The sequence below is a fragment of the Triturus cristatus genome, chromosome 5_1 (assembly GCF_964204655.1).
Source record: "Triturus cristatus chromosome 5_1, aTriCri1.1, whole genome shotgun sequence".
Taxonomy (NCBI): domain Eukaryota; kingdom Metazoa; phylum Chordata; class Amphibia; order Caudata; family Salamandridae; genus Triturus; species Triturus cristatus.
In genome coordinates, this window is record NC_140587.1 from 952,386,125 (window position 1) to 952,458,213 (window position 72,089).

Sequence of the window (72,089 nt, forward strand, 5' to 3'; positions counted from 1 at the left end):
TTTTTATCTGCAAAAAATAAAGGAAAAACTTGTTCTCCTCGATTGTGGTCCGTACCTGTTTCTTGCGCCCGCGACTGGGGTAGCTCAGGATTGTGGATTCTTTATAATTCAACGGAGTCAGCTGTCTTCGTTTTACGGACCCTCCCTTCGCGCTGTGGCTGGTAATCTAACGGCTGTAATCACGGAAGTGAATTGTGTTGTAATCCATGAAGGATATACGTAACCAGCCCCCCGCTAAGTAACAACGGAAGTAAGAGCGTTATCTCACCGATCAGATTGAAGTACGACGGTCCTGGAGAGTCGGAGGACGCTTAAGGTTTCCGTAGCCGATATCTTTTGAGGTGAGCAGCTCGTTTGTTCTAAGCACCTATTACAGCGGGTAGAAGGGATAGAGATACATTGTAGCTTCACGGGGACGAGACATTACGTTCATCGATTTTTGTGTGAAGCGCACGCAGATTTGAAAAACGCCATGCTATCAACAGCTGACGCGCTAAAGGACCGGGAAGCAGCAGCTAATGCCCTATTTTCGAACATTGTTCAAGCTGAATTACCACACAATGCTGATATTCCCCCCATTACCAATAATGATACTAGAACTCTTTTAAAAAGGCTTGAAAAGCTTCATCGTAATGAAATGACTAAATGGTGGGAGAAGAAATCATTAGAGAAGTATAAAGAGGTTGGTAGAATACCGCGAGGACTAAGGGTAATGATCGCTCCCTCTTTTGAAAACCCAAACCCTATGATGTTAAAGGAGTGGGCTACTAATAACCTGGATGCATCAATGAATATGGTGTCAATTTTGATTAAATACGCGGAAATTGATCGTGTAGGAATTCTCAAAGAAATCGAAGAAATAAATGCTATGCTGGAAAGTAATGAACAAAAAGAGCAAATTAATAAAGGAAGAGAGGAAATCACAGCAAAACTAAAGAAGCATGAAGAGATAATAAAAGAAAGGAAGATTTATAAGTTTGCACGCGACAAAAAAGACTATGAGACTGGGCGTGTTTTTACTTTTTCAAAAAAATTCGATAATATTAAGCGCCAAGCACTTGCTAATGGAGGAACAAGGAACACTGCAAGTACAACAAGCGCATTGCCTATACAGAGTGATTTATCTTCAGTGGAATCCAGTAGCTTAGAAAGCAGCAATTTCGATTCAGATGAGGAGCAGCGGCAAAACATGGCACAAGTACCAACTAATCTGGCCCCAGGAGAAGAGCTTTCTTTTTTAGTGGAGGACCGCCGGCAAACTCTCAGACCACGCAATCAGAAACTAGGACAAGAAGAAATCAACGGAGAAAACAGAGGCGGAAAATCAAACTTCAGAGGCAGAGGAAGGGGCAGGAGGAATTTCAACAGAAACAAATAGATCAGGTATCTAACGTTATAAATGATAATACAGTAATCAATTTGTCGGACATAACTTTAACTGTGGCAGAACAACAACTATTATCTTTAGGTTTGTCATACTGTCCTATGAGTTGTTTCAAGTATACTCAAACACGAGTAGATGTCTTTAAATTTATCCGCAAACTAAAACTTAGAAAACACTTTCAATTGAATCAAGCGGCGGACAAGGCATCTCAGAGCAGAAATACCCATAGTCTGAGCTCCAACCTCCAAGTAGCAGATGTGGGAACTCTGATTACAGTACAGGATCTGGCTCATTCCAACAATACACAGGGAATTTGTACACAAGAAAAACTCTTGGAAGCAGGCATAGCGTGCAATACTCCCATTGCTAGCCCATTTAGACCTCCATCATCCTTTATACCATTGATGCCAAGGGATGCAATCGATGTGTTTAGTGATTGCATGATAGAGGACTTAAAGAAGTTGAATTGTGAGGTTATGCATCAAAATAGACAACGTAGTCAAGCTGAAATCCAATACACTAAACTCATCCAAAAGTTACAAAAACATACAGAGGTCATTATTAACAAAGCAGACAAAGGGGGAAATATTGTTTTATGGCCTCGCTCAATGTATATGGAAGAAGCTGAATTGCACCTCAAAGATCTTAATTGTTATCGTAAAGCCAGCTTCCAAGATTTAAAATTGAATAAAGAATTTGTCTTCAATGAGTTGGCACGATGGAAACGTTCAGGACTATTGTCTAAGAATGAATACAGTTTCCTGAAAAATGAGCATCCTATGACTCCTTTTCTTTATTTTATTCCTAAGATTCATAAAAATGTGGTTCCAGTCCCAGGCAGGCCTATTATTTCGGCCCAAAAAAGTCTATTGGAGGCAATGTCGAAATACGTTGATCATTTTCTGCATGAATTTGTTGAAAATTTGCCTTCTTTCATCAAAGATACTGGACATTTTTTATGTAAAATGAAAACTGTTAAATGGGATGAGGATTGTTTACTAATTGTGATGGACATTAGCTCATTGTACACCAGTATTCATCATAGTGATGGTATTAATGCTATACGCTATTACTTGGATAAAAGAAACATACACATGTATGAACATAACAAAATGCTGACAGAAATGATTGAGATCTGCTTAACCCGCAATTATTTCCTATTTAATAAGGAGATTTTTCAACAATTACGCGGTGTGGCGATGGGAGCATGCTTCTCCCCCAGCTACGCGTGTTTACACGTGGGCTGGTGGGAGGAGCATGTATTGAGAGGAACCCACCAAATAAGTTTTGATCAACATGTGCTTCACTGGTGGAGATTTATAGATGATGTCTGCCTAATCTGGAAAGGTTCAATAGAAACAGCAGAAAACTTTATTAAAACCCTGAACGATAACACCCTTAATTTGAAATTTACATCAGAGATTAGCAAAGAGAAAGTTCAATTCTTAGATGTAGAAATCTATATAAAAGAAAATAAAATTCAGACTAGACTATATAGAAAGTTAACAGCGGGAAATTCGATCCTCCACGCTAAAAGTGCACACCCTAGACATCTTATACGTAGTATTCCCTATGGTGAATTTTTAAGAATTAAACGGATCTGTAGCCATGATGATGACCGAAAAAACTGTCAAACAGAAGCCTTTAAGAGATTTTTAAATAGGGGATATAAAAAAGAAGAATTAACCAAAGCACAAGACAAAGCTAACAAAACTGGTCACCTTTCTGAAATTGGTGAAACCCCTATCACAGTTGTGCGAACTGAAGAAAAGACAGGTATGACCATCACTGAGTCAAATAACGAAATTAGATTGATAACTAACTTTTGTAGACAAGAGAGAAAAGTCCGCAAAATCTTATATAAAAATTGGCCAATTGTCAAATCAGACATGACTTTGTCCAGGATCTTGCCAGGACTTCCGAATCTCACTTTTAGAAGAGCACCCTCTATGAGGGATGCTCTTGTTAAAAATAGCCCTGAGGTTATAACCTCTAACACCTGGCTAACAGCGAGATCCGGATTTTTTAAATGTAGTTCATGTCGTGCCTGTAAATTTGGCAAAAACACTTCAGAATATGTTACAGCTTTTAACCCTGAACCAATTAAAATACAAGGACACTACACCTGTAGAACAGATTATGCAATATACGTTTTAGAGTGCACTTGTCATCTACAATATGTAGGAAGCACCAAATTGCAAGTATTTAACCGAATTCTGCAACATCTCAGGGCAGTGGTCAACTCAGATCCGAGCTATCCAGTAGCGAGACATTTGAAATTGGTACACAATAACGAGCTTAAAGATCTGAAGTATTTTGTTATCTGCTCAGTGCCCAAAAATTTCAGGGGAGGCAACAGAGAAAAAAGACTACGACAAGTAGAATCTGAATTTATTATGCTACTTGATTCGAAAATGCCTAATGGACTTAATAACAGTGATGATTTGCACAATTTTTTATAAGATAATGAGTTTTATATAATGGTCTCATCATTGACAAGTAGCCGGTAATTTTAGTCTAAATTTTATCTATATAGACTGGGAATATTGCCGAAAACTCAAATCTAGAGACTTGTCTAGTACAACTTCAATAATTGGTTTTATGATCTATAGTTAACATATTTATTTATTTATGTATTTTAATGAGTAAATGTTTCACAGACAACATTATGACAGGATCGGTGATAGTCCCATTGTACTTGGTTTTATCTGATATCGGATTTTATTAGGTTTTATGGGATATAGTTACCGGCTAATTGTACTAAACTATAGATAAACTATTTATTATTTAATTCAATTATTGTATTGGCCAGATTTTTAGGTTTGAATGTCTTGACATATTAAGTTATATTCTATGATATCCTCCTGTCTTTCTTTATTAGATTTACCCGATGACTCATTCTTGGAACATAACAAAGGAACGCGATATTGGAAAAATGCTTGAAACTATTGATTTGAAACAAAGGAAAAATACTTTTTTGCAAGGGAACTTTACAAATACGCTGCTACCCTTTGTATTTATACTGTTATCCAATGTGTAAATAGATTTTTGGAATGTCTTGGCACTTGCACATATGCACTTTATTCTTTAATTATTTGGCACTATTTAATGTACTGTCAAAATCTTATTATGAGATAAAAAAATATATTTTCAATGCTCAGAATTTTAATGAGGGTAAGAACCACAAAAAGATTACATTATGTATTTATATAGATATAAACGAATGAAGATTGATTTTAGAACACTTTATTTGTAATAGGAGCACTATGCTCTGATTCTGTATTCCATTGTGGATTATTTATATTCTTTTATGTGGTATATGTTCAACACAATTGCATTTGAGCATTTTGGCCCTTTAAATAATTCTTGAGCATTAGGTTTATTTAAACCAATGAGAAGAGCAGTAATATGTGCCTATTTTGTCTTTCACACTATATATTTGCACTGATAGGTCCTGCGCGTCATGTGATCAAGGCTGCCGTGGGGCAGTCGAAACGCGTCAGGCTGGGCACTTGCTTTGAATAGCTACGCTTTTTATCTGCAAAAAATAAAGGAAAAACTTGTTCTCCTCGATTGTGGTCCGTACCTGTTTCTTGCGCCCGCGACTGGGGTAGCTCAGGATTGTGGATTCTATATATATATATATATATATATATATATATATATATATATATATATATATCTGAACCACACAACCCCTCCAGTACGAGAGATGTAAGCCCACACAGGTAAGTGAATCCAACGTCCTTTAATTGCAGTTAAAAGCGAGCGGCATAATGCATTTCATCACAAAGTGCCTTCCTCAGATGCCTTTGCTCGTTCCAAATTCACTGTTCACTTGAAGACATGGAGCGTCTCACTGAAGTCGGTGACGACACTCCTCCCACCATTTAAAGGAAGATTTCCCGGACTCGCTGCCTCGAGTTCATTTGCTGCAGAAACACATGTGGAAGTCCTTGCCCCAGTGGGCGGTGTCTGCAGCTCCCTTTGCATTGTGGATCTTGTAGTGTTAGGGGCTGAAATCACTGACCTTCACCCAACCGATGTTACCACCAGCGCACCGGGATCCCTTCTCCTAAGTAGGCAGAGGCAACATGATGAAGTCATCACCCAGTTTGCACCGGCCAGGGCATGCGTTGAAGGTTACGGTGGTTCGGCGTTTTCCCAAGCGCCTTGAGACGTTACACCAATTTGCCACGTTCCGCCGAACTCTTGAGGGTGGGGGCTCAAGTGCGAGTGGCAACGCACAAAACCTCTGAACCACACAACCCCTCCAGTACGAGAGATGTAAGCCCACACAGGTAAGTGAATCCAACGTCCTTTAATTGCAGTTAAAAGCGAGCGGCATAATGCATTTCATCACAAAGTGCCTTCCTCAGATGCCTTTGCTCGTTCCAAATTCACTGTTCACTTGAAGACATGGAGCGTCTCACTGAAGTCGGTGACGACACTCCTCCCACCATTTAAAGGAAGATTTCCCGGACTCGCTGCCTCGAGTTCATTTGCTGCAGAAACACATGTGGAAGTCCTTGCCCCAGTGGGCGGTGTCTGCAGCTCCCTTTGCATTGTGGATCTTGTAGTGTTAGGGGCTGAAATCACTGACCTTCACCCAACCGATGTTACCACCAGCGCACCGGGATCCCTTCTCCTAAGTAGGCAGAGGCAACATGATGAAGTCATCACCCAGTTTGCACCGGCCAGGGCATGCGTTGAAGGTTACGGTGGTTCGGCGTTTTCCCAAGCTGCCACTTGGCCTGGTGCTGCCCCTTGGCCTGGTGCTGCCCCCTGGTCGTTGTCTCCCATTGTGCTTAGCCTCAGCCGCTAACTTGTCCTCTTGGGGCAGGTGGTTTGCTCCTCCCCCGCATGTAGATTATGCTGGTGGTGATGGCCCAGAGTGCGTGACTAGGCCTCTTGCCGTGAGGCTCCATGTTGTTGTGGGCCTGTTGTAGTGGAAACAACCGTGGCTCTTCAGGGGGGGTGTGCTGTGGGCATATGTGTTAGTCAGCAGCTCCCCTGGGGCCTGAATCACTATATATATATATATATATATATATATATATATATATATATATATATATATATATATATATATCCTTGCACATGGCTGGTCCTGGCCTTATCCTTGCTTGCAGCTCACTTATTCCTTCTGCTGGCTGCCCTCATGGGGTGAGCGCGTGAAGTTGCACTCACCGTGTTCCCTTTGATGACTTCATCGATGTTACCGGGCCGGGTGCACTCCGCCGGGCCTGGTGCACGTGTGCACGCCGATTCCCAGCGCTCCGACGTTCTTCCCAAAGCGCGGCAGGTGCGCGATGTCGGGCATGCGGGTCTCCGATCCCCCGCTCGTCGCCAGTGTTGTGCCCGCTCACACGGGGCCTTGCTGGGGGTATATATTGGGGGTGATGCGCTGCGGCGCAGGGAACAGATCCACACCACACGTGTGTCGTGATTGGAGACCTCGCCCCCGAGCGGGCGGCTCCTTTTATTATCACCCCGCAGGACACGCCTGGCCCGCGGATGCATTGGGGCGGTCTTAAACAACTAGACCGTGGAATACTACAGTACGTATCAAAATTACTCTGCGGAAAAGTGTCTAACTCGGGGGACTCTGCAGGCCCAGTCTGGTGAGGCAAAAGTAAACTCACATCTTGCCAATCCGCTCAGACAATGCGACATCAGTGATCTCGTGGTGGGAAGAGGTAGTATTTAAAGGCGTGTCAGTGTTGCGCGCACGTTAGGTGCAGTAGCTCAATCTTAGCACCGTGAGTCAGCGCGGAACCATACATTACGCGACAGTAATAGAAAAAAGACCTTGGAAACACTTCGTAAAAACAATTATAACAAGCATTGGCTCACGGAGAACATCAAAGTGGCCGCGAAAGTGATCGCGATCAAACATCAAAGCGGCCGTGAAAGTGATCGCGATCAAGCCTGGCGCGCGCCAGCGCACATGCACTGTAGCTCTAGGCCGGCCATGGTAGCATTTTTTTAAGCCCTCACAAAAAGTCTCGCCAGACCAGCGCATGCGCTGGGTCAGGTGAGACCTAAACAGTGTGAGACGCGCATACACAATGTGCAATCTGCTGGCTTTGCAGTCGATTCTGCAGAAGAGGCCATAGATTTTTCTGCCGGTGTATTATATTTCACTTTGAGTATTATCAAAAGAATGTTTGCACAGGCATGCACACTTTTATGAAATCAGATAATTACCTCCAACTGAAGCAAGAGATATCCCTCTTGTCCGGATAGGCCCTGACAAATACATATACAGCTAATAAGGTAAGCGAGCGCGCGCCTTCCTACCGCAACCCTTCGCATTATGAGGCTGAGAGCGCGATTACCAGACTATTTGTTCAAAGAGCAACAGCCTGACTTTCTGATATGATTTTGTGCCAATCAATCACTTGAACAAAATGCCTTTTTCTTTCTGCTTAAGAAACAAAAGGACGGGCAGCACGGTTGGGGGACAGGAAAACAAACAAGGCCGCGGATTTCTAAGAAAGAGCATATTTCACTGCTGCGAAATAAATAACACGTTTGACGGGGATAAACCGCGATACAGGATCTATTTATTAAAGATAGCGAGGAGTTTTCCCGGAGAAAGGAACGCAGCAAAATACACATTTCAAAGTCTGGCTGGACTATTTCGCGCTCGACTGCAGGTCATACGACCTGTTATATTAGAACTTGGCAGGGCCCGAAGAGCAGGGGATACACGGTCCCAAGGGGATACCACATATTACACAACACCGACTGAAAACGAAAAGCAGTCCTGGCAACAAAAAAAAGTTCAAAAAAGCAACCCTCTTTTCCTTCCATAAAATATTTCCATCCATAAACTCCCCCGTCTCTCTATGGAAATGCCCAATAGGATAAATGGCCAATAAGGCCCCGAGGCTTAGTACATAGTAATCGACAGGAGAGGGGGGAAAGAAATGTGGTAGGGGGAACCTGGAGCGGATAAGGAGGTGATGGGTAGGGGAATGTAGGGCTGTGGAGAAGGCCTTTGATGCATTCAAGCGGGAATTTTTTTGTTAGATTACGGACGGGATTGCTTTTGCTGAATCCTTAGTTAATTGGCTGAAAATACTGTATAGAGCAACCGAGGTACAGTTGTCATTTAATGAGCGATTATGTGCCTTGGATACGCAATACTTGAGAAGAGAGGGCTGTCTCATTTGCCCTGTGCTTTTTTGCCCTTTATCTGAAACCTTTGTTTTTGTATGCTGACACATATCGCTGCTACAACCAGTCCTGTGTGGTCAGCTGCATTCATATTTTATATATGTGGACAGTGTTATAGTCTGTATGATTGATCCTGCTTTAGACCTCTAGAAATTAAGAATCACCCTTGTCACTAGTATGTTTTCTCTATATAAACTTAACCTGGAGAAAATACAGGTCCTTCTTGTAGGTAACACTGGGTTAAACAACTCACAGGTGGCAGATCAGGCCAGCTCTTTAGGTATTTTGCCTGAAAACACTTCTTATACAATGTTCGAAACAATCTACAATTCCATTTTGAAACATCGCATTGAGATTACAAATAATTTGAAACATCTTCATCTTTGTTTTTTCAGAAGGTCTAAAATAATTTTCCTCCCCAAAAATAGATATTTTTTCAGACCTGTTTGACTGTATTGTCTTGCAGACATTAATGTTGGGATACATTCTCTCATTTCCTCTTTTATTTGGGATCACAGAAAGTCATGGTAGACTATTCAATATCTTCGACTGCCACTGTTTATAGTATTTTGTTCCCTTCCTCTCAGTTTTATTATTTTGCTTCCTCGGTCCACAGAATGTTGACATTTATTTGACCCGATGCTCTCTTCTCCTAGATTGCCCCCATGTATCTGACATAATATTTAAAGCGTTTTATTTCTCATACATTTTTATTGGGATTTTATTATTAAAACTGTCAATATGGTGTTCCGTGTGGTATGATTAGTACTGCCAATTATCGCAAAGCCTTGAGTTTTCAATAATAACATGCAAGGGAAGCTATCACTGCTTTCTATGCAGTGCTAAAGAGTTTCTCCTAACTCTCAGCAGTGCAAGCTCATTCCCATATTCCCAGTAATCTCCAAGGGCTAAATGGATGAATGGTTGCGACTCGCAAACTGGTCTCAAATAGGTTAGCGATCAAAAAGTGGTATTTTGTCATGCATAAACACCATTTGCTAACCAAAAATAGCGATGCGGACGATTTGCAAAGTCGCAAATGTAGAGAGCCACCTGGTCTCTACTTACATGTTGCACCACATTACATCACTCCCCTAGTCGGGTGTGTCCTGAGGAGGGAGATAAATAAAGGGGCATATGATTACTTGCGGCCTTCGCCAACACATAGAGCACAAGTGTGTGTCCCTCATTGTGGTGCTGCGCTGTGATGTGCTAGGCCTCACTAGCTCGGCCCAGGTCCCACTTTACACTGGCGACGAGCAGTGGTTCGGCCCTGCAAGCAGAAAATGTACAGCCACTGATGTATGAGCCGTCACCTCTCCAGCCGCAGCAAGAGTGGCGTGCGTGCCCAGCCTCCCTATAAGCCGCTGCCCACTTCACCGTGCCCCTGGGGGTGCCAAGAAATCACTCTCTTTGCCTGCCCCCCTCGTCCCGCCTGAGAGGACGGTTCACAACTCCCGCACCTTACCTCTGGCCTGCCCGAAAGGGTGCGAATCCTCCTCCACCATCAAGACTGCTCCATACGAACTGGAGCTGCACCCTGCTACATGCTCGGATACACTGGTGAGGGAGCTAAGGATGGCACTCAGGCCCTTCGCTGTGTGGGAAAGCACTGGACCCGGGAGAACGGGGGGCAGAAGACTGGGCTGACTGCCATCACGTGACCTTCTAAAAGCCTCAGCAGAGGTACTTTAGGTCCTCAGTCTGTTGCCAGTGAGTGCAATACAAAGAAAAGACAAGCGGTGTGACTCACAGTAGAGACATTACCAGGCTATTACCCCACCTGATGACTCTGTGTGCCACCTAGTGATAAGGGAGTCCCACACAGCCTACTAACCTGCATGCTGGATCTGTGCATAAACACAACCATCAGGCACAGCTGCGGTGGCAGGCCCTCACCTACAAAAAACAAACAAAAAATTCACAGAACAATAAAAGAAAGTGAAAAGGACACAATACGCACTAGTCAATCTAAAGACAAAGTCAATGATAGTACTCGCCGGGGATAACGACAAAGCACCAATCATGAGTAACCAAGAGAGGGGTCTTCTCAAGACAGACAAAGCTCTAATTTTCGTTTTGATCCTCATTGCACATAGGGAGTTGTGTATCAAGTGGATCCTTCCCTGTCCTCCTATTGAGGCAGAATGGAACTGATCTGTACGAAAAATATCGTCTCTTGACCGGGCTAATAAACCTGTTAAGAGAACAACATTTTGGGAACTTTGGGATGACTGGTTTAAGTCATATGTTTCTAACATAACACACTGAGTATTGAAACTCTCTTTCTTCCTTTGCTCCATTTCCCTTTTTCCTTTTCTCCTTAGTTTCTTGTATATTGTATGTTCTTGTTATGTTGAAAATTTACGGTCCAATGATTAGCGATATGCTATACAGGTTGCACCAGTTTCGGGGTCACCTACTCAGCACCTCTACAGAGGAGTCAGCCCTACTGACTAGGCAGGAGGCCTTTTGTTTGGCTCGGGATGTCCCTACATCCCTCTCTCGTGGAGAGACCGGGTGCTCCTTGCGTCAGTCGGTTAGACTTTTCGGATGCCCTAGCATAAAATTGACAAATTAGAACGAAAAAAAAAAAGAGCAGCGCCAGGATCCGGAACGCCCCAACCCGGGCCAGTTCTTACATGCCTCGTGACACTTCCCCCGCGTTTAGTGAACTTGCTGATCCAGCCTCAGCAGCTACAAGGTGACGTTCTTGATTGGGGCGCATGAATCACTACTTTCGCAGCATCAGTTAAACAGATTGTGTAGTCAAAAGGTTGCTGTTCATGCACTCCAGAGGTGCCGAACTGTACGAACTCTTTGAAACTCTATGTGATACAGGGGATGACGAAGACTTCGACGCAGGATCACTGCACTCAATAGACACTTTGACCCTCAGATCAATTTGGAATTTGAAAGAATTAAACTTCAACAAACTATGCAATCAGATATTGAGTCGGTGGACGTGTTCTATGCACGGCTGCAAAAGCTAGCAAGCACATGCACATTCCATGATCAAAGAGAAGAAATAAGGGTGCAAGTCATAGAAGGATGCCGGTCTATAGCACTACACAAACATAACTAGATGATGGACGGAGCGCGTGAACTTTTCAGACACTCACCTCAGTCACAGATCTGGGTAAAATCCATCATCATTCTTTAGCTCACTTCGCCACACCAGTTCAGACACAGCATTATGCAAATCAGTCTTGAGGCTGTGCCTAATGGGAACAGTCCAGCCTGAACTGCCAAGCCATGTCTTCCCTGGACCGGAAACAAGCATCCTGCCACCGGTTTCGGGCTAACAGCCCTCATCATGTATGAAAAACATGGGAGGGACCCCACTGCCCAAGAGACAGGGTACCACAAATATGTAAAAAAGAGAGTTTCTCTTGGGTGTATCGGACCACCTAAACTACAACCATATCAAGTTCACTCCAACCAATTCTGACCAACTCTGTTAGAGGTCTAAAATACACACATTCATAGCCGCATATATCTCAAAGACAACAAACTAAATGAAGTAAAAATTAATATTGTGATTTATTAATAACACTTTGTTCACATATCAATGATTGTGCACTTAGATTCATACAAATAATCAAGAAAGCATATAAACAATGTCTAAAAACATAAAAATTAGAGAGCAAAAATACAGTGTGAACTCTATTCATTCATCACAGAATGGTATAATTCCAGCTTACAATCATATATACATGTATATGTATCACAGGTCTATTTTTGATATAGTAGATCCAAATGTGAAACAATTTCTGGATTTTAGACCAATTCTGGGTAATGTAGGCGTCGACGCGTTTCGGTGGTGAGTTCTAATTAATATCCACCTTCTTCAGGACAAAACAATATAAAAGCTCTCCAATATTTTTGAGCAATTTAAAAACCCCTATTTCGGGTGCAATCCGATCTGAAGGACAGATATAGATATCATCTGTACCATGAAAAGATGTATTTCTTAAAGAGTCCCAATATATTCGAATAATGGATCTCGATAATTTAAAGTTACTGCGGAAAATGGTATTTTTTCACTAGAATCCGATTGGTGCGTGCATCAAAAATACTGCATCAATATAGCACGTATTCCACTATCAAACATAGGCTCCTGAATGGGGCGTTAGTTCCATTTGTGCACCTTCGTGAATCAGTGGTGTCTGCGCGTCGTGGCGGCGTCCTTCGGTTCTATTTAAATACCCTGCCGTCTTCACGTGTTGTTCCTCCCCTGGTCAGAAACCGATCCCAGTTCAGACACAGCTATATGCAAATCAGTCTTGACCCTGTGGCTCATTGGAACAGTCCAGCCCATACTGCTAAGCCATGTCTTCCCTGGACCGGAAACAAGCATCCTGGGACCGGTTTCGAGCTAACAGCCCTTATCAGCCAGGCTAGACCGGAAACAAGCATCCTGGGACCGGTTTCGGGCTAAGAGCCATCATCAGCCAGGCTAGCTTGAATCCAGTGGCAAAGTGAGCAAGGGACCCAGGTCTGGGCATACCCTGCCAACTTAGGGTGAACAAAGCAAACACAAGGAGTTGATGGACGGAGCGCTGAAACTTTTCAGACACTCACCCCCAGTCACAGATCTGGGTTGAATCCATCATCGTTCTTTAGCTCACTTCGCCACCCCAGTTCAGACACAGCTATATGCAAATCAGCCTTGACCCAGTGGCTCATGGGAACAGTCCAGCCCAAACTGCCAAGCCATGTCTTCTCTGGACCGGGAATAAGCATCCTGGGACCGGTTTTGAGCTAACAACCCTCATCAGCCAGGCTGGACCGGAAACAAGCATCCTGGGACTGGTTTCGGGCTAACAGCATCATCAGCCAGGCTAGATTGAATCCAGTGGCAAGGAGAGCAAGGGACCCAGGTCTGGGCATACCCTGCCAACTTAGGGTGAACAAAGCAAACACAAGGAGATGATGGACAGAGCGCTGAAACTTTTCAGACACTTACCCCCAGTCATATATCTGAATTGAATCCATCATCGTTCTTTAGCTCACTTCGCCACCCCAGTTCAGACACAGCTATATGCAAATCAGTCTTGACCCTGTGCCTCATGGCAACAGTCCAGTCTGAACTGCCAAGCCATGTCTTCCCTGGACCGGAAACAAGCATCCTGGTGCTACAACGGCTGATCCTGAGACAACCTGGAATCTCACTCAATGAGATACTGGTACTAGCCCGGTCACATGAACTTTCCAGTTCAGGTGTGGAGGAAATAGAAGCGGCACTCAGCAAACCCTCCATAATGCCCGGCCCACCGAAAGCCCCCAGCGTCAAGACGGAAAGGGTGCAGACCATTCAACGACGGCCAGTCACTCCACGCCCGTCCACCACTCCAAGACTGGGTTGGACTCGCGGCAACTATGGGTTGACACACAAGACCCCAGGGATATGCCCTGCGAAAGGACGGACATGCTTGAAATGTGGTAAGGCCAACCGTTTTGCGAAGGTATGCTAAAGCAACAGGCCCAGAATGGATACTAACAGACTCAAGAGACCAAGCGGGGCATTACAGCAACTGTCATTGGAAGAAACAATGGAAGAGGAAAGATTGAGTAGCTGCTAACACCATGAGGAGGTGGGAGAGGAAGACAAAGAAGTATTCATCATGTCATTTGCAGGTCGTGCGAATCACAAGAAGAGACCACCCCTGATATGTGCAATATGAATCGCCAATACTCCAATGAAGGCGCTCATTGACACAGGGGCATTGGTAAACATCATGGATTATGAGCAAATTGAGTGTCTGCCACCATGTACTCTACTCTTCCCCACCAAAGCAAAGATCTACACATATGGTAGCACCAAGCCATTGCCACTCCGAGGGGTAATCGAAGTGGATGTCACCAACGACAGGAATGCCTCACGAGCCATGTTCCACATCACCGAGGGAAAAAAGGTACACTGTTGAGCTGCCACACAGCAGAAGATTTGGAGCTAGTGTTCATTGCCAACAAAGTGCATGACTCCCATGCCAACTTCATACTGGTGGAGTAACTATTCCACAGCCTGGGAGAACTAAAAGACAAACAAATCACATTACATAGTGACAGCTCAGTCAAGCCAACAGCGTTGCAGCACAGAAGGGTTGGAAAACCTAGATTTCATCAAGAAGGTAACCGGCCCAATGCCCTGAGTGTCACCATTGGTGAGTGTCCTCAAACCAAATCAACCATGCTCCATGCGCTGTGCTTCGACATGAGACTCCCCAATCACGCAATTTGTCGCGAGCGCCATAGCACACCAACGATGGATGATATAGTGGCCGACTTGAACATAGCCAAATGGTTCTCGAAATTGGACCTCATCTCCGGATACCATCAGTTGGGGCTAGCCCCAGAGAGTCGTTACATATCAACGTACTCCACACACATCAGGCTCCGATGCTACAAGAGACCAAGTTCCAGTGTCTCCTCAGAGGCAGAGGTATTCCAAAATGCAATCAAAGAAACATTATCAGGACTGCTCAGAGTCATCAACCTGAGTTATGACATTTTGATCTACTCACACAGCCTTGAAGAGCATCATACTCATCTAAGGAACACCCTGCAATGCCTGCAGACAGTGGTTTGACACTTCAGAAAAGCAAATGCTCATAAAATCGTGAATCAATCAACTTATTTGGCTGAATCTTCTCCAGAGAAGGCATCAGTGTGGATCCAAAGAAGTCCCTGGCCGTCCAAAATGCAGCAGTACCAGGTAGTGCAACGGAAGGTCACAGCTTCCTCTACATACTGTGGGAGATTCATTCCTACCATGGCCATGCTGTCGGAGCCCCTGCGGACCCTCATGAGATCTGCAGTCCCATGGGAATAGAGCCAGAAGGCTGACAAGGCATTCACGGCGATCCAGAGTGCCCTTCTAATCTAGGCAAAGTCACCATGGCATACTTCCACTCCAAAAGGAAGACAGATTTAATTGCTGATGCCAGCCTGGTGGGGCTGGGTACGGTACTCATGCAGGAAGGCCACAACAAGGAGTGGGTACCCATAACCTATGCCAGTCACGCACTGTCAGACACAGAAACAAGTTATGTGCAGATAGTTTGGGAAGCCCTGGCCATCAGGTGGGCCTGACAACGCTTCCACCTGTACCTCTGTGGCCAGGAGTTCAAAGTCATCACAGACCACAAACCCCTCCTTACACTCTTCAATGGAATGACTCGTCTACCTTCCCCCACTATTGAGAGGTGGGCGGTACAACAACAGGCCTACACGTTTGGAATAGCTTACTGCCCCAGAACAAACAATCCAGTGGACTACCTATTGCGCCATCCGATTCCTCCCGAACACCGATCAACCATCGCGGCCGACGAAATGACAGAGGAGTTCATCAGCACAATAGCACAAAGTGCTTGCCCCAGGGCGTTGACCCTCGAAGAGCTTGGGGAGGCGACCCAAAATGACAGGAACCTGATGCAAGCCAAAGAAGCACTGTTTTAAAGACAGTGGCAGTCTTTTGACCATGCATCCAGGTCTGTCACTTCAGAAGACCAAACAGTGTGACAGCAACTATGGTGAGTCAGACATGAGCAAAGCGAAAACCCAGGCTTATGGAATGGGATAGTCAATCTAGCACACCAAGGGCATCAAGGAACAGCTGAAACAAAACTGAGATTGGGCAGTAAAGTGTGGTTCCAGTGCATGGACACTCTTGTGGATGAGATGAGAATACCTGCACCTGTGATAACGGAAGACCCGAGTCAGGAACCCGGGTCCAAATCAGTATAGATTTTGGGAGTTTCCCAGATGGGTGGTCAACTGTAGTACTGATGGATTCACACACAAAATTGCCTGTCACAGTATTCTCACATGTCAAAATGGTATTAGACAAAACTTTTGTGAAGTTGGGCCTTCCGGATGAAGTTAAGTCAGACAAAGGGCCACCCTCCCAGGGAAGAGAATTTTAAGATTACCTTGCAACACTAGCTGTACTGCACAGGAAAATCATCCCAATAGCCTCAAGCCAACAAGGAGGGGGCGAGGTTCATGAGAACGCCCAACAGAGCTCTCCACGATTCACAGAGATTCACAATTAGGAAATCACAATTCTTTATGTTCGCACATCTAGCCCCAAATTCCTTTTAATCACATTTCAGAAGTAGCGACTGTCATGGCACTCCAAAATGCCAGGATTGCTTGTCTAGCTCCCAGCAGCATGTCGGAAATCTATGGAGTAATCAACCTTCGAGGGCAGCCTGGTAGTTTTACTTCCAGGTGTTTATAAAGGGAAGCTTCTGTTTCTTGTTCCATTATCCGGATACATTCCCATAATATTATCAGTAAAGGACAGTACCAAAGAATGTGCATGCTTGACCCTATTGACTCACATTAACTCCAAAATGTGTTGACCTGTACGTGGTCAGTAGTGTATAAATGCTCAGGAGTGTCATCTATAGAGTATTTTGTAAATCATTTGGCATCTTACTTGTGTTTAATGAAATTGTTGCTCTAGAGAAGATTTAGCTCATTAAGATTAGGCCTATTTCCAGCTCCCCTGCGTCTTTCAAGACTAATAGCATACTCCTATTTGATTTGGCTGAACACCTTGATTTTTGCTTTGAGAAACATGTCTTCCTCACTGAGGTATCCGCCCTTCTCCGGACCGCAACATTTCCTCTAATTTGCCACAGTACGAATTCCTGGTTGCCTCATGGTGGGAAGAAGTGCAAAGGGATAACTAATGATCCACATTTTGGAGCCAGGTTGGTGTCATACCCTAAGGGTGACTTTATCCATTCGGTAAACCACAGCTTCATTCACCTCTGTGCCATTGACAGCAATTGTGTAACCCAAAGGGGATGTTCACATAATGTGTGGTCTATGACACACCACACCATGTCAGTGTCAACCCTTGCCCTATTCATCAGGTAATGCAAGTGCGCAATCTTGTAGTTTCACAAGTGCTGGACTTTCCTTACTATGCATTAATCATGGTCTGAGTCTGACTAATCCTAATCCTTTTCCCAGCCCATCCATATTGCATGCAGAGATAATGGAGTCTCTTGATATTTTTCCTTTCAGTCCTCATGGGTGAAGTCTAGCAAAATATATATATATTTTTGGGGGTGACTCCTTCCTCTCCGTGGTTCAGCCATGCTCATGCCTCCCTCTAGTTCTAGACCTTGCTTCCTGCTTCCTGTTGCTGTGAGCTGATGATACAGAGACAGAAGCCTCATGGGTGTGGAAGCCACAGGCGCTATAGGAGTCATGGGAGCTGTGGTATCTCAAGGAGCTTCAGGAGCTGCAGGAGCAGTGGGGTCATAGGAGCAGCTAAAGAGCAATCACAACTGGTGAGGTTCACTCTCCTCCCTCCTCGCAACAGTTGAATACTGTAGAGAAAGTGAGACTTATGGGTTTTAAGATGGCAGACTGTCATGATAGAAGCTGTAGTTGATGCAACAACTAGTTGATGTTGATCTGTTCTTGGAGTTCGGCTCCTGACTTCAACTGAGTAGGGAAGCGCTGAGCAGGATTTCGAGTACCACCGCCATCGAGCACTTTAGGGACCTCGGTTCATGGGGCAGAATGAGAATTGGTCCTCTCTTCACAGTAACAGGAGGAGGGCTGACTTAAGGACCTGAGGCTCCAAACAGGCCAGCGGACCATCTATTTCATTAAGGCAACTCACAGGAAAACAACAGGAGCAGGCATAGTAGATAGATAATAGATAACAGTGAACGTGTTATAGACTCAAATAGACTGAACAGGAGCATAAAAACCATGAGTAGAGAAGAGGGAACCAGAGGGGAAAGGAGACAATGTTCGACAGGCGTTTGCCTGCAGAGTATGGTGAGCTGAGTATTTTATTGTAAAAGTGTTTAATTGCTTATTTGCACATTTTTTAAGCCTCTGGTAGGCAAGTGGATACTGGTTAGAACGTTCTATCACTGTGATAATGCCAACATAGGAAATTGGCAAGGACCATGCAGCTACAAAGGGGTTATCCGCTCTAGAAAGAAGGTTATAGAAAAGTCGATAGATCTAATGGAAGGGTCTACTTTAACTGTAATTTATTCTAAAGATAATTAAGATTTGCTTAGAGAAATAGGGGAATGTGAGTCAATACCAGCTGATGTTGATAAAGCCTCATCTTCTGCCTGAGCTTCTGCCTTCCTCTCACTTCATGAAGGAAGTTTGAAGGAAGGTATTTTAACTCCAAATGGTGGGTGGCAAACCAGTATCCCTAGCAGATAAGTACATGAATTCAGAAACACAATCAGAAATTTCATTTTCAGTAGAAATGGTTCAGTCTATTTCGCTTTTGCATACCGGCATGAATCTGGGTATAAGTATTTTAGAGCCACGTCTATCTTCATCCCCCGTCGGATTTCAAAGTTCCAGAATATTAGTGGGAGGTGTGAGTAGCTGCATTTATTAAACTCTATGTAGGAGAAGAGTAAATGGGCTTCTGATAGAGTAAATAATTTACTGGAGCAAGAAAATGGAGAAGTGGAAGGCAAATAATTCCTCCTTACTTTAGCCTATACGTCATCATCGATGTTGGATGAATAAATAATAATGCAGAAAACGTTGCATAGCATATTTGAAATGTAAGTGTTAAATAATGATGCAATGAAGTCCCAAACAGGTCTATTAAAAACAATTGCTATAGAGTTAAAACAGATAAATTAATGTTTGCCATCTCTGTATTGTATTGTATAGTATTGCAGCATTAATAAAGTGCTTAGTACCTGAAGCTGAAGTGATTGCCTACATGAATAGCATACTACACCATGTAGGGTGTGTGGTTGGAAGGATGTTTTTTTTGATCCTATGTGGGAACTGTTTCGATGTTGTTGGTGATGACAACTTAGGTGAGGTGTCATTTTATGGGACACAGCATGTAGCAGTGTGTTGGATGGTGAAGTGTAATTGATAGATGTGAAGTTTTAGGGTTTTCACTATGCTGTTAGCTTTGAATAACACTGCAGGTCTCTTTATGGCATTTCATATGATATAATCTGCTTAGCTGGTTACCGCACTGGGTTGTCCAATTTGAGAATTGTGCATATTTGTGGTCCTGAGCTGGCATGGTTGGAGGGAGAGAGAAGTAGAGAGAACACAGCCGCGAGCTCCCGTTAGCTTCTATGGGGAAAGTCGCGGTTAGATTTTTTAAAGATTAGGGACACTTAGAAATGACTTAGGACCAAACCCTCTTGGACGTAGGAAGTTCTAGGGTCAACACCCACGGGAGCACCGGAGTACTCGTGTTACCTCACCCAGGGAAGCCGGGGGCATACGTGTCAAATGGTGTCGGGTCGCGTCGTCGATTTCAATGGGAGCTGGCGAAGTAATGCTGCTGCCAGGGAAATGCGAAGTGTCTGAAGAGATCCAAGCCTGGATTGGAGAGGAGAAGAACCTGAAAGCAGAGGAGACAGAGTCTGGGTCACTTGCCAGTGACCAGGAAGGCGATAGGCGGATGCCCACCGATGTCGGGTGATTTCAGGTGAAGGAGGTGAAGCTTGACTGTTCAGCCAAGAGGACCAGGAGGCGTCGAGGATGACCAGGAGCTGGATTCGAGCTGTCCCACAAAGGATGTCGAGTGCTGCAGTGTCGATGCCCTGATTGGACACAACAAGTCTTGGCAACAGCAACCCACGCAGAAAGGAGAAAGATGCTTTGGTGCAGACCAGCAAGGTCTGAGGGACTCACCACTTGTTTGGGAGTCAGGACGCATCTGGAGCAACCAGGGAAGCACAAGGAAATTCAAAGTTACCCTCTCAGGAACCCACCAGTTGACAGACCAGGGATCGCAAAGGGACCTCAAGAGGAAACACAAAATGGTGGCTCACAGGTCACTCGGGGTGACTAGGCCGACAATCTTCAGTGGATTCTCTGCTCGAGTTGGGGGCTAAAAGTAACCCCAAGCACGACTTCAAGAGATGTTGAGAAGTCAATGCACTTGCAAAAGTGCACTGTGACCAGGAGTTCCGGTTCCACGCTACTCATGAGGGCTGTGGGTCTCAGCTTTGCTGGGGACTCGGGTCAGCCTCTGAGAAGTCTGGAAATTCTCTTCCTGGGCTGCGAATACTTCGGACAGTAGCAGGAGCTTCGGAAATGCAGACCGGCAAATTGCTTCGTTGGTGCCTGCCAAGCAGAGGAGTCACTCCTTGACCCCAAGGGAGATTTCTTCAGTCCTCTATTCTTCAGTAGTGCGTCGAAGTTCCAGGATTCAGCTTCAGAGTTTCGTCCAGGGATATCTAAAGTACTGGTTACAGAGGTTCCTTACTTATACCTGAGGAAGGGGTTGGACTTACTCTGGGGACCCACCTATGGGAGGGTTTGGAAAGAGGGGTGGCTACACCCATTTCCTTTGTCCAGTTTCACGCCAGAGCAGAGGCTGGAAGCCCCTGAACCGGTTTGAGCTGGACTATGCACAGGGACACCAAATGTGCCCCCAGTGCATGACTTAAAAGCACTCTGAGAGTGCTCCCACCCAGCCCCAATACACATAAGCCTGTCTGGGAGGTGGTTACACCTCCCTGTGACAGGAAACCTATTTTCCAGGCCTCCCCTGCCGGAATTTCGGTCAGCAGCAGGAGGCCAGACCCGTGTCTGTGGCTGCAGCATCCTTTTTGTGATGCCAGGGCTCTAGTAGATTTCTACCGGGTATTACACAACTGCCATGTCTCTCCCTCTAGAAGGGTGGGATCATATCCTCACATCAATAACTGATGTAGTGGTATGATTCCAAGGTGTTTGACACCAAACACGACATGTTTCCGTGCAGCCAGTCCAAAGTCTTTTTTTTTTGATAAACAAGTTTTTATTTTTTTCAAATAGGCATCAAGATCAAAAAGGACATACAGCAAATTGAGCAATTTGGTAGCAGCCAGACCTGTCACATAATAATTAAAAACAGCAGCACAAGCTTTCTCCCCCACCCTTCTCCCTCCGTTCCCGCCCTACGCATACCCCCTAAACTAAGCCCCCGAGCCATTCCCCCCATACTTTACGGAACTTTTTGGGGCAACCCCTTGCAGCATACAGTGTCCGTTCCTGTGCAGCGCACCAATCCACCCCTCTCCGCCATTTGTCTCCCCTGGGTGGGTCAACCTGCTTCCAGGCGGCCGCTATATCCCTCTTGGCCACCACCAGGGCCGTGGTTAGGAAATAGTGCTCGTTACGGGAGCCATACAGCCCATCCGTTATGCCCAACAGCGCTAATCGAGAGTCATGGGGGACCTCCCATCCCAGAACGTCAGTTAAGTCAGTTTCAATCTCCCCCCAGAAGCTGTCCAGGCGAGGGCAAGACCAGACCATGTGAAAGAAATCTGCCGGTTCCACCCCGCAGCGCGCGCACGAGGCCCCCTGGCACAGGCCCGCGTGAAACAGAGGCTCCAGGGTCAGGTATGCAGTGTGAAAGTAATAAACCTGGATAAGCCGCAAGCGAGCCGATGCGGTGATCGTCCTGGGCGCCATAAGGGCGTCCCTCCAATCATTGTCGTCCAGAGGACCCACCCAGGCCTCCCACCGCTGCTTCAGCCCACTCCAGTCCATCGGGGTATTATTAACCAAGGATCGATAAATACGGGAGATGCCCCCCTTCCCAAGATATCCCAGCATCACCTGGGCTTCAGGTGGGCTATGGTCAGGGAGTTAGGGGGACGTGAGATTGGAGCGCATGGCGCAGCTGGAGATAACGATAAAATTGCGAGGGATGCAAAGAAAACCGACTCCGGAGCTCTTGAAAGGAGCACATGTGGCTTCCCCGCCAGACGTCGCCCAGGCAAGAGATCCCCAGGAGGTCCCAGCTGCGAAAGCCACAGAGCCCCGCCACCTCCCGCATCCACGTGCCATGCCAGAGCAGTGTCACCCGGGTTAGGACCCTCGACCACCGTGTGTGACGTAGAGCCGCTCGCCACGCCAGAAAGGGGGCCCGCACGACCTCCGGAAGCGATCCAGGGACCGTCGTGCCATAGAGCATATTCTGAATAGAAGAGAATCCGATGAGCTGCACCTCCAGTCTATAAGCCGGATCATCCCACCCACCCGAAAACCAGTCGTGGACCACCAGCAGCCGCGTAGCGAGATAGTATAGGTAAAGATTCGTCATGCTCAGGCCGCCGTCATAGGAAGGAATGCGACAGCGGTCTAAGGCCAACCGGGATCTACCTCCGCCCCAAAGAAATTTAGTCGCGGTCTTGTCCAGGTCCCGAAACCAAGAGCGGGGGAAGGAGCAGGGCGTGTTTTGGAGCATATATAGAAACCGAGGGAGGATCATCATCTTATAAAGAGCAATCCTTCCCAGCGGATTCAATGGGAGTGACTGCCACTTCATCAGATCTGATCTGGCCTTGTTAACCATGGGGGCCACGTTGAGAGCCCAGCACAGTTCCGGGAGAAGGGTAACCCAAATCCCCAGGTATTTAAAGGACAGCCGTCGGAGGGGAATGTCAGACTGCCAATCAAAACACTCCCGTGAAGGGTGTAGCGGAACCAGGACAGACTTCCCGGAGTTCAGACGGAGACCAGATGCCTGCCCAAACCGATGAAGAATTCGGCGCACCCGAGGACCCGAGACAGCCGGATCTGAGAGATAAATAAGCACGTCGTCCGCATACAACGCAATTTTATCAGGGACCATACCCGGCCAGTCCCAACCACGGAGAGCAGGATCTGCCCGGATGAGCACAGCCAGGGGCTCCATCGCCAGGGCAAAGAGGAGGGGCGAGAGCGGGCAGCCCTGCCACGTCCCCCGCCCTATGGAAAACGCGCGGGACAAGGTCCCATTGACCAGCACCCGAGCTCGTGGGTCCGCGTAAAGAACCCGAACCATGGCGCGAAACTGGGGGCCGAACCCCATTAGCTCCAAGGTGTCTCCAAGATATTCCCACCCCACCGAATCAAAGGCCTTCTCGAAGACCACCAGTAGAAGGGCCAGATAAGGAGAAAGGCGCTCTCGATGGGCCAGCGCAAGATGCAGGCGCAGCAGGCAGTGTCTGGTTCCTCGGTTTGGCATAAACCCGCATTGGTCCGGGTGAACCAGTGCGACCAGAAACGGGCGCAGCCGTTGCGCAAGGACGGTAGCGTAGACCTTAAGCTTGGAATTGATAAGAGATATCAGCCGGTAATCGGAGCAGGACTGTGATGGGGGTTGAGTCTTCGGCAGGACGACTATAGTGGCGGTATCTGTTTCTCGCGGGAAGGAACCCGTCTCCACCGCCTCTGCAAAGAGATCCCGAAGCCGCGGGGCCAGTGTATCACAGAAATGGGCGTAATACTCCTGTGGAAAACCATCCGGTCCCGGGGTCTTCCCAGGCGCCAAATGGGAGATTGCCATCTCGACCTCCTGCAGGGTAATGGGCAGGTCCAAGGTCTCGCTATCCTCCTGCCCCAACCGTGCAAGGGCCGCACCACCCCCCCCATCAATCCCGCAAGGGAGAGCCCCTGCGCCCGCGCCCGGTATAGCTGAGAATAGTAGTCCGCAAAGGTTTGAGCTAATGCCACCGAAACCGTGCGTGTTGCCCCTGCGGCGTCTGTGATGGTCGGAATCACCCGGCCTGCGCGAGGGTAGGTGGCCAGTCGGTGAAGGAGCGTTCTGTTCTTGTCCCCCCACCCGTAGACCCGGGCCACCGAGGAGCGCCAAAGAGTCTTCGCCGCATCTAGAGAGCACATGCGTATCTCCTCGCGGAGCAAGGCCAGGCGTCGCGCCCGTGCGGTGTCCCCCAACGCATCCTGGTCGCGCTCAAGCTCCAGGGCCTGCGCTTCACAAGCTGTAAGTTGCTGGAGTTGGCGTTGGCGCTGCTGCTGCAGATGCCCGTTTGCAACCCCTCTAATAGTCGCCTTGCCGGCCTCCCAGAGGACAGCCGCGGAAGAGACGGAGCCCACGTTGTGAAAGTAGTATTCCGCAATCCCTCTCTCCACCACCCTCCGAAAGGCCTCGTCCTGAAGGAACCAGGCATTCAAACGCCACGTCGGACGGGCAGTAAAGGGAGGCGGGCCGAGAGCCAGAAGCACCGGCGAGTGATCAGAGAGGCCTCGTGGAAGAATGCGGACATCACAAACCCCTGCACAGTCAGTAGAGGGAACAAAAATTAGATCAATACGGGCGTGGGAATGGTGTGCCGCCGAAGTGTGGGTATACTGGTGATCGCATGGGTGCCAAACCCTCCAAACGTCACACAAGCCGTGGGCCTCAGCCAACATGATAGCTGTTTCGCGCGAGCGGTCCTGGTGAAGGACACCGGACCCGTCGAGATCAGATGGGGTGTATAGACAGCGTTGAAGTCTCCACCGAGGACAAGGGACCCCGTCGGGAGTTTGGGGAGGAGGTCCGCAGTGTAAGCAAGAGCGGTCTGCAGCAGGGATGGCGCTGCGTAGAGGGACAGCAGTGTAAGCGGCTGTCCCTCCAGGGCGCCACATACCGTAACAGCCATACCCTGGGGGTCTAAATGCACCTGGGTCGTTACAAAGGGAAAGGAACGCTTAAGCAGGATAGCCACCCCCCGTGAGCCTCTAGCGAAGCCCGAGTGCCAGACCCTATCGTAGCCGTAGCGGGCGAGGAAGGGACATTTATTACCTAGAAGGTGGGTCTCTTGAAGAAGGAGGATGTCAATCTCCGCACGCTGCGCATATTTAAGGACCGCCATGCGCTTGAAGCGATCTAGCAGACCATTGACATTCCAGGACAAGACGCGCACGGCAGCTTTAGGCATGGGTGTGTCCGAAGGCTGTGATGCCAGAAACCGGTCCCCGGAAGCTTGTTTCCTTCCCAGTATAAGAATTGGCTTGGTAGTTTGGTTTGCCCTGTTCCCATCATGCACTGGGACAGGTACAGACTAATTTGCATGTAGCCAGGTTCTGAGCTGGGATGGTGCAGTGAGCTAAAAAACGGTGATGGATTAAAACCATGATCTCTTGACTTGGTAAGAGTATTCTGCATCATTCAGAAACTCTGTCCATCACCACCCCCTTTCTTCCAAATGGGAGAAAGCAGGGGCATGTAGGACAGGAGATAGACAAAGTGGCCACGAAAGGGAGCCGTGGGTGGGTCGGGAAGCGCGCATGATGCCAAGTCCCCGCGGGCACCGCGCCCACACTGGGGCCAACGAGCGCGTGGGCAGGAGAGCTCCCCGGAAGGAGGGACATGAAGAGATCGGACAGGAGAGCAGGTCAAACATTACATGATGCCTTAGAACCATAACAGCGAGGATTACACCCTCGAACAACAAAAACCTCCCTAGGAGGAAGAAACAACCCCAAACCAACCCCAACCCCGCACCCCCCACCCTATACTTCGAAAACAGAAGCATCTGTCGCCCTAACAGTGTGTAACCAAAACCAAGCTAAAACGCTCGGGCCTGAGTGCTAGTGGACCCCTTAAGAAATCAGAGCAGACCCAATTCACCCGCCCTGGCCGAGAGCAACAAGTGTGTAGGAGCACCGAGGCCCGACTGCAAAGTCCAGCAACCAAGAAGCACATCCTAATCTCCCCTCCCCGGCAAAAACATTACAAGCAGTAAATGGAAGTCAAATGGTAGGGCTGCGGGAAAGGTCCGAAGTGTCTACTTGAGGAGCAGGCTGGGTCAGAGAGGCCGCCCGCTGGGGGGACACGGCCCGTTGCCCGGCGGCGTCAGGACCGGTGGGCGCCACCGAGGAGGCCGACAAGGCCCCGGACGCTCGCCGCAGCCGCCCCCCGGAGCGCTCGACAGTCACCTCCTCCCCCGCGCGCCTCCGGGGCAGCATGCGCCGTCGTCGTTGGGATCTGGAAGATCGGGGCGCTCCTCGCCCCGCCCGCCCCTCCACCGGTGATCCCCGACCAGCACGCTGCAGGGGACACTCCTCCGCGAGCCAGGTCTAGGCCGCCCGCGGCATGTCAAAGAAGAAGGTCTTTTGCTGAAAAATGACCCGGAGACGGGCTGGGAACTGCAGCTGGTATTGGAGGCCCATGGATCGCATCTTCTGCTTTACCTCCATGTAGGAGCGCCGGAGCTCCTGGACCTCTCGGGTGTAGTCCGGGAATACCATTATAGTGTGATTTACGTAGCGGAGAGTCGTAGAGCGTCTGGCCTCCCTGAGGATCGCATCTCTGTCCCTGAAATTCAGGATCTTCAGGATAAAAGGACGGGGGGGCGCTCCCGGGGGCCTTGGCGCCAGGGAACGATGGGCCCTTTCCACCACGAAACAGGCCGAGAGGCTGCCCACCGGCATCCAGGATTGAAACCAACGCTCCAAGAAGTCATCCGCACGACCCGCCTCCGCTCCCTCCGGGAAACCCACCAGGCGAAGGTTACAGCGACGGGCACGATTTTCAGCGTCCTCCACCCGGCGGTGCAGTTCTTTAGAGTGGGTGGTAAGCTCACGCACCTGGTCCTGCAGCTGGCGGATATCGTCTTCAGCTGTTGAGATGTGAGATTCGGCTTCAGATATGCGGGTGGTGGCGTTACGCAGGTCTTGCCGAAGAAGGGCCACGTCCACCTTCACCTCCCCCACCATGCCCTCCAGGGAGGAGCGGGATGCCGTGATGGCCTGCAAGATGGCAGCAAGGTCCGTGCCAGGGGCCTGGGCCCCCTCCCCGGCGGGGCTCGGCCCTTTCTTGGAGGTCGTGAACTTGTCCATCTTGGTCTGGGTAGCCGCGGGCGTCGACCTGGAAGCCCTGTCCTTACCCATGGCGGCGGCACCTGCAACACCGGGGGGCGCTTCGCCCAGTCCATGGGCAACGGACCCGGCCACGGCGATTCCAGAAGGACTCGGGAGGCGAACAGCAGGAGGACACCTCGGCAGATCAGGAGGCCACTCGTCACAGGCCCCCCAGTGTATCCCCTCGCCAACCGCCCGATCCGGCAAACGATGAGCCCGGTGGAGCGACTGCCCGCCTGCAGCCCAGGATCTCGCCCGGAGGGGCACCACTCCTAACCTCACGTCGCAGCCAAAGTCACCGGGCGCCCGTCCGCGCCACAAACCCCCGTCTCGGAGAGTCCAGCACGTCTACTGCCTGTGTACAGCTCAGGGCCAGGGGCACCAGGGGCCTCCGCGGACAGGGCCACCCCCAACACACAGGCCCCCAGAGGCGGATCCGGAGGGGGGGGAAGTTAAAGGAAAAGGCCAGGGATGACCAGCCACCTTCCCCCCTGACCGCCGGCCCGCGGCTCGAACCCCGACGCGGCGTCACACCATCATCTCACCGCTGCAGGCCTCGGGGCACCAGGGCAGTTCAAGCAACGTTGGTGGGGGGGAAGGGGGGGAGCCGGACCCCGACCGCCGACACCCGGCCCGATGGGGAGGGGCCCCGCCACCTCCAGCCCCCACAGCCACTCCGGTCGCCCCACTGGGGAGTGCAGTCAGTGCCCCACTCACTGCCTGGTCGTCAGCCCGGCTCCGTGGCCCGGAATGGGCCCCACAGCACCTCGCCGCCAGCCACAGGATCTCAGGCAGGAGCCCCTCCGGGGGGGGGCGCCGCAGCAGCAGCGACGACCTCTCCGGGCAGCCAGGACCTCCAGGCCTAGCCGCCTCGTGGGCGCCGCGGGCTCGAGTAGCCGCGCGCCCGCACCCAGCATCCAGGATCCCAGCCGCCTCCCGCCGAGCGCTGAGAAGAGACGGCAAGCACAGCTCCGGGGGGGCGAGCACGCCCCAAACTTGCACCAGTGATAGCCAGGCGGGTCAGGGCCCCAGGACAGCCAAAAACGGCCGGCCAGGGCAGGATCAGGCAGAGCGGGAAGGATCAGCGGGTTCCGGCAGCCGGAGCTTCACGGCAAAGCGGCCATGCCGGTCAGGCGCCACCTAGCACTCCCAGTCCAAAGTTAGCATTAACCGTTTAAGATATAATGCACTTAAGAGTATATGGTCAGGCTGCACCACTGACAACCCCGGAGATGAGATTCCAAAGGCGGCAGAGGGGCTCAGCTCATGCCTGGGAACCCTCTCACATATAACCAAGCACCCTGCTTTCAGCATTGATAAGGCCTGCCATAGGGGTGACTGATAGGTTTGTGTGTGCAGTGATAGGTGAGGTATAGTGAACCTATACCTCAGTAAGGGGTGCATGCACCACCTTACCCAGGCTGCAGTAGCAGACCTGTGGTGTCATTTTGGAGGGCTTTCCAGGGGTGGCATAATACCTGCTTCAGCCCCTGGTAGGCCTCTGGGGTACCTATGCCCTGGGTACATAGTATACCATATACTAGGGACTCACAAGGGTACCTCAGGATCCAATCTGTGGTGTACCTAAAGTACATGCAATCAATTTAGAGAGGAAGCAGCTAGGGCTGGGGCCCTGAATAGCAGGGTCCCAGCTAGACTAAAGTCGAAAATTAGTGAAACACCAGCAAAAAGTGGGGGTAAACATGAGAAGCAGATCCTACTCTCCTACACACCCCCCCAAACGCAGGGACATTAAACTAACCTTGACCAGTTGAGTCTTCATGTTCTAAGGGGAAATATCTGGAGAGACCATCTGCATTGGCATGGTTACTCCCAGGTCTATGTTCCACTGTATAGTCCATCCCCTGTAGGGAAATGGACCACCTGAGCAGTTTGAGGTTTTCACCATTCATCTGTTTTAGCCATAGGAGGGGCTTATGGTCAATCTGAACAATGAAGTGAGTGCCAAACAAGTATGGCCTCAACTTCTTCAGAACCCAAACCACAGCAAAGGCCTCCCTCTCAATGGCTGACCAACGTTTCTCTCTGGGGGTCAAACTTCTGCTTATGAAAGCTACTGGTTGATCCTGACCTTCATCATTCAACTGTGACAGTACAGCCCCTACCCCCAACTTAGATGCATCTGTCTGGACAATGAACGTTTTGGAGTAGTCAGGACTTTGCAGAATGGGAGCAGTGCACATGGCCTGCTTCAGGTCATCAAATGCCTTTTGACGGCTAACTGTTCACTGAACCTTTTTGGGCTTCTTCTTAGAGGTTAAGTCATTCAGGGGTGTCATTATTGATCCATACCCCTTGACAAATGTTCTGTAGTACCCAGTCAGGCCTAAGAAGGCTCTCACCTGAGTCTGGGTAGTTGGAGCAACCCAGTCCATTATGGTCTGGATTTTGCTCTGCAAAGGTTAAACCTGGCCTCCACCTACAAGGTGGCCAAGGTATACAACCTGACTCTGCCCTATCTGGCACTTAGTAGCCTTGATAGTTAGGCCTGCTTTTTGCAGGGCCTCCAAAACATTTCTCAGGTGGACCAGGTGATCCTCCCAGGTGGAGCTAAAGACAGCAATATCATCTAGATATGCTGCACTATAGTCTTCCAGGCCTTTGGAAAGTGGCAGGTGCATTCTTCAAACCAAAGGGCATTACCACAAATTGATAGTGCCCACTAGGGGTAGAAAATGCTGTCTCTAGCTTTGCATCATCAGCTAGCCTGATTTGCCAGTAGCCAGCTGTCAAGTCAAATGTGCTTAGAAACTTGGCTGAGGCCAAGGTATCTATTAGCTCATCTGCCCTTGGGATGTGATGGGCATCAGTCCTAGTGACTGCATTGAGAACCCAGTAGTCCAAACAAAACCTCGTCTCTCTCTTGCCATCTTTGGTGTGAGGTTTGGGTACCAGGACTACTGGACTAGCCCAAGGGCTATCTGAGGGTTCAATGACTCCAAATCCAACATCTTTTAGACTTCTGTCCTTATACAGTCCCTGACATGGTCCGGTTGCCTGTAGATCTTATTCTTCACAGGCACACTGTCCCCAGTGTCCACTTCATGAGTGCATCAGGTGGTCTGACTTGGAGTCAGAGAAAACATATGTCTGTACTGGCTGAAAAGTTTTCTACAGTCATTTTGTTGCTGGACAGTGAGGCTGCCTGCTAAGGTTACACCATCTACTGATCCATCATCAGGGTTCTGAGAAAGCAGGTCAGGGAGCGGGTCACTCTCTTCCTCCTGTCCTTCATCAGTAGCCATGAGCAAGCTCATGTCTGCCCTGTCAACATATGGTTTAAGTCTGTTGACATGAAGTACTCTGTGGGGACTCCTAGGGGTTCCAAGGTCTACCAAGTAGGTGACCACCCCTTTTTGTTAAAAAATGGTATGGGGCCACTCCTTTTGTCCTGGAGGGCTGCTGGGGCCACAGGCTCCTACAACCACACTTTCTGTCCTGGCTGATAGACAGTCAGTACAGCCTTTTGGTCATGCCAGGCCTTTTGTAATTCCTGGCTAGCCTCAAGGTCTTTAGTTGCCTTTTTCATGTACTCAGCCATCCTGGAGCGGAGACCAAGTACATAGTCCACTATGTCCTGTTTATGGGGTTTGAGGGGTAACTCCCATCCCTCCTTCACCAGACACAAAGGACCCCTAACAGGTTGGCCAAACAAAAGTTCAAAAGGGCTGTAACCAACCCCCTTTTGTGCCACCTCCCTGTAGGCAAACAAAAGGCAGGGCAAAAGGATGTCCCATCTCCGCCTAAGCTTCTCTGGGAGACCTTTGATCATGGTTTTGTTGAATCTTTCAACTAAACCATTGCATTGTGGGTAATAAGGTGTGGTGAACTTGTAGTTCACTCCCCACTCCTTCCACATTACAGTCAAGTAACTAGACATGAGGTTTGCACCCCTGTCAGATACTACCTCCTTAGGAAAGCCTACTCTTGAGAATACACACAAGAGAGCTCTTGCCACCACAGGTGCTGCATTGGTCCTAAGTGGGATTGCCTCTGGGTACCTAGTGGCATGGTCCACCACCACCAGGATAAATCTGTGCCCCGATGCAGTTTGAGGATCCATGGGACCAACAATGTCAATCCCAACCCTCTCAAAGGGAACCCCCACCACAGGTAGTGGTATCAGGGGTGCCTTTGTGGTTCCACCTGCCTCGCCACTGGCTTGGCAGGTTACACAGGAGCGACAAAATTCCATAGTGTCTATAGACATGTGGGGCCAGTGAAAGTGATGAACAATTCTGTCCCAAGTCTTGTTCTGGCCCAGGGGTCCTGCTAGAGGAATATCATGGGCTAGTGGCAATAGGAAGCCCCTAAACTTCAGAGGTATAACCAACCTCCTGGAAGGACCAGGCTTGGGGTCTCTACACTCTGAATAAAGGAGTCCATCATCTCAATAAATGTTATGGGTGTCACTAGAATTCCCAGCAGCCTCATCAGCAGCTTGCTTTCTGAGGGGTTCAAGAGAGGGGCAGCTTTTCTGCTACTGGCTCAGATCAGCCCTGAAAGGGCCCCTTGTCCCCAAAAACTTACCCTGGTCAGGTTCAAGCTCCTCTGGGACAGTTCCTTCTTCAGGTTCAAGTTAATCTCCCTCAGGACACTGATCTATATTCTGTGTCAGGGGGGAAGGCACTGCCTTAACCTTACTGCTCCTCCTCTTGGGAGGCACCTGGTCCATTATTCCAGAATCCAAGCCCTGTCCAGTGTTAGACATTTTGGCCTGTGACCTAGTCACAGCAAAGACATGAGCAGGGATCCCTAACATTTCTGCATGTGTCCTGAGCTCCACATCCGCCCAAGCTGAAGTTTCTAGATCATTGCCAAGCAAGCACTGTTATGGTAGGTCTGCACGTACCACAACCTTCTTAAGGCCAGTTACCCCTCCCCAGGAGAAGTTAACAACTGCCAGAGAATGGTCTGTTCTGCTAGCATTTGTCACATGGTACAATCTACCCAGGATCCACAAGATATTTTGTCACCATTGTGACACTTGCTCCTGTGTCCCTGAATGCCAAAGCCTCTTTTCCATTTATCAAAGGCTGTTTTCCATATTTGCCCAAATTACAGGGACTCACAAAGGAGGACATATCCATGCCTCCATCACAGACTAGTACAGCCTGAGTTGAAACTCTGACTAGGCCAGAGTCCATTTCAGAACCCAGGGTCAACCCTACTACACCCCTATTCTGAACATTACCACCACCAATTGTAGCTGTACTAGGGGGAACAATTGCCTTGGGGGCAATGGTGGCTGGAATTGATTCTTCGGACATGGTGCAGTCACTTGTCCAGTGAGTCTTCTGTTTACAGATTTTGCACCATGGTTTCTTTTGGCCTTTTCCCTTGTTAGACTGTGAATCCCCACCTGAAGAAGATTTTTGGGGACCTTGTGAAGACTTCTGGTCTTTACCCTTCTCCCCACCCTTGTCAGAGTTTTTAGGATCTTGCTTCTTTGGCTCACCACCTTGGTCCTGTATCTTCTGCCTCACCCTGGTTCTAACCCACTTGTCTGCGTTCTTTCCCAATTCTTGGGGAGAGGTCAGATCTGAGTCCATCAGGTACTGGTGCAACAGCTGATTTTGACAGTTATTAAGGATTTGCTTGCTCACAATCAAATTGTACAATCCTTGGAAGTCATGCACTTTGCTGGCAAGTAACCAACCCTCCAGAGCCTTAGTAGCACAATCTGCAAAGTCTACCCAGTCTTGATTCTGTGCCTTTTGGGTATCCCTGAACTTAAACCTGTATTGTTCAGTGGTTAGGCCAAACCCTTCAATCAATGCACTTTTCAGACTATTATAATCATCTGACTCCTCCACTCTAACATGAAGGAGTTTATCTCTACCTTTGTCTGCAAAGGAGAGCCATAAGATTGCTGCACACTGCTCCTGGGGGAACCTTTGAACTTTACAGGCCCTTTCCAGTGCAGTTATCCATTTGTGGATGTCATCCCCACTCTGGTAGGGAGGGACAATCTTATTCAGGTTTCTATGTTCATGAGACCTCACCCTATCTCTAGGGATGTTGCTGCCACCATGGGACTCTAGTCCCAACTTTTATCTAGCTCTGTAGCGCTCTAGGGCCTCCTTGTCTAGGCCTACCTGCTTCCTTCTGATTTCAAGCTGAGCTTCCTCATACTTAAGCAGTCTCTCCCTCCTCTCCTGAGAGGTTTCCCTTCTATGAGAAGAAATAGAGGTCCCTATAGATGAACCAGAATGGTTAGACTCCACTGAGAGAGATCTAGACCTTCTAGGCCCACCACCAACTCTTCCAGGAGGGACAAAGAGGGGGTCAGTGTGGCACTTCCCCTCATCTTACAGGGGAGCTGGATTTTCCAGGTCAAGATCATTGTCATCTTCCTGGTCAGCATTAGAGGTCAGGTCATGGGGAATTTCAACCCTTGGCCCTTCCTCATGTGCTGTCCCACCCACTCTGCCTACCCCTTCAGACCCTATAGGTCTTCTGAGATCATCCAGCCTGAGTACCTCTATGAGATGCTGGGTGGTTGGACGTTTGCCTGTCTTCAGTTTCCTAGTAGTGCATAATGCTCTCAGTTCCATGAATGGGAGGTTATCATACTTGGAGACATGAAGCCCATTGGCTTCTGGTGGGGACCCACTGGTTCCTGGCCTTGAAGACATTACTAGTGAGGTGTGGTGTATTGCACTACCTACTCTAGTGTGGTCAACTAAAAACTCTCCTGAGTTGTAGAAGGGTGTGCTAAGCCCTTAACACACAACTCTAAGTTCAGTAGAACGTACTGTATTCTAAAGCTTGTATTATATGTACCTAGGGTACCTTTAGTGGTTTTCAGTTAGTCACTAAATTGAGATTATCTGGTAAAACAATAGCAAGCTGGAATCCCACACGCTGCACACCAATGTGAGAAGTTGGCCTGGCATATGCTGTCTACTAGTTATAGTGGGCACCTTGTACCAGTCCAAACAACCCCTTATTGGTTATAGGTTAAAGACAACCTTTATTGAAAGCTATACTAGTGTTAGCTATGGAGAGCAGCCTTCAGGCTAAGTCTTGAAGGAATGTAAAGCAGCTTGTTTTACCTGTCTATAATCTCTTGAATGGCTAAATGAAAGACAACCACACCAGGTACATATATAAAATATATGTATTTATATCTAAACACACCCTCCTAGTCTCTTTATGAGGCTAGAGGTCAAAACACATAACTTACACTTCAAATATGACAGTAATAAGCACAAATACACGTCAGGCCCTTGGGGCGAGCCAAACCATATACTAAAATAGTGGTATAAGAACCACGACTTAACTAGACACAAGGCCCAGAGCCTGTAGAATCACTGGGACCCCAAGGAACCACCCAAGGTAGTGACACAGGGGATCCACGGGGGCCGTGTGCAGTGTGAGAACACAGCCGCGAGCTCCCGTTAGCTTCTATGGGGAAAGTTGCGGTTAGTTTTTTTAAAGATTAGGGAAACTTAGAAATGACTTAGGACCAAACCCTCTTGGATTTAGGAAGTTCTAGGGTCAACACCCATGGGAGCACTGGAGTACTCATGTTACCTCACCCAGGGAAGCCGGGTGCAAAGGTGTCAAATGGTGTCGGGTCGCGTCGTCGATTTCAATGGGAGATGGCGAAGGAGTGCTGCTGCCGGGAAGATGAGAAGTATCATAAGAGATCCAAGCTTGGATCGGAGAGGAGAAGAACCTGAAAGCAGAGGAGACAGAGTCTGGGTCACTTGCCAGTGACCAGGAAGGCGATAGGCGGATGCCCACCGATGTCGGGTGATTTCAGGTGAAGGGGTTGAAGCTTGACTCTTCAGCCACGAGGACGAGGAGGTGTTGAGGATGACCAGGAGCTGGATTCGAGCTGTACCACGAAGGATGTCGAGTGCTGCAGTGTCGGTGCCCTGATTGGATACAACAAGCCTTGGCAACATCAACACACGCAGAAAGGAGAAAGATGCTTCGGTGCAGACCAGCAAGGTCTGAGGGACTCACCACTTGGTTGGGAGTCAGGGAACATCTGGAGCAACCAGGGAAGCCCAAGGAAATTCAAAGTTACCTCCTCAGGGACCCACCAGTTGACGGACCAGGGATCCCAAAGGGACCTCAAGAGGAAACACAAAATGGTGGCTCACGGGTCACTCGGGGTGACTAGGCCGACAATCTTCGGTGGATTCTCTGCTCGAGGTGGGGGCTAAAAGTAACCCCAAGCATGACTTCAAGAGATGTCGAGAAGTCAATGCACTTGCAAAAGTACACTGTGGCCAGGAGTTCCGGTTCCACGCTACTCACAAGCTTTGCTGGGGACTTGGGTCAGCCTCTGAGAAGTCTGGAAATTCTCTTCCTGGGCTGTGAATACTTCGGACGGTGGCAGGAGCTTCGGAAATGCAGACCGGCAAATTGCTTCATTGGTGCCTGCCAAGCAGGGGAGTCACTCTTTGACCCCAAGGGAGATTTCTTCAGTCCTCTATTCTTCAGTAGAGCGTCGAAGTTCCAGGATTCAGCTTCAGAGTTTCATCCAGGGATATCTAAAGTACTGGTTACAGAGGTTCCTTACTTATACCTGAGGAAGGGGTTGGACTTACTCTGGGGACCCACCTCTGGGAGGGTTTGGAAAGAGTGGTGGCTACACCCATTTCCTTTGTCCAGTTTCACACCAGAGCAGGGGCTGGAAGCCCCTGAACCGGTTTAAGCTGGACTATGCACAGGGACACCAAATGTGCCCCCAGTGCAGGACTTAAAAGCACTCTGAGAGTTCTCCCACCCAGCCCCATTACACATAAGCCTGTCTGGGAGGTGGTTACACCTCCCTGTGACAGGAAACCTATTCTCCAGGCCTCCCCTGCCGGAGTTTCGGTCAACAGCAGGAGGCCAGACCCGTGTCTGTGGCAGCAGCATCCATTTTGTGATGCCAGAACTCTATTAGATTTCTATCGGGTATACCAGTACTGCCATGTCTCTTCCTCTAGAAGGGTGGGATCATATCCTCACATCAAGAATTGATGCGGGGGTATGATTCCAAGGTGTTTGACACCAAACACAACATGTTTCCGTGCATCCAGTCCAAAGTTAGCATTAACTTTTTAAGATATAATGCACTTAAGAGTATATGGTCAGGCTGCACCACTGACAACCCCGGAGAAGAGATTCCGAAGGCTGCAGAGGGGCTCATCTCATGCCTGGGAACCCTCTCACATATAACCAAGCACCCTGCCTTCAGCATTGATAAGGCCTGCCATAGGGGTGACTGATTGGTTTGTGTGTGCAGTGATAGGTGAGGTATAGTGAACCTATACCTCAGTAAGGGGTGCATGCACCACCTTACCCAGGCTGCAGTAGCAGACCTGTGGTGTCATTTTGGAGGGCTTTCCAGGGGTGGCATAATACCTGCTTCAGCCCCTGGTAGGCCTCTGGGGTACCTATGCCCTGGGTACATAGTATACCATATACTAGGGACTCACAAGGGTACCTCAGGATCCAATCTGTGGTGTACCTAAAGTACATGCAATCAATTTAGAGAGGAAGCAGCTAGGGCGGGGGCCCTGAATAGCAGGGTCCCAGCTAGACTAAAGTCGAAAATTAGTGAAACACCAGCAAAAAGTGGGGGTAAACATGTGAAGCAGATCCTACTCTCCTACACAACCCCCCCAAACGCAGGGACATTAAACTAACCTTGACCAGTTGAGACTTCAGATTTATTAAGCAAACAAGGCAGCCAACGCGTTTCGTTCCTAACACACAGGAACTTCTTCAGGGCACAGAGTAGGTAACTTATGTATTTCTATTCCAAATTCGTAGAGTCAGGGAAAACCCAGATCACAACGTCGAACCGTACAGTAGGTGTGTAATAGCACATCCACAGGTATAAAAACGAAGGCAAGATCTTATTACAAAAAAGTCAAGTGTAGACACAGGATAGTGGGTCAGGTAGGTTATAAATCCAATGTTATAAATCCATTGTTGGACCAATTAATCTCAGTGTTCGTAAATGAACCAGCGGCATGATAACCAGCAGCGGAACGCCGTTCCGCTGCTGGTTATCATGCCGCTGGTTCATTTACGAACACTGAGATTAATTGGTCCAACAATGGATTTATAACATTGGATTTATAACCTACCTGACCCACTATCCTGTGTCTACACGTGACTTTTTTGTAATAAGATCTTGCCTTCGTTTTTATACCTGTGGATGTGCTATTATACACCTACTGTACGGTTCGACGTTGTGATCTGGGTTTTCCCTGACTCTACGAATTTGGAATAGAAATACATAAGTTACCTACTCTGTGCCCTGAAGAAGTTCCTGTGTGTTAGGAACGAAACGCGTTGGCTGCCTTGTTTGCTTAATAAATACGAAGATCGAGAGAAGATCTTTTGGAATACATATCAATTTGGACCTGGTTATTTGAGTGCACCTTCCATTGTGTATAAACTCTTGGTCTTGTCCTGCATCTAACAACGACGGGTGCTGGAAGTTGTTGCACCACGTACACAAACATAGTGTACCTTTGTAACAAGAAAAACAGTAGGAATACAAGTGCTTGACCTTGGTCCGTCGTTGGGTTTGCTTTGTTCTTGTATCAGTTGAGACTTCATGTTCTAAGGGGAAATATCTGGAGAGACCATCTGCATTGGCATGGTTACTCCCAGGTCTATGTTCCACTGTATAGTCCATCCCCTGTAGGGAAATGGACCACCTGAGCAGTTTGAGGTTTCCACCATTCATCTGTTTTAGCCATAGGAGGGGCTTATGGTCAGTCTGAACAATGAAGTGAGTGCCAAACAAGTATGGCCTCAACTTCTTCAGAACCCAAACCACAGCAAAGGCCTCCCTCTCAATGGCTGACCAACGCTTCTCTCTGGGGGTCAAACTTCTGCTTATGAAAGCTACTGGTTGATCCTGACTTTCATCATTCAACTGTGACAGAACAGCCCCTACCCCCAACTCAGATGCATCTGTCTGGACAATGAACGTTTTGGAGTAGTCAGGACTTTGCAGAATGGGAGCAGTGCACATGGCCTGCTTCAGGTCATCAAATGCCTTTTGACGGCTAACTGTCCACTGAACCTTTTTGGGCATCTTCCTAGAGGTTAAGTCATTCAGGGGTGTCATTATTGATCCATACCCCTTGACAAATGTTCTTTAGTACCCAGTTAGGCCTAAGAAGGCTCTCACCTGAGTCTGGGTAGTTGGAGCAACCCAGTCCATTATGGTCTGGATTTTGCTCTGCAAAGGTTGAACCTGGCCTCCACCTACAAGGTGGCCAAGGTATACAACCTGACTCTGCCCTATCTGGCACTTAGTAGCCTTGATAGTTAGGCCTACTTTTTGCAAGGCCTCCAAAACATTTCTCAGGTGGACCAGGTGATCCTCCCAGGTGGAGCTAAAGACAGCAATATCATCTAGATATGCTGCACTATAGTCTTCCAGGCCTTTGGAAAGTGGCAGGTGCATTCTTCAAACCAAAGGGCATTACCACAAATTGATAGTGCCCACTAGGGGTAGAAAATGCTGTCTCTAGCTTTGCATCATCAGCTAGCCTGATTTGCCAGTAGCCAGTTGTCAAGTCAAATGTGCTTAGAAACTTGGCTGAGGCCAAGGTATCTATTAGCTCATCTGCCCTTGGGATGGGATGGGCATCAGTCCTAGTGACTGCATTGAGAACCCAGTAGTCCAAACAAAACCTCGTCTCTCTCTTGCCATCTTTGGTGTGAGGTTTGGTTACCAGGACTACTGGACTAGCCCAAGGGCTATCTGAGGGTTCAATGACTCCCAAATCCAACATCTTTTGGGCTTCTGTCCTTATACAGTCCCTGACATGGTCCGGTTGCCTGTAGATCTTATTCTTCACAGGCACACTCTCCCCAGTGTCCACTTCATGAGTGCATCAGGTGGTCTGACTTGGAGTCAGAGAAAACATATGTCTGTACTGGCTGAAAAGTTTTCTACAGTCATTTTGTTGCTGGACAGTGAGGCTGCCTGCTAAGGTTACACCATCTACTGATCCATCATCAGGGTTCTGAGAAAGCAGGTCAGGGAGCGGGTCACTCTCTTCCTCCTGTCCTTCATCAGTAGCCATGAGCAAGCTCATGTCTGCCCTGTCAACATATGGTTTACGTCTGTTGACATGAAGTACTCTGTGGGGACTCCTAGGGGTTCCAAGGTCTACCAAGTAGGTGCCCTCCCCTTTTTGTTAAAAAATGGTATGGGGGCCACTCCTTTTGTCCTGGAGGGCTGCTGGGGCCACAGGCTCCTACAACCACACTTTCTGTCCTGGCTGATAGACAGTCAGTACAGCCTTTTGGTCATGCAAGGCCTTTTGTAATTCCTGGCTAGCCTCAAGGTTTTTAGTTGCCTTTTTCATGTACTCAGCCATCCTGGAGCGGAGACCAAGTACATAGTCCACTATGTCCTGTTTATGGGGTTTGAGGGGTAACTCCCATCCCTCCTTCACCAGACACAAAGGACCCCTAACAGGTTGGCCAAACAAAAGTTCAAAAGGGCTGTAACCAACCCCCTTTTGTGCCACCTCCCTGTAGGCAAACAAAAGGCAGGGCAAAAGGATGTCCCATCTCCGCCTAAGCTTCTCTGGGAGACCTTTGATCATGCCCTTTAAGGTTTTGTTGAATCTTTCAACTAAACCATTGCATTGTGGGTAATAAGGTGTGGTGAACTTGTAGTTCACTCCCCACTCCTTCCACATTACAGTCAAGTAACTAGACATGAGGTTTGCACCCCTGTCAGATACTACCTCCTTAGGAAAGCCTACTCTTGAGAATACACACAAGAGAGCTCTTGCCACCACAGGTGCTGCATTGGTCCTAAGTGGGATTGCCTCTGGGTACCTAGTGGCATGGTCCACCACCACCAGGATAAATATGTGCCCAGATGCAGTTTGAGGATCGATGGGACCAACAATGTCAATCCCAACCCTCTCAAAGGGAACCCCCACCACAGGTAGTGGTATCAGGGGGGCCTTTGTGGTTCCACCTGCCTCGCCACTGGCTTGGCAGGTTACACAGGAGCGACAAAATTCCATAGTGTCTATAGACATGTGGGGCCAGTGAAAGTGATGAACAATTCTGTCCCAAGTCTTGTTCTGGCCCAGGGGTCCTGCTAGAGGAATATCATGGGCTAGTGGCAATAGGAAGCCCCTAAACTTCAGAGGTATAACCAACCTCCTGGAAGCACCAGGCTTGGGGTCTCTACACTCTGAATAAAGGAGTCCATCATCTCAATAAATGTTATGGGTGTCACTAGCATTCCCAGCAGCCTCATCAGCAGCTTGCTTTCTGAGGGGTTCAAGAGAGGGGCAGCTTTTCTGCTACTGGCTCAGATCAGCCCTGAAAGGGCCCCTTGTCCCCAAAAACTTACCCTGGTCAGGTTCAAGCTCCTCTGGGACAGTTCCTTCTTCAGGTTCAAGTTAATCTCCCTCAGGACACTGATCTGTATTCTGTGTCAGGGGGGAAGGCACTGCCTTAACCTTACTGCTCCTCCTCTTGGGAGGCACCTGGTCCATTATTCCAGAATCCAAGCCCTGTCCAGTGTTAGACATTTTGGCCTGTGACCTAGTCACAGCAAAGACATGAGCAGGGATCCCTAACATTTCTGCATGTGTCCTGAGCTCCACTTCCGCCCAAGCTGAAGTTTCTAGATCATTGCCAAGCAAGCACTGTACTGGTAGGTCTGCACATACCACAACCTTCTTAAGGCCAGTTACCCCTCCCCAGGAGAAGTTAACAACTGCCAGAGAATGGTCTGTTCTGACATTGCTAACATTGGTCACATGGTACAATCTGCCCAGGATCCACAAGATATTTTGTCACCATTGTGACACTTGCTCCTGTGTCCCTGAATGCCAAAGCCTCTTTTCCATTTATCAAAGGCTGCTTTCCATATTTTCCCAAATTACTGGGACTCACAAAGGAGGACATATCCATGCCTCCATCACAGACTAGTACAGCCTGAGTTGAAACTCTGACTAGGCCAGAGTCCATTTCAGAACCCAGGGTCAACCCTACTACACCCCTATTCTGAACATTACCACCACCAATTGAAGCTGTACTAGGGGGAACAATTGCCTTGGGGGCAATGGTGGCTGGAGTTGATTCTTCGGACATGGTGCAGTCACTTGTCCAATGAGTCTTCTGTTTACAGATTTTGCACCATGGTTTCTTTTGGCCTTTTCCCTTGTTAGACTGTGAATCCCCACCTGAAGAAGATTTTTGGGGACCTTGTGAAGACTTCTGGTCTTTACCCTTCTCCCCACCCTTGTCAGAGTTTTTAGGATCTTGCTTCTTTGGCTCACCACCTTGGTTCTGTACCTTCTGCCTCACCCTGGTTCTGACCCACTTGACTGCCTTCTTTCCCAATTCTTGGGGAGAGGTCAGATCTGAGTCCACCAGGTACTGGTGCAACAGCTGATTTTGACAGTTATTAAGGATTTGCTCACTCACAATCAAATTGTACAATCCTTGGAAGTCATGCACTTTGCTGGCAAGTAACCAACCCTCCAGAGCCTTAGTAGCACAATCTGCAAAGTCTACCCAGTCTTGATTCTGTGCCTTTTGGGTATCCCTGAACTTAAACCTGTATTGTTCAGTGGTTAGGCCAAACCCTTCAATCAATGCACTTTTCAGACTATTATAATCATCTGACTCCTCCACTCTAAGATGAAGGAGTTTATCTCTACCTTTGTCTGCAAAGGAGAGCCATAAGATTGCTGCCCACTGCTCCTGGGGGAACCTTTGAACTTTACAGGCCCTTTCCAGTGCAGTTATCCATTTGTGGATGTCATCCCCACTCTGGTAGGGAGGGACAATCTTATTCAGGTTTCTATGTTCATGAGACCTCACCCTATCTCTAGGGATGTTGCTGCCACCATGGGACTCTAGTCCCAACTTTTATCTAGCTCTGTAGCGCTCTAGGGCCTCCTTGTCTAGGCCTACCTGCTTCCTTCTGATTTCAAGCTGAGCTTCCTCATACTTAAGCAGTCTCTCCCTCCTCTCCTGAGAGGCTTCCCTTCTATGAGAAGAAATAGAGTTCCCTATAGATGAACCAGAATGGTTAGACTCCACTGAGAGAGATCTAGACCTTCTAGGCCCACCACCAACTCTTCCAGGAGGGACAAAGAGGGGGTCAGTGTGGCACTTCCCCTCATCTTACAGGGAAGCTGGATTTTCCAGGTCAAGATCATTGTCATCTTCCTGGTCAGCATTAGAGGTCAGGTCATGGGGAATTTCAACCCTTGGCCCTTCCTCATGTGCTGTCCCACCCACTCTGCCTACCCCTTCAGACCCTATAGGTCTTCTGAGATCATCCAGCCTGAGTACCTCTATGAGATGCTGGGTGGTTGGACGTTTGCCTGTCTTCAGTTTCCTTTTTTTTTTTTTTTTTTATTTATAAAGTTTTTATTTAACCCCTTCGATGCTCATGACGGAACGGTTCCGTCATGAGCATCGGTTGGGCTGTGCTCATGACGGAACCGTTCCGTCATGAGGACAGCCCCCGGGGGAAGCGCTGGCGCTCCCCCCCTTGTCCCTCGATCTTGGCCCCCTTTACGGGGGTGGCAGCGGAAGAGCTTCCGCTGCCACCCCCGAACCCCCCCCGAGCCCCCCCACGCTTTCTGATGACGTCAGCGCGCACAGCGCGCGCCGGCGTCATCAGGAAGCGTTGGACGCGCTGGAATCCATTTCTTCCAGCGCGTCCGAGGGGAGCAGAGGTAGGTGTTTGGCGTCTGGTGGGGGCCGCGGCGGTGAAATCTCTAGTATTGAGGCATCGGGGGAGAGGAAAGAGTATTTCCTCTCCCCCGATCTCTCAATACAGGGCATTCCTGCTCCACGATCGCGCACAGCGTCGCGATCGTGGAGTAGGGATGCCCCACTAGACACCAGGGATTTTGTATTTGGAGTTTGGGAAGCGACCCCTTAGGCAAGGGTCGCTTCCTTAGGGACGAAAATTTTGCAAAGTCTTTTCTGCCCCCCCTGGGGGCAGATCGGCCCGCTTTCTGCGCGTTTCTGCCCCCGGGGGGGGGCAGAAAAGCCCACTAGTCACCAGGGATGCTGTTCCTACTATGTAGGAAGCGACCCCTTGGGCAAGGGTCGCTTCCTTGGGGGCAAATTTTGTTGAAGTCTTTTCTGCCCCCCCTGGGGGCAGATCGGTCCGCTTTCTGCGCGTTTCTGCCCCCGGGGGGGGCAGAAAAGCCCACTAGACACCAGGGATATTGGTTATGCTATGTAGGAAGCGACCCCTTAGGCAAGGGTCGCTTCCTTTGGGGGCCAAATAATTTGAAGACTTTTCTGCCCCCCCTGGGGGCAGATCGGTCTTCTTTCTGCCCGTTTCTCCCCCTAGGGGGGGCAGAAAAGCCCACTAGACACCAGGGATGTCTATTTCGTTATGTAGGAAGCGACCCCTTGGGCAAGGGTCGCTTCCTAGGGTGGTAAAGTGATTAGGAGACTTTTCTGCCCCCCCTGGGGGCAGATCGGTCGTCTTTCTGCCCGTTTCTGCCCCCAGGGGGGGCAGAAAAGCCCACTAGACACCAGGGATGTCTTTTTCTTTATGTAGGAAGCGACCCCTTGGGCAAGGGTCGCTTCCTTTGCGGCCTAATTTTTTAGAATACTTTTCTGCCCCCCCCTGGGGGCAGATTGGTCGTCTTTCTGTCCGTTTCTGCTCTTTGGGGGGGGGGCAGAAAAGCCCACTAGACACCAGGGATATAAATATTATTGTAGGAAGCGACCCCTTGGGCAAGGGTCGCTTCCTTGGGCCCCTAAATGTTTTGAAGACTTTTCTGCCCCCTCTGTGGGCAGATCGGTTTTATTTTTTTGCCGTTTCTGCTCCCATTGGAGGCAGAAAAGCCCACTAGACACCAGGGAATTAGTTCAATTAGAAATAGAAGTGACCCCTCGCTTCCAGGGTGCAATTTGTTATATGTATTTGGGTCACCTGCCCCGGGACTGAATAGCCTTTTTTTTCCTGCTGTTTTCTGCCTGACCTGGCACACAAACCGATTGACCATTTGGGTAGTGACATGGCATGTTATAATGTTTATTGTTATATGTTTTGTGATTTCCAATTGTAATGTTTTTTTTGTTTACTTTTTTGTTCTAGGTGAAGGCTTTTCTTCTGTTCACGGTGACATTTTGGTTCTGGTGGTTTTGCTGTTTGTGTAGTTTGGTAAGAGACTGTTTTTTTGTACAATGCAAATGTGTTTGATTTCTCTGCCTGTTTTTTTTTGCAAATGGTGTAATAATAGCAGTATGTTTGGTTTTTGAGTTTCAAAAACTTTTTGCATTGGTGCATGATGTGTATTTTGTTGTCTTGTGAGTAATTTGTTTTTTTTTCTTCTTTCTAGTTTGATATCGTTGGTCTTTGCTGTGTCACTGCAGAGTTTGTTTCTGGTGAGTGTAGCTGTCTCTTTTGATTTTGGATTGTATAGTTTTTGAGTACATTGATCTTATTGATATAAGGTACACATTTCTTTACTTACTTGGTTTGCACATTGTTGGTTGTTGTTGACTTGTTTGTGCAGTCTTCCATCTTAGTAGGTATAATGGCTAGCCGCAGGATGACTGCTCAGCAGGTTGTTGGTTTGCTGTTTGAGTCTTCCTCTGATATTGGGTCAGAGACTGACTCTGCTTCTGAGGGAGAGGGGGCAGGGGACGATTCTGGCAGTGAGTTTTCTCTCCGTATGGGGTCATCGGATGATGAAGATACTCTTAGCGCGGATGAAGTGCCTGTGTTAGAGGAGGAGACTGATGTGCCGATAGTGCGGCAAGAGGCATCTGGGCTGCAGCCTGCGCCTGCAAGGCTTCCCGTTGGTGTAGTGCGGCAAGAGACATCTGGGCTGCAGGCTGGGACTGCAAGGCTTCCCGTTGGTGTAGTGCGGCAAGAGACATCTGGGCTGCAGGCTGGGACTGCAAGGCTTCCCGTTGGTGTAGTGCGGCAAGAGGCATCTGGGCTGCAGGCTGGGGCTGCAAGCCTTTCCGTTGGTGTAGTGCGGCAAGAGACATCTGGGCTGCAGGCTGGGGCTGCAAGTCTTCCCGTTGAAAGTGATGACCTCTGGGTTGCCCCTGGCATGGTGCAGCCGGAATTTCCTGAGTTTACTGGTGTTCCAGGGTCTAGAGTGAATACCGAGAACTTTTTGCCTGTAAATTTTTTTCAGTTGTTTATGGACGATGTGTTTTTGGCAGAGATTGTTGAGCAGACTAATTTGTATGCCGAACAGTTTTTGAGGGACAACAGTGCCAGTCTTAAGCCACACTCTAGAGCTACCCGGTGGACTCCCACAAATGTTGAAGAGATGAAGAAGTTCTTGGGTTTAACTTTTTTGATGGGCTTGCTAAGGAAGCCATCATTGGCTTCATATTGGTCTAGCAGTCCCTTGATGGCAACGTCTATTTTTCCGGCAGTCATGAGTCGTGACAGGTATTTGCTTCTGCTTCGGATGATGCACTTTGTAGATAATGGTTTAGCGTTGCCACGAGATCACCCTGATTGTGACCGTCTTTTTAAGATTAGGCCTGTCCTTGATCACTTTGTTGATCGATTTTCTGAGATTTATGCCCCTGGTAGAGAAATTGCAGTGGATGAGTCTTTGGTGTTGTTCAAGGGCCGCTTGGTTTTTAGGCAATACATTCCTAGTAAGAGGGCGCGCTATGGAATAAAGCTGTATATGCTGTGTGACAGTAGGACTGGATATGTCTCTAATTTCAGGGTGTACACCGGTAAGGAATCTAGGTTTAACCTCCCTGGTTGTCCGTCCACTTTTGGAGTGACTGAGAAAATTGTTTGGGAACTTGGAAGAGGATTTTTTAACAAAGGCCACCATTTATATGTAGATAACTTCTACACTGGTGTACGGTTGTTCAGGGAATTGGCCAAAGTGGACACTTTTGCTTGTGGCACAGTCCGCTGTAACCGTAAAGGTTTTCCGAAAGAACTTGTTTGTCAAAAGCTTGTGCGGGGACAGTGCAGTGCGTTGCGTTGCCAGGAGCTTCTTGCTGTGAAGTTTACAGACAGGAGAGATGTCTACATGCTGACTTCCATCCATGATGAAAGCACTGCACCTGTGACTGTTTGGGGTCAGGTCGCTGAAGCGCGCAAACCTGTATGTGTTTTAGACTATAATAGGTACATGGGTGGTGTTGACAGAGTAGATCAGAGGTTGGAACCTTACACTGCTCTTCGTAAGGCTTACATTTGGTACAAGAAGTTGGCTATCCATCTTTTCCACTTGGCAATGTTTAATGCTTTTGTTGTGTTCCAGGATTCTTGCCCTGAGTCAACGATGACTTTTGTTAAGTTTCAGGAGTCTGTAATAGGCAGCCTTGTTGTAGTGGAACAGGCAAGTGTTCCTAGAGTTGGACTGGTGGAGGATGTTGCTAGATTGAAAGAACGCCACTTTCCAGATCACATTCCTCCCACACCCGCAAAAGATTTTCCCAGTAGGAGATGTAGAGTCTGTTGGCGAAGAGGTACGCGGAAGGAGTGTCGTATGTACTGCCCCGATTGTCCCTCTCATCCTGCACTGTGTCTCTCTGCTTGTTTTAGAGCGTACCACACGCGAAAAAATTTTTGGGAGGATTCTTGAGTGGTAAAGTGAACTGGCTGGTCTGTATTCTTTGGATAATTTGATTCTGTTTCAATGTTGGTGTTAGTGCAATGTATTTAGTTGCTGATTTTCTGTTAGAAGATTTTTATCTATTTGCAATTTGTTTGTGTTTTTATTTTTTTCTAAAAAAATCCAAAATGTGATGGCGGTGTGTGTAGGCTTGCGCTTGGCTGTTGGTGTGTGTGGACTGGCACTTGGTTGGTGGTGTGCGTGGAATGGTGCTTGGCTGACGGTGTGCGTGGACTGGCGGTGTGCATGGACTGGCGGTGTGCGTGGACTGGTGCGTGGCTGGTGGTGTGCGTGGCTGGTGGTGTGCGTGGAATGGTGCTTGGCTGGCGGTGTGCGTGGAATGGTGCTTGGCTGGTGGTGTGCGTGGAATGGTGCTTGGCTGGCGCTGTGCGTGGACTGGTTCTTGGCTGGCAGTGTGTGTGGACTGGTGGTGTGTGCGGACTGGTGTTTGGCTGGTGGTGTCCGTGGACTGGAGCTTGGCTGGTGGTGTCCGTGGACTGGAGCTTGTCTGGTGGTGTGTGTGGACTGGAGCTTGGCTGGCGGTGTGTGTGGAATGGTGCTTGTCTGGTGGTGTCCGTGGACTGGAGCTTGGCTGGCGGTGTAGGTGGATTGGCGATTGGCTGCCGGTGTGCCTGGACTGGCGATTGGATGGTGGTGTGCCTGGACTGGCGCTTGGCTAGCGGTGTGCGTGGACTGGCGTTTGGCTAGCGGTGTGTGTCGACCGGTGCTTGGCTGGCTGTGTGTGAGTAGTGACTTTCTGCTGGTCACTACACACACTGCTAGCTGAGTGCCACTCCACGCAATCCTTCTGCCTGTGTAGTTGCTGTGTCTGGATTGTGGGCGTGTGAAAGTGATGGGCCCTTGAATGGCGCTGTGTGCCGGTGTGAGTTTTGTTATGTGATGGGCCCGCGGCTGGCGGTGTGAATGGTTTTGTATGTCTCACACGTATGAAAGGTGTATGAATGGCCTGTAAAGAGGTTGGTGCCTTGTCGTGGCTTTACAGCTCACGAGCTGTGAGTCAATGGTTCAGTTTCTTGCCCTTTCAATTATTACCAGTGCATTTCATTTTTTGTGAAATCACTTGGTAATACAATTTTATCTACTGAACCATCACTCACCCTCGTGCCAAATCCAACCAGTATGTGCGTGTGCTTGCGGGTTAGATGACTGTGCAGTAATATTTGTTTTTTTGAAGCAGGGTGTACCTTGTCCCTTTTTGGTGATTTTTGTACTGTGTTGCTTTTGTACCTGGTGGTGCGAATGGTCTTGTTTGTATCACGTATGAAAGGTGTGTGAATGGCCTGTAAAGCGGTTGGTGCCTTGACGTGGCTTTACAGCTCACGAGCTGCAAGTCATTGGTTTGGTTTTTTGTGAATTTAATTATTGACAGTGCATTTCATATTTGTGAAATCTCTTGTTAATAAAATTTAATACACTGAACCATGACTTGCCCTCGTGCCAAATCCAACCAGTATGTGTGTGTGTTTGAGGAATAGATGGTTGTGCAGGAATCTTTTTTTTTTGTTTCTCTGCCAAGGTACACTTTCCATGTAAGAATAACCCACCAACTGTAGATATTGTCGAAAACCTTTGGGAGTTCATGGTGATGTCTCTCTAGTGATTTGAAAAATATTTTTTATCCCCATTGTCCTGTAAACCTCAAATTGTCTGCCACATTTTCTTTGCAGTATTATTCCTAAATTCTCACGCTGTAGTAACAATAGGTAATCTGGTTATGCAAGGGGGGTTACTTTTGTTTTTTGCCCAGGGCTCGGCGGCCATCTAGGGAAACCTACCAAACCCAGGCATTTTTGAAAACTAGACACCCGGCGGCTTCCAGGGAGGTATGGCTTGCGTGGATCCCCCAACGTTTCCTTACCCAGAATCCCCTGCAAACCTCAATTTTTGCCCAAAAAATCACTTTTTTCACACATTTTGGGGTGGGAAAGTAGTGGCATCACCGGGCTCACACAAATTTACCACCACCCAGCGTTCCCCCAGGTCTCCCGGTAAAAATGGTGCCTCACTTGTGTGGGAGGCCCAAGTACCCGCGGCAGGCAAGGGCCCCAAACGTAGTGAGGCCACCTCAAGATGGCCTATCGCCAAACCACCTGGTTTTGCAAGGGGGGTCACTTTGGTTTTTGGCCCGGTGCGCGGCGGCCATCTAGGGAAACCTACCAAACCCAGGCATTTTTGAAAACTAGACACCCGGCGGCTTCCAGGGAGGTATGGCTTGCGTGGATCCCCCAACGTTTCCTTACCCAGAATCCCCTGCAAACCTCAATTTTTGCTCAAAAAATCACTTTTTTCACACATTTTGGGGTGGGAAAGTAGTGGCATCACCGGGCTCACACAAATTTACCACCACCCAGCGTTCCCCCAGGTCTCCCGGTAAAAATGGTGCCTCACTTGTGTGGGAGGCCCAAGTACCCGCGGCAGGCAAGGGCCCCAAACGTAGTGAGGCCACCTCAAGATGGCCTATCGCCAAACCACCTGGTTTTGCAAGGGGGGTCACTTTGGTTTTTGGCCCGGTGCGCGGCGGCCATCTAGGGAAACCTACCAAACCCAGGCATTTTTGAAAACTAGACACCCGGCGGCTTCCAGGGAGGTATGGCTTGCGTGGATCCCCCAACGTTTCCTTACCCAGAATCCCCTGCAAACCTCAATTTTTGCTCAAAAAATCACTTTTTTCACACATTTTGGGGTGGGAAAGTAGTGGCATCACCGGGCTCACACAAATTTACCACCACCCAGCGTTCCCCCAGGTCTCCCGGTAAAAATGGTGCCTCACTTGTGTGGGAGGCCCAAGTACCCGCGGCAGGCAAGGGCCCCAAAGGTAGTGAGGCCACCTCAAGATGGCCTATCGCCAAACCACCTGGTTTTGCAAGGGGGGTCACTTTGGTTTTTGGACCGGTGCGCGGCGGCCATCTAGGGAAACCTACCAAACCCAGGCATTTTTGAAAACTAGACACCCGGCGGCTTCCAGGGAGGTATGGCTTGCGTGGATCCCCCAACGTTTCCTTACCCAGAATCCCCTGCAAACCTCAATTTTTGCCCAAAAAATCACTTTTTTCACACATTTTGGGGTGGGAAAGTAGTGGCATCACCGGGCTCACACAAATTTACCACCACCCAGCGTTCCCCCAGGTCTCCCGGTAAAAATGGTGCCTCACTTGTGTGGGAGGCCCAAGTACCCGCGGCAGGCAAGGGCCCCAAAGGTAGTGAGGCCACCTCAAGATGGCCTATCGCCAAACCACCTGGTTTTGCATGGGGGGTCACTTTGGTTTTTGGCCCGGTGCGCGGCGGCCATCTAGGGAAACCTACCAAACCCAGGCATTTTTGAAAACTAGACACCCGGCGGCTTCCAGGGAGGTATGGCTTGCGTTGATCCCCCAACGTTTCCTTACCCAGAATCCCCTGCAAACCTCAATTTTTGCTCAAAAAATCACTTTTTTCACACATTTTGGGGTGGGAAAGTAGTGGCATCACCGGGCTCACACAAATTTACCACCACCCAGCGTTCCCCCAGGTCTCCCGGTAAAAATGGTGCCTCACTTGTGTGGGAGGCCCAAGTACCCGCGGCAGGCAAGGGCCCCAAAGGTAGTGAGGCCACCTCAAGATGGCCTATCGCCAAACCACCTGGTTTTGCATGGGGGGTCACTTTGGTTTTTGGCCCGGTGCGCGGCGGCCATCTAGGGAAACCTACCAAACCCAGGCATTTTTGAAAACTAGACACCCGGCGGCTTCCAGGGAGGTATGGCTTGCGTGGATCCCCCAACGTTTCCTTACCCAGAATCCCCTGCAAACCTCAATTTTTGCCCAAAAAATCACTTTTTTCACACATTTTGGGGTGGGAAAGTAGTGGCATCACCGGGCTCACACAAATTTACCACCACCCAGCGTTCCCCCAGGTCTCCCGGTAAAAATGGTGCCTCACTTGTGTGGGAGGCCCAAGTACCCGCGGCAGGCAAGGGCCCCAAAGGTAGTGAGGCCACCTCAAGATGGCCTATCGCCAAACCACCTGGTTTTGCATGGGGGGTCACTTTGGTTTTTGGCCCGGTGCGCGGCGGCCATCTAGGGAAACCTACCAAACCCAGGCATTTTTGAAAACTAGACACCCGGCGGCTTCCAGGGAGGTATGGCTTGCGTGGATCCCCCAACGTTTCCTTACCCAGAATCCCCTGCAAACCTCAATTTTTGCTCAAAAAATCACTTTTTTCACACATTTTGGGGTGGGAAAGTAGTGGCATCACCGGGCTCACACAAATTTACCACCACCCAGCGTTCCCCCAGGTCTCCCGGTAAAAATGGTGCCTCACTTGTGTGGGAGGCCCAAGTACCCGCGGCAGGCAAGGGCCCCAAACGTAGTGAGGCAACATCAACATTGCCTATCCCAAAGGTCGCCTCACTACGTTTGTTGTCCTGGCCTGCCGCGGGTACTTGGGCCTCCCACACAAGTGAGGCACCATTTTTACCGGGAGACCTGGGGGAACGCTGGGTGGTGGTAAATTTGTGTGAGCCCGGTGATGCCACTACTTTCCCACCCCAAAATGTGTGAAAAAAGTGATTTTTTGAGCAAAAATTGAGGTTTGCAGGGGATTCTGGGTAAGGAAACGTTGGGGGATCCACGCAAGCCATACCTCCCTGGAAGCCGCCGGGTGTCTAGTTTTCAAAAATGCCTGGGTTTGGTAGGTTTCCCTAGATGGCCGCCGCGCACCGGGCCAAAAACCAAAGTGACCCCCCTTGCAAAACCAGGTGGTTTGGCGATAGGCCATCTTGAGGTGGCCTCACTACGTTTGGGGCCCTTGCCTGCCGCGGGTACTTGGACCTCCCACACAAGTGAGGCACCATTTTTACCGGGAGACCTGGGGGAACGCTGGGTGGTGGTAAATTTGTGTGAGCCCGGTGATGCCACTACTTTCCCACCCCAAAATGTGTGAAAAAAGTGATTTTTTGAGCAAAAATTGAGGTTTGCAGGGGATTCTGGGTAAGGAAACGTTGGGGGATCCACGCAAGCCATACCTCCCTGGAAGCCGCCGGGTGTCTAGTTTTCAAAAATGCCTGGGTTTGGTAGGTTTCCCTAGATGGCCGCCGCGCACCGGGCCAAAAACCAAAGTGACCCCCCTTGCAAAACCAGGTGGTTTGGCGATAGGCCATCTTGAGGTGGCCTCACTACCTTTGGGGCCCTTGCCTGCCGCGGGTACTTGGGCCTCCCACACAAGTGAGGCACCATTTTTACCGGGAGACCTGGGGGAACGCTGGGTGGTGGTAAATTTGTGTGAGCCCGGTGATGCCACTACTTTCCCACCCCAAAATGTGTGAAAAAAGTGATTTTTTGAGCAAAAATTGAGGTTTGCAGGGGATTCTGGGTAAGGAAACGTTGGGGGATCCACGCAAGCCATACCTCCCTGGAAGCCGCCGGGTGTCTAGTTTTCAAAAATGCCTGGGTTTGGTAGGTTTCCCTAGATGGCCGCCGCGCACCGGGCCAAAAACCAAAGTGACCCCCCTTGCAAAACCAGGTGGTTTGGCGATAGGCCATCTTGAGGTGGCCTCACTACCTTTGGGGCCCTTGCCTGCCGCGGGTACTTGGGCCTCCCACACAAGTGAGGCACCATTTTTACCGGGAGACCTGGGGGAACGCTGGGTGGTGGTAAATTTGTGTGAGCCCGGTGATGCCACTACTTTCCCACCCCAAAATGTGTGAAAAAAGTGATTTTTTGAGCAAAAATTGAGGTTTGCAGGGGATTCTGGGTAAGGAAACGTTGGGGGATCCACGCAAGCCATACCTCCCTGGAAGCCGCCGGGTGTCTAGTTTTCAAAAATGCCTGGGTTTGGTAGGTTTCCCTAGATGGCCGCCGCGCACCGGGCCAAAAACCAAAGTGACCCCCCTTGCAAAACCAGGTGGTTTGGCGATAGGCCATCTTGAGGTCGCCTCACTACGTTTGGGGCCCTTGCCTGCCGCGGGTACTTGGGCCTCCCACACAAGTGAGGCACCATTTTTACCGGGAGACCTGGGGGAACGCTGGGTGGTGGTAAATTTGTGTGAGCCCGGTGATGCCACTACTTTCCCACCCCAAAATGTGTGAAAAAAGTGATTTTTTGAGCAAAAATTGAGGTTTGCAGGGGATTCTGGGTAAGGAAACGTTGGGGGATCCACGCAAGCCATAACTCCCTGGAAGCCGCCGGGTGTCTAGTTTTCAAAAATGCCTGGGTTTGGCAGGTTTCCCTAGATGGCCGCCGCGCACCGGGCCAAAAACCAAAGTGACCCCCCTTGCAAAACCAGGTGGTTTGGCGATAGGCCATCTTGAGGTGGCCTCACTACCTTTGGGGCCCTTGCCTGCCGCGGGTACTTGGGCCTCCCACACAAGTGAGGCACCATTTTTACCGGGAGACCTGGGGGAACGCTGGGTGGTGGTAAATTTGTGTGAGCCCGGTGATGCCACTACTTTCCCACCCCAAAATGTGTGAAAAAAGTGATTTTTTGAGCAAAAATTGAGGTTTGCAGGGGATTCTGGGTAAGGAAACGTTGGGGGATCCACGCAAGCCATACCTCCCTGGAAGCCGCCGGGTGTCTAGTTTTCAAAAATGCCTGGGTTTGGTAGGTTTCCCTAGATGGCCGCCGCACACCGGGCCAAAAACCAAAGTGACCCCCCTTGCAAAACCAGGTGGTTTGGCGATAGGCCATCTTGAGGTCGCCTCACTACGTTTGGGGCCCTTGCCTGCCGCGGGTACTTGGGCCTCCCACACAAGTGAGGCACCATTTTTACCGGGAGACCTGGGGGAACGCTGGGTGGTGGTAAATTTGTGTGAGCCCGGTGATGCCACTACTTTCCCACCCCAAAATGTGTGAAAAAAGTGATTTTTTGAGCAAAAATTGAGGTTTGCAGGGGATTCTGGGTAAGGAAACGTTGGGGGATCCACGCAAGCCATACCTCCCTGGAAACCGCCGGGTGTCTAGTTTTCAGAAATGTATAGGTTTGGTAGGTTTCCCTAGGTGCCGGCAGGGCTAGGGTACAAAATCTACAGCTAGTCACTTTGCCAAAAAAAGGGTCATTTTTCACTCCAAAACCACTTTGCGTTTTGCGCCGTTTCCTGTCGCGGGCACTAGGCTGACCCGCACAAGTGAGGTACCATTTTTCTCGTAGGACTTTGGGGAACGCGGGGTGGGTGGAAATTTGTGGATCCACGCAGATTCCAGAACTTTCCATCACAGAAATGTGGGGAAAATGTGTTTTTTTTTTTAATTTTTTACGTTTGCAAGGGATTCTGGGTAACAGACCATGGTGGGAGGCAGTCAAGTCACCCCATCCTGGATTCCCCTGGGTGTCTAGTTTTCAGAAATGTATAGGTTTGCTAGGTTTCCCTAGGTGCCGGCAGGGCTAGGGTACAAAATCTACAGCTAGTCACTTTGCCAAAAAAAGGGTCATTTTTCACTCCAAAACCACGTTGCGTTTTGCGCCGTTTCCTGTCGCGGGCACTAGGCCGACCCGCACAAGTGAGGTACCATTTTTCTCGTAGGACTTTGGGGAACGCGGGGTGGGTGGAAATTTGTGGATCCACGCAGATTCCAGAACTTTCCATCACAGAAATGTGGGGAAAATGTGTTTTTTTTGTCAATTTTTTACGTTTGCAAGGGATTCTGGGTAACAGACCATGGTGGGAGGCAGTCAAGTCACCCCATCCTGGATTCCCCTGGGTGTCTAGTTTTCAGAAATGTATAGGTTTGCTAGGTTTCCCTAGGTGCCGGCAGGGCTAGGGTACAAAATCTACAGCTAGTCACTTTGCCAAAAAAAGGGTCATTTTTCACTCCAAAACCACGTTGCGTTTTGCGCCGTTTCCTGTCGCGGGCACTAGGCCGACCCGCACAAGTGAGGTACCATTTTTCTCGTAGGACTTTGGGGAACGCGGGGTGGGTGGAAATTTGTGGATCCACGCAGATTCCAGAACTTTCCATCACAGAAATGTGGGGAAAATGTGTTTTTTTTGTCAATTTTTTACGTTTGCAAGGGATTCTGGGTAACAGACCATGGTGGGAGGCAGTCAAGTCACCCCATCCTGGATTCCCCTGGGTGTCTAGTTTTCAGAAATGTATAGGTTTGCTAGGTTTCCCTAGGTGCCGGCAGGGCTAGGGTACAAAATCTACAGCTAGTCACTTTGCCAAAAAAAGGGTCATTTTTCACTCCAAAACCACGTTGCGTTTTGCGCCGTTTCCTGTCGCGGGCACTAGGCCGACCCGCACAAGTGAGGTACCATTTTTCTCGTAGGACTTTGGGGAACGCGGGGTGGGTGGAAATTTGTGGATCCACGCAGATTCCAGAACTTTCCATCACAGAAATGTGGGGAAAATGTGTTTTTTTTGTCAATTTTTTACGTTTGCAAGGGATTCTGGGTAACAGACCATGGTGGGAGGCAGTCAAGTCACCCCATCCTGGATTCCCCTGGGTGTCTAGTTTTCAGAAATGTATAGGTTTGCTAGGTTTCCCTAGGTGCCGGCAGGGCTAGGGTACAAAATCTACAGCTAGTCACTTTGCCAAAAAAAGGGTCATTTTTCACTCCAAAACCACGTTGCGTTTTGCGCCGTTTCCTGTCGCGGGCACTAGGCCGACCCGCACAAGTGAGGTACCATTTTTCTCGTAGGACTTTGGGGAACGCGGGGTGGGTGGAAATTTGTGGATCCACGCAGATTCCAGAACTTTCCATCACAGAAATGTGGGGAAAATGTGTTTTTTTTGTCAATTTTTTACATTTGCAAGGGATTCTGGGTAACAGACCATGGTGGGAGGCAGTCAAGTCACCCCATCCTGGATTCCCCTGGGTGTCTAGTTTTCAGAAATGTATAGGTTTGCTAGGTTTCCCTAGGTGCCGGCAGGGCTAGGGTACAAAATCTACAGCTAGTCACTTTGCCAAAAAAAGGGTCATTTTTCACTCCAAAACCACGTTGCGTTTTGCGCCGTTTCCTGTCGCGGGCACTAGGCCGACCCGCACAAGTGAGGTACCATTTTTCTCGTAGGACTTTGGGGAACGCGGGGTGGGTGGAAATTTGTGGATCCACGCAGATTCCAGAACTTTCCATCACAGAAATGTGGGGAAAATGTGTTTTTTTTGTCAATTTTTTACGTTTGCAAGGGATTCTGGGTAACAGACCATGGTGGGAGGCAGTCAAGTCACCCCATCCTGGATTCCCCTGGGTGTCTAGTTTTCAGAAATGTATAGGTTTGCTAGGTTTCCCTAGGTGCCGGCAGGGCTAGGGTACAAAATCTACAGCTAGTCACTTTGCCAAAAAAAGGGTCATTTTTCACTCCAAAACCACGTTGCGTTTTGCGCCGTTTCCTGTCGCGGGCACTAGGCCGACCCGCACAAGTGAGGTACCATTTTTCTCGTAGGACTTTGGGGAACGCGGGGTGGGTGGAAATTTGTGGATCCACGCAGATTCCAGAACTTTCCATCACAGAAATGTGGGGAAAATGTGTTTTTTTTGTCAATTTTTTACGTTTGCAAGGGATTCTGGGTAACAGACCATGGTGGGAGGCAGTCAAGTCACCCCATCCTGGATTCCCCTGGGTGTCTAGTTTTCAGAAATGTATAGGTTTGCTAGGTTTCCCTAGGTGCCGGCAGGGCTAGGGTACAAAATCTACAGCTAGTCACTTTGCCAAAAAAAGGGTCATTTTTCACTCCAAAACCACGTTGCGTTTTGCGCCGTTTCCTGTCGCGGGCACTAGGCCGACCCGCACAAGTGAGGTACCATTTTTCTCGTAGGACTTTGGGGAACGCGGGGTGGGTGGAAATTTGTGGATCCACGCAGATTCCAGAACTTTCCATCACAGAAATGTGGGGAAAATGTGTTTTTTTTGTCAATTTTTTACGTTTGCAAGGGATTCTGGGTAACAGACCATGGTGGGAGGCAGTCAAGTCACCCCATCCTGGATTCCCCTGGGTGTCTAGTTTTCAGAAATGTATAGGTTTGCTAGGTTTCCCTAGGTGCCGGCAGGGCTAGGGTACAAAATCTACAGCTAGTCACTTTGCCAAAAAAAGGGTCATTTTTCACTCCAAAACCACGTTGCGTTTTGCGCCGTTTCCTGTCGCGGGCACTAGGCCGACCCGCACAAGTGAGGTACCATTTTTCTCGTAGGACTTTGGGGAACGCGGGGTGGGTGGAAATTTGTGGATCCACGCAGATTCCAGAACTTTCCATCACAGAAATGTGGGGAAAATGTGTTTTTTTTGTCAATTTTTTACGTTTGCAAGGGATTCTGGGTAACAGACCATGGTGGGAGGCAGTCAAGTCACCCCATCCTGGATTCCCCTGGGTGTCTAGTTTTCAGAAATGTATAGGTTTGCTAGGTTTCCCTAGGTGCCGGCAGGGCTAGGGTACAAAATCTACAGCTAGTCACTTTGCCAAAAAAAGGGTCATTTTTCACTCCAAAACCACGTTGCGTTTTGCGCCGTTTCCTGTCGCGGGCACTAGGCCGACCCGCACAAGTGAGGTACCATTTTTCTCGTAGGACTTTGGGGAACGCGGGGTGGGTGGAAATTTGTGGATCCACGCAGATTCCAGAACTTTCCATCACAGAAATGTGGGGAAAATGTGTTTTTTTTGTCAATTTTTTACGTTTGCAAGGGATTCTGGGTAACAGACCATGGTGGGAGGCAGTCAAGTCACCCCATCCTGGATTCCCCTGGGTGTCTAGTTTTCAGAAATGTATAGGTTTGCTAGGTTTCCCTAGGTGCCGGCAGGGCTAGGGTACAAAATCTACAGCTAGTCACTTTGCCAAAAAAAGGGTCATTTTTCACTCCAAAACCATGTTGCGTTTTGCGCCGTTTCCTGTCGCGGGCACTAGGCCGACCCGCACAAGTGAGGTACCATTTTTCTCGTAGGACTTTGGGGAACGCGGGGTGGGTGGAAATTTGTGGATCCACGCAGATTCCAGAACTTTCCATCACAGAAATGTGGGGAAAATGTGTTTTTTTTGTCAATTTTTTACGTTTGCAAGGGATTCTGGGTAACAGACCATGGTGGGAGGCAGTCAAGTCACCCCATCCTGGATTCCCCTGGGTGTCTAGTTTTCAGAAATGTATAGGTTTGCTAGGTTTCCCTAGGTGCCGGCAGGGCTAGGGTACAAAATCTACAGCTAGTCACTTTGCCAAAAAAAGGGTCATTTTTCACTCCAAAAACAACGTTGCGTTTTGCGCCTTTTCCTGTCGCGGGCACTAGGCCGACCCGCACAAGTGAGGTACCATTTTTCTCGTAGGACTTTGGGGAACGCGGGGTGGGTGGAAATTTGTGGATCCACGCAGATTCCAGAACTTTCCATCACAGAAATGTGGGGAAAATGTGTTTTTTTTGTCAATTTTTTACGTTTGCAAGGGATTCTGGGTAACAGACCATGGTGGGAGGCAGTCAAGTCACCCCATCCTGGATTCCCCTGGGTGTCTAGTTTTCAGAAATGTATAGGTTTGCTAGGTTTCCCTAGGTGCCGGCAGGGCTAGGGTACAAAATCTACAGCTAGTCACTTTGCCAAAAAAAGGGTCATTTTTCACTCCAAAACCACGTTGCGTTTTGCGCCGTTTCCTGTCGCGGGCACTAGGCCGACCCGCACAAGTGAGGTACCATTTTTCTCGTAGGACTTTGGGGAACGCGGGGTGGGTGGAAATTTGTGGATCCACGCAGATTCCAGAACTTTGCATCACAGAAATGTGGGGAAAATGTGGTTTTTTTTTCAATTTTTTACGTTTGCAAGGGATTCTGGGTAACAGACCATGGTGGGAGGCAGTCAAGTCACCCCATCCTGGATTCCCCTGCGTGTCTAGTTTTCAGAAATGTATAGGTTTGCTAGGTTTCCCTAGGTGCCGGCAGGGCTAGGGTACAAAATCTACAGCTAGTCACTTTGCCAAAAAAAGGGTCATTTTTCACTCCAAAACCACGTTGCGTTTTGCGCCGTTTCCTGTCGCGGGCACTAGGCCGACCCGCACAAGTGAGGTACCATTTTTCTCGTAGGACTTTGGGGAACGCGGGGTGGGTGGAAATTTGTGGATCCACGCAGATTCCAGAACTTTGCATCACAGAAATGTGGGGAAAATGTGTTTTTTTTTTCAATTTTTTACGTTTGCAAGGGATTCTGGGTAACAGACCATGGTGGGAGGCAGTCAAGTCACCCCATCCTGGATTCCCCTGGGTGTCTAGTTTTCAAAAATGTATAGGTTTGCTAGGTTTCCCTAGGTGCCGGCAGGGCTAGGGTTCAAAAACTACAGCTAGACTCTTTGCAAAAAAAGTGTAAATTTTCAGTGTGAAAATGTGGTGTGTTCACCTTAGGTTTTGAGCCACTTCCTGTCGTGGGCACTATGCCTACCCACACAAGTGAGGTACCATTTTTCTCGGGAGACTTAGGGTAGTTCAAATTTGTAAAGCTACTGTTATTACCTGTTGATTTTTGATGCATTTCTCCCTTCCAAATGAAAGACATTGTGTAAAAAAAAAGTCATTTTGAAAAATGACCAATAATTGTCATGCAAATATGAGTATTCCCACTTTCGAAAATGTGCAAATATGCACTGTTTCTGAACTCTGTAATTTGTTCCCATTTCAGAAATACATAGGTGACTTTCATACCGATTTTTCCAAGTATACATTTTCCCACAATAATTGCTATATACCCGGACCAAAAAAAAAAAACATTACAAAATGCTGCTCATTTTTCTACTCTGGGTTCGTTGGGCTCTTGATGAACCTACAAGTCCTATATGTCCACACAACCAGGAAGGTCTACCGGATGTAACGGTACATTGCTTTCAAAGAGATGTCATAATTCGAAGAAGTTACAGGTAAAAACGTTGACTCAAGAGGCTGCTTTTTTCAACAAATTTTTAATTTCTCCTATATTTGCCTGTAAATTTCTATAAAGAAACCTTGATGGATCTACGCAAATGACCCCTTGCTGAATTCAGAATTTTGTCTACTTTTCAAAAATGTATAGCTTTCCAGGATCCATTATTGTTTTGTTACCCTTTTCTACCGTTAACTGGAAGGAGGTTGAAAGCACAAAAAATAGCAAAAATAGGGTATGTCCCAGAAAAATGCCAAAACTGTGTAAAAAATGTTGGTTTTCTAACAAAAGTCTGTCATTCCCTAAAAGCTGGAGAAATTGTGATTTCAGCCCCACAAACCCTTTTTTGATACCATTTGCAGAGAAAAACCCAGAAGCTTTCATTTGCAGCCCGTTTTTCACATTTTTCACAAAAAAAAAAAAAAATTGCTGTATTTTGACTAATTTCTGTGACCCCTCTAGGAGAATCCACAAACCCTGGGTACCTTTAGAATCCCCAAGATGTTGGAAGAAAAGGACGCAAATTTGGCGTGGATACCTAATGTGGTCAAAAAGTTACAGGGGCCTAAGCGCGCACTACCTCAAATAGCCCAAAAAGGGCTTAGCACAGGAGGGGAAAAGGCCTAGCAGCGAAGGGGTTAATGCAAGCCAGTTACAATACAAACAGAAATACATATAAACCAGAAAGACAAGTGCAAGCAGCAGACAGAAAATAAATACCAAACATAAAAAAAATAAAAAAAAAATAATAATAATAATAATAATAATAAATAAATAAATAAGTAAATAAATAGATACAGCTTGTTTTTTTTGGTAACCAACAGACGACAGACCAGATAAAAACACATATTAGGGCGTAAAAAGAAAGAGAGAATAGCCAAGAATTATCCTGCTTCACCCTCAATCCATTGCAGAATTGGCACCCAAATTTTCATTCCCATAGACTTTTTTTTAGTCCCTTTTGTTCTATATATAGCATATTCCAGATTATATATTGCTAATAAACGTGCCCTCCAGGTACAAAACGATGGTGCTTCACGACTAATCCACTCTTGGGTAATACACCTTCGAAGAATTGCCATAAGGATAAATACCAGGTTTCTATTATACTCATTCGATATCTTGGAAGAAACTCCTAACAGAACTAATTCAGGTGTTATTGTTATTACAGATCCAAGTACTACAGTGAGGAAGGATTGAATTTCATGTAGCAAGGATGTTAAACGTGGGCAGCTACAAAACATGTGAACTGCGTCAGCAGCAAATAACCCACAACTACTACATGCATTACCAGTGGTTGAGCCCCATTTAGAAATTTTTGCAGGAGTATAATACAGGTCAAAGATGGCCATAAAATGCTGAGCACGCATTCTGCCCGTCAATAAAACAGAGTTAGCAAGCAAAATAGATGTCTGAATCGAATTGCTATCACAGTTCGTCTTCTCCGCCCACCGCTGTTGAATATCCAACATATCATCAGAGCAGGAAGATAATAATAATTTGTAATATACACCTATCCTTTTTTTAGTGTATAAAGCGTCAATGATAGGAATTTCGACCAACCCAGAGTGATCCAGAGAGGTCATCTTCTTAAGAAAGCTATGCACCTGGAGGTACTTGAAATAATCCAGATTTGTAAGATTAAACTTAGATTTAAGTTCCAAAAATGTTATAATACGGTTATTATGCCATAAATCACCTAATACATTAATGCCACTGTTCCCCCATCTCGTCATTGTATAATCTCTAAAGATAGGAGGAAATATATGTATAGACGTCAGAGGGGTGTACTTAGATATGTTTTGGAGTCCTACGTAACGTCGGATTAGCTTCCAAACAAAAAAAGCAGCTTTCAATATCTTAAATTTTGTTTTTTTATAATAGCTGGGTTCTATATTAGTTAGCAAGCACCCACGCGCCTCAACTCCCAAAGCAAATTCATAAATTGAAGGAGCATGTGACTCTTGTAATTGTACATTTGCGCCAATTATCAAAGGAGAAATAAACTGTAAAGCAGATGCTAAATAATAAAACAAGAAATAAGGTGTATTCCATCCTCCCCTATCCTTAGGAAGGATCATCTTCTTATACGCTCTACATTGGCGTTTATAGCCCCACAGAAATCTAGTCGTCATTCTCTCAAGTTCTTTAAAAAAAATAAGAGGAAATTCTAAAGGGACAGAACGAAATAGGTATAAAAATTTGGGAAGAATTAACATTTTCAACACGTTATTTCTCCCATATATAGACAAATGCAAATAATTAATACGCTCCAGCATAGAATTGGCTTTTTTTAGAATTAATTTATAATTGAGTTCCGGGATAGAAGATACTGATGTAGTAATCTGAATGCCCAGATATGTCGCCACCGTAACAATATTGAGGTGGACCAACGGACGAACTGAAGGAGTCTGGCCCACTAAGAGAATTTGCGTTTTAGCCATATTAAGTTTGTACCCCGAAAATAAACCAAACTTACATGCCAACGCTTCTACCTTTGGGATAGCCTTAACAATATTTGTTGTAATCACGACCACGTCATCGGCATAGGCCAACGCTCTGTAATTCACTCCCGCCACCGGAACTGGGGAAATATCTTCAGTTTGATTAAGCTCTTTAATAAACAGATCAATATAGATAGCAAAGAGTAATGGTGAAGCTGGACAGCCCTGTCTGGTCCCCCGATTGATAGAGAACAGGGCAGATGACTTTGTCCCAATTCTTACAGAGGACAAAGGGGATTTATACAGAGCTTTCAAGGCCGAGATCATAGTAGGTCCAAACCCCTTCAGGGAGAGCATATCCCAAAGATAGGGCCAGGCCACCCTGTCGAATGCTTTTTCAGCATCCAACAGGGTGATTGCTATAGATGTTTTAGTACCCTGAGCCCAGTCCATACGGGCAATGATCCTACGGACATGATCCGTAGTATCCCGCCCGGGTATAAACCCATGTTGCCATCTAGAGACTATGGTGGCAATTATCCCTGATATCCTTGAGGCTAATATTTTAGAGAAAACTTTGCTATCTGCATTAACTAGCGAGATTGGCCTATATGAAGCCGGGCTGGTAGCGGGTTTATCTTTTTTCAAAAATGCCATTATTATTGATTGTCTCCAAGAAGCAGGCGCTATTCCTTTCTGTGCTTCTAAAAAAGTGGCCAGCATGTCTTGTTTCAATAAGTTCCTGAATAGCCTAAAAAACTCCAGAGGGATGCCATCAGGCCCCATTGCTTTACCCGAAGCGAGAGAGGATAACGCCGACTCAATTTCATTCCATGTAATGTCAGCATCTAAAGCCTGAACTTGAGCAGTGGTTAATTTTGTGATGTTATGCAATGAGGAAAAGTTCAAGAAGAGCTTGTTAGAATATAATTGAGCATCTTGCTCGTAAAGCTTTGAATAGAACTGTCGGAATACCTCAAGGATTTCATCGGGATTATTATGGATTAGCCCAGTAGCATCCTCAACTGCAGTGACAACATTAGTGGTCTCTTTTAATCTTATTGTTTTTGCCAAAATCCTGCCAGAATTTTCCCCCATTTCATAAATCTGTGATCTAAATATTGCGGTCTGCTCAGCCACTTTAGTAGCTAACACCTCATACAGTCTAGCTTTATGTATATCTAAAATGGTTTTAATATGGTCTGTGTCTTGTGCTAGGCTGATAGAAATGATTAATTTAGTCTCCCATTCCTGAATCGCTTTATAATAACGATCTAGCTTATTCCGGATGTTCTTTTGTTTTCTAATCGAATACGACAGAGTCTCCCCACGTACTCCTGCTTTAAATGCATCCCAAACATTTTGGGTCGATGCACTCCCCCTGTTAAACTCAAAAAACTCTCTGATCCACTTTCCCATATGTTCTATATATGCCGGGTCCGCCAGTAACTTTCGCTCAAAGGACCAAGTACTCATCAGAGGTGTATCTGGTCTGTCAATTTTAAGCACTAATAAAACCGGATTATGATCAGAAATTATTCGTGGAAGAATTTGAAAGTCAATATTATGATTAAACCCTAGAGTAACAAAAAAATAATCCAGTCGACAGAGTTTTTGATGTGGTGAGGAAAAAAAAGTGTACCCCGGTGATAAAGGATTTTTGTCAAAGCCCACATCAAACAGACCAAAGTCCAAAACTAAAGCTCTTAATGCCTTAAATGTCTTTTTTTTTCAGTCCAGGATATATTGAAGTGCCCCGTATGTCTAGACCACCTTCCATATGAATATTTACATCTCCGCAAAAAATTAGAGGAGATGACCAAGTGGCTAATTCTAGGTTTAAAAAATTTAATATGTCCGGATCATCTGTATTGGGGGCATATACTGAACATATAGTCCATAATTTATTATCAATACAGATTTCAATAATCATCCATCTACCGTACTCGTCTGCTTTAGATCGTTTCAGACTGGCCAATCCTTTTCTCATAAGGATAGCAACGCCTCTAGTGGTGGTACCTTGACGAGTACAGCCCAATAACTGCATACCCAATTCGTTAAATAAATGTCTATCATTCCAGACCAGATGTGTTTCCTGAAGACACAATAAATCAAGGTTCATATTCTGTATTAATTGGGCGCAGACCCCCCTCTTTTCCCTATTGTTTAGACCACAAATGTTCCAAGAACAAATTCTCAAAATACCCATCTTATTGAAATTAATCCAAACAACCTACTGCCACTGCATGAATCTAAGTTAAGACATACCTCCCGTATGAAAAAGAATAAATACCCAAAAAGAATCCCTTTTATTTTAGAACTCCAATCAGTTAAAGCACCAGACTGACTGTAAATCTCCAAGACGAAATAGCAATTCCAAAACGAAAACATCTTATAGCACATATCTTTCTTTACACATTCATTTGTAACCAAGCTTGCCCCCTCCACACCCCAGACCAAAGCCCAAACCCACCACCCCGCAAAAGAAAAAAAACTACCCACCCCCTCCCCTATCCCTACCCAGACCCCTACCCATAATGGGCCGAGGGACTGAAAAGTCCCTACCATGTGATGTTGTGAGAAGTAGCCTGTGCCTCGCGGCTCGCTCTACAACGTATAATATGTCCAACATATGTCAAACATAATAAGTAAAAAAAAAACAGCTCAGTAAACTTCGCCACAAATCAGCTTAAGTAAAATTAAGTAGGGTCAAATAAACCAAGCAAAAAGTGAAAGTTGATGCCTCATCAACAGAGAGAAAAAAATTCTGGGATCATACTCATAGTACGGCTAGCAACTCCTTAGCTGCCCCTTCGGATGTAAGAAAATAAGATTTTGCTTTATGAATTACTTTCAATTTGGAGGGATTGAGAAGAAATACTTGGGCCCCCTTAGCCTGAAAAGACGGTATTAGCTGGCGAAACTGCCAGCGTTGTTGGACAGTGGCATGACAATAATCAGGCCGAACAAAGAATTCCAAGCTCTTCCCCCTGCGCTTTCGATCTGGTCTGGCTAAGTCATATAGAGCCTCTCTAGCCAAAAAGTTATTCAGGGTGATCAATATGGCTCTTGGTCTAGGAATGCTACCAGATCTAGTATTCATTTGAAATGGAAATCTGTGGGCCCTTTGGAGTTCCACATCCCACTTCCAATGTGATAATTCCGGAAAGGCTTCAGCGAAAAGTTCACTAACAAATTGCCTAACATTCCCCCCCTCGCTCCCCTCAGGAATACCCAAGATACGTAAATTATTGCGCCGTGATCTATTTTCAATGTCAACCAGCTTCCAGTTAATCTCTTCCTTTAAACTCTCCAAGGAAGATATCTGTGTTTTTTGAATATTCATCCTATCTTCAATTTCAGAGATCCTCTCTTCGGCTTCAACCACCCTTGCGGTAATTTTGGAGCATGATCTAGCCACTCGTCTTAGGTCATTTTGCAGCTTCCGTACAGCCCCTTGTGTTCGTAAATTCTCAGTTCTCGTCTCTTCACGATGTTGTAGCATGAGCTGATATAATGTACCCAACGTGACCACAGGAGCCTTAGAATCGTCTACCTTGTTTGAACTCTTGATAGTGGGGGAACCAGCACTAGTTCCTTGTATCGATAAAACTGTATTTTCATCTGTTTCCCATTCTGGACTAGCTGGGAGCCCCTCCACCTCGTTCTCCACCTCCTTCTCCTCATCATCTTCATTAGAAGAACTCCTGTGGTCCTGTATTAAACTGCTCGAGCTATTATCGCTGGCTGCGTCACCTGTCTCTCCATAATGGTCTATGTCCCCTTCAAGACTCTCAAACTCCAGAGGATTAGACAAGTCCGACATGGAGTAGAAATTCCCTGCAGAGTCAAGTGTATCAGAGTCAGTATCACCTACTGGGACCACCACCTCTTGTATATTTTCCCCAACCGGAATCACAGCTGCAGGGGAGTCAGTCTGGCTTACATTGTCATTGGGCTTAACTTGACGATCCACAGTGTCTATCAGGTTAACATTACTTTGGCTCTTTTTCTTCTTTTTTTTAAACATTCCTGGTATTTTTAATGACATACTGGGACTACATGTCCCAGAATCCCCCTGAGCAGCCAGTAAGTCATTAGATGGAATAGGAACGGGAGATACGTTAGACAATACTTCTGCCCCCATATCGGTTACCAAAGACTGAGTACCTTGACTAGTTTCGCTGCCAGCAACCGGATCGTTGGCGGGAGTGCTCTGTACAGAAACTGAAGCGGCAGCCGTAACTGCTCTAGTTTTAGGCTTTTGAGTCTTGGAATTAATGGCCAGGGTCGGATTTTTAGGTGCCATGCTGAACAAACGGCTATTCCCCTGATAATGCACCAGGAAAGGCAAAGTTCGTCTCCAAACCAGGAAGCAGGGAGCCGAGTCGATTTCAGCACTCCGGCATTTACGCACACCAACCGCTGAGGAATGCCAAGCCCGCTGAAGTGAGCGGCGAAAGCAGCAACATAGATCCAGCCGCATCAAACAGCCAACGCAAAGCCGTCAACGGCAACGGCAACCCCTCGCGTACACACGGAGTCTGCTTCGCCAGTCCAGTCCAACCAGTCCAGACAGTTTTCCATGCAGCAGCCCAGCTTCACAAGGTAAACTCAAGCACCTTCGATGCGAGCGAGCGAGCACAGCGGAAGCACTTTCTCAACTCCTCACTCGAACGCTGACGCGTCCGCCATCTTGGCCCAATCCTCTTCTGGTGGGGACCCACTGGTTCCTGGCCTTGAAGACATTACTAGTGAGGTGTGGTGTATTGCACTACCTACTCTAGTGTGGTCTACTAAAAACTCTCTTGAGTTGTAGAAGGGTGTGCTAAGCCCTTAACACAAAATTCTAAGTTCAGTAGAACATACTGTATTCTAAAGCTTGTATTATATGTACCTAGGGTACCTTTAGTGGTTTTCAGTTAGTCACTAAATTGAAATTATCTGGTAAAACAATAGCAAGCTGGAATCCCACACGCTGCACACCAATGTGAGAAGTTGGCCTGGCATATGCTGTCCACTAGTTATAGTGGGCACCTTGTACCAGTCCAAACAACCCCTTATTGGTTATAGGTTAAAGACAACCTTTATTGAAAGCTATACTAGTGGTAGCTATGGAGAGCAGCCTTCAGGCTAAGTCTTGAAGGAATGTAAAGCAGCTTGTTTTACCTGTCTATAATCTCTTGAATGGCTAAATGAAAGACAACCACACCAGGTACATATATAAAATATATGTATTTATATCTAAACACACCCTCCTAGTCTCTTTATGAGGCTAGAGGTCAAAACACATAAGTTACACTTCAAATATGACAGTAATAAGCACAAATACACGTCAGGCCCTAGGAGCGAGCCAAACCATATACTAAAATAGTGGTATAAGAACCACGACTTAACTAGACACAAGGCCTAGAGCCTGTAGAATCACTGGGACCCCAAGGAACCACCCAAGGTAGTGACATAGGGGATCCACGGGGGCCGTGTGCAGTGTGAGAACACAGCCGCGAGCTCCCGTTAGCTTCTATGGGGAAAGTTGCGGTTAGTTTTTTAAAGATTAGGGACACTTAGAAATGACTTAGGACCAAACCCTCTTGGATTTAGGAAGTTCTAGGGTCAACACCCATGGGAGCACCGGAGTACTCATGTTACCTCACCCAGGGAAGCCGGGTGCAAAGGTGTCAAATGGTGTCGGGTCGCGACGTCGATTTCAATGGGAGATGGCGAAGGAGTGCTGCTGCCGGGAAGATGAGAAGTATCTGAAGAGATCCAAGCTTGGATCGGAGAGGAGAAGAACCTGAAAGCAGAGGAGACAGAGTCTGGGTCACTTACCAGTGACCAGGAAGGCGATAGGCGGATGCCCACCGATGTCGGGTGATTTCAGGTGAAGGGGTTGAAGCTTGACTCTTCAGCCACGAGGAGGTGTTGAGGATGACCAGGAGCTGGATTCGAGCTGTACCACGAAGGATGTCGAGTGCTGCAGTGTCGGTGCCCTGATTGGATACAACAAGTCTTGGCAACATCAACATACGCAGAAAGGAGAAAGATGCTTCGGTGCAGACCAGCAAGGTCTGAGGGACTCATCACTTGGTTGGGTCAGGGAACATCTGGAGCAACCAGGGAAGCCCAAGGAAATTCAAAGTTACCTCCTCAGGGACCCACCAGTTGACGGACCAGGGATCCCAAAGGGACCTCAAGAGGAAACACAAAATGGTGGGTCACGGGTCACTCGGGGTGACTAGGCCGACAATCTTCGGTGGATTCTCTGCTCGAGGTGGGGGCTAAAAGTAACCCCAAGCAGGACTTCAAGAGATGTCGAGAAGTCAATGCACTTGCAAAAGTGCACTGTGGCCAGGAGTTCCGGTTCCACGCTACTCACAAGGGCTGCGGGTCTCAGCTTTGCTGGGGACTTGGGTCAGCCTCTGAGAAGTCTGGAAATTCTCTTCCTGGGCTGCGAATACTTCGGACAGTGGCAGGAGCTTCGGAAATGCAGACCGGCAAATTGCTTCATTGGTGCCTGCCAAGCAGGGGAGTCACTCCTTGACCCCAAGGGAGATTTCTTCAGTCCTCTATTCTTCAGTAGAGCGTCGAAGTTCCAGGATTCAGCTTCAGAGTTTCATCCAGGGATATCTAAAGTACTGGTTACAGAGGTTCCTTACTTATACCTGAGGAAGGGGTTGGACTTACTCTGGGGACCCACCTCTGGGAGGGTTTGGAAAGAGTGGTGGCTACACCTATTTCCTTTGTCCAGTTTCACACCAGAACAGGGGCTGGAAGCCACTGAACCGGTTTGAGCTGGACTAATCACAGGGACACCAAATGTGCCCCCAGTGCAGGACTTAAAAGCACTCTGAGAGTTCTCCCACCGAGCCCCAATACACATAAGCCTGTCTGGGAGGTGGTTACACCTCCCTGTGACAGGAAACCTATTCTCCAGGCCTCCCCTGCCGGAGTTTCGGTCAACAGCAGGAGGCCAGACCCGTGTCTGTGGCAGCAGCATCCATTTTGTGATGCCAGGACTCTATTAGATTTCTATCGGGTATACCAGTACTGCCATGTCTCTCCCTCTAGAAGGGTGGGATCATATCCTCACATCAAGAATTGATGTGGGGGTATGATTCCAAGGTGTTTGACACCAAACACAACTTGTTTCCGTGCATCCAGTCCAAAGTTAGCATAAACTTTTTGGAGATATAATGCACTTAAGAGTATATGGTCAGGCTGCACCACTGACAACCCCGGAGAAGAGATTCCGAAGGCTGCAGAGGGGCTCATCTCATGCCTGGGCACACTCTCACATATAACCAAGCACCCTGCCTTCAGGATTGATAAGGCCCACCATAGGGGTGACTGATAGGTTTGTATGTGCAGTGATGGGTGAGGTATAGTGAACCTATACCTCAGTAAGGGGTGCATGCACCACCTTACCCAGGCTGCAGTAGCACACCTTTGGTGTCATTTTGGAGGGCTTTCCATGTGTGGCATAATACCTTCTTCAGCCCCTGGTAGGCCTCTGGGGTACCTATGCCCTGGGTACATAGTATGCCATATACTAGGGACTCACAAGGGTACCTCAGGATCCAATCTGTGGTGTACCTAAAGTACATGCAATCAATTTAGAGAGGAAGCAGCTAAGCTGGGGCCCTGAATAGCAGGATCTGAGCCAGACTAAAGTCGAAAAACAGTGAAACACCAGCAAAAAGTGGGGGTAAACATGTGAAGCAGATCCTACTCTCCTACACTATCCAGCAGACCTTCCTCCTCCACAAATCCCATCAATGTTTGGTTAAGGTGTTTCTCCAGAATCTTTGCTGCGACCAGAAGTAGAGAGATAGGACCATAGTTCTTCAGGACACTAGGATCTAGATTCAGCTTCTTGAGTAGGGGACGTATTACGGAATGTTTCCACAGCTGTGGATAGTGCCCTGTCTTAATGGCCATGTTCATAATTGTCGTTAGGGGCGAGAGTCCGTATTGGCTAACAAGTGAATATATTAGTGGAGCAGGGCTCCTGCGGACATCCTGATTTAGTATTAACGAGTAGGGATTCCGTTAGATCTTGCACATATGCACATCCTTCTCCTCCACCTCTGTTGATGCTAATGAGCATTGCAGCGATTCCCTACTGGAACTGGGGGAACCATCCTCTGTTGTATTATAGGCAACATGCTCCACATACATATTTGCAATTTTATGCTGAAAGAATTCAGCAAGCTTGTTACATAATTCTTGTGAACCCTCTGTTCCTGAACATGTCGTGGTGCAGATATGATAACTGTTGTGTTAATTAATATAGCACTTGACTCACCCTAGGGCATCTCAGCGCTGTCTACAGCTGCAAGCAAGCATCTACAAGAGAAAAATCACTTAAAATAAGGAAGCTTTCAACAGTTTCCTAAATTGACAGAAGTTAGTGCAGAGACGGATGTGAAGAGGTAGTTTGCTCCAATAAAGTGGAGCCAGATAGGAAAATGTCTACCATCATGTAGGGCGGTAGGATCTGCTTTCATAGTTACACCCACTTTTTGCTGGTGTCAGTATTGTTTTTTGACTAGTCTGACTGGGATCCTGCTAATCAGGACCCCAGTCTCTGTGCTGCTCCCTAAATGTGTCTTGGTAAGTACTTCTGTAGCTCCACAATCGGCTACTGTTGTACCCCTGTGAGTCCCTAGTATATGGTACTAAGGTACCCAGGGCATAGGTACACCAGGGGTCTCCCATGGGCTGTAGCATGTATTATGCCACGCATGAGAGACCACTCAAACTGTGACAACAGGCAGCATGGCACCCTGTGTAAGTCAGTGCTAGCACCATTTACGACAGATATATGTTTTCTTATATGCAAGGTCACTACACGTAAAACCTGTAAGTCACCCCTAAGGCAGGGCTTTCAATCCTGAAGGCAGGTTGCTGGGTTATAATTGTGAGGGTGCCCCTGTATGAGCAGGATACCCCCTACAAACCCCGGAGTTGATTCTCCAGGCTTTGTAAGCACGGTAAGCAATTTGATACATATAGTGGCCATGCGTCATTACGCGATGGCTAACTATATAGTGGCTGTGCCAAACCTGGGCATGTTTGGCATCCAACATGTTGGAATCATACCCCAACACCGTTATGGGTGTTGGAGGCATGATTCCATGTATTGGGGGCACCTCCGAGAACCCTTCAGTACTCCCTGTAACAGCCTTCCAGGGTCTGCTAGCAAACTAGTGTTGCTTCCGACCCCAGACACGATTCTGCGCTCCTACTGATGAACTGAGCAAGAGCAGGGAGGTAGAACCACTGGTTAGTTTCAGGGTTGGGATTGTTCTGTGCCCTCATGCTCTAACGCTCGAATGCAGATGCGTACCTTGTTATTCTTAAATATATTGGCGCCGCCTTTGCTTTATTTTAATTACTTTACTGTGTTTGATTTTAGAACATTTTAGATTGTACGTTGTTTGCTTTTTAAAACATTAAATAGTGCACGTTGAACTTTACCTCATCTTCAGTCATTTGACTGAATACATGACCTGTTTCTCCCGCGACCTGCGGTGCCTGTAAGTAAGAGCGGACCCGCCCATTGCAAAGTCCATGTGCGAGTTTTTCGGCACAAGGGGGATAAAACCAGCATGGTAACGCAACCGAACAGCTTGAGAATCGCTGGTTAGTTTCAGGGTTGGGATTGTTCTACACTCTAATGCTCGAATAAAGATATCATACCTTGTTATTCTTAAAATATCGGCGCCGCCTTTGCTTTATTTTAAAGACTTTACTGTGTTCGATTTTAGAATATTTTAGACTGTATGTTGTTTGCTTTTTATAACATTAGATACTTCACCTCATCTTCAGTCCTCTGACTGACTGCATGATGTTTTCCTCCCGCGGCCTGCGTTGCCCGTAAGTAAGAGCGGGCCCGCCCATTGCAAGGTCAGCGTGCGAGTTGTTCGGCGCAAGGGGGATAAAACCAGCATGCTGATGTGACCGCGCAGCTTGAGATTCGCTGGTTAGAGTGATCATCAAAAAAAAAAAAAAAAAAAAAAAGAGATTC